This window comes from Limanda limanda, chromosome 21 (assembly GCF_963576545.1).
Source record: "Limanda limanda chromosome 21, fLimLim1.1, whole genome shotgun sequence".
In the NCBI taxonomy this organism is placed as follows: domain Eukaryota; kingdom Metazoa; phylum Chordata; class Actinopteri; order Pleuronectiformes; family Pleuronectidae; genus Limanda; species Limanda limanda.
Genome location: NC_083656.1, coordinates 10,524,543 through 10,596,222, shown reverse-complemented (window position 1 = coordinate 10,596,222; position 71,680 = coordinate 10,524,543). Strand labels below are relative to the sequence as shown.

At 42.8% G+C, this 71,680-nt stretch overlaps 3 protein-coding genes across 3 annotated transcripts in view; 2 read left to right on the top strand and 1 right to left on the bottom strand.

The window, feature by feature from the left end:
* The window catches only part of usp54b (ubiquitin specific peptidase 54b), a 38,028-nt gene extending 15,396 nt beyond the window's left edge, over positions 1-22,632 (top strand). The window contains exons 4-20 of the mRNA XM_061095425.1: positions 1,264-1,377; positions 1,538-1,620; positions 1,855-1,857; positions 3,517-3,622; positions 7,058-7,204; positions 8,927-9,076; positions 9,374-9,566; positions 9,792-9,988; positions 10,348-10,565; positions 10,949-11,331; positions 11,549-11,712; positions 11,795-11,972; positions 15,405-15,552; positions 17,542-18,380; positions 18,716-18,843; positions 18,938-19,069; positions 22,546-22,632. Of these exons, the coding sequence (XP_060951408.1) occupies positions 1,264-1,377; positions 1,538-1,620; positions 1,855-1,857; positions 3,517-3,622; positions 7,058-7,204; positions 8,927-9,076; positions 9,374-9,566; positions 9,792-9,988; positions 10,348-10,565; positions 10,949-11,331; positions 11,549-11,712; positions 11,795-11,972; positions 15,405-15,552; positions 17,542-18,380; positions 18,716-18,843; positions 18,938-19,069; positions 22,546-22,632 (3,270 nt within the window). The remainder of the gene's footprint in view (positions 1-1,263; positions 1,378-1,537; positions 1,621-1,854; positions 1,858-3,516; positions 3,623-7,057; positions 7,205-8,926; positions 9,077-9,373; positions 9,567-9,791; positions 9,989-10,347; positions 10,566-10,948; positions 11,332-11,548; positions 11,713-11,794; positions 11,973-15,404; positions 15,553-17,541; positions 18,381-18,715; positions 18,844-18,937; positions 19,070-22,545) is intronic.
* Positions 22,633-39,230: 16,598 nt separating this feature from the next.
* Positions 39,231-41,881, bottom strand: LOC133028231 (GTPase IMAP family member 8-like). The gene is made up of 5 exons (XM_061095424.1): positions 41,857-41,881; positions 41,083-41,766; positions 39,951-40,685; positions 39,527-39,745; positions 39,231-39,436 (listed from the first exon to the last, which is right to left on the bottom strand). The coding sequence occupies exons 1-5, from the start codon at positions 41,879-41,881 to the stop codon at positions 39,231-39,233; spliced, it is 1,869 nt and encodes a 622-aa protein (XP_060951407.1).
* A 6,858-nt stretch (positions 41,882-48,739) lies between these two features.
* On the top strand, positions 48,740-71,080 carry LOC133027895 (melanopsin-A-like). The gene is made up of 11 exons (XM_061095044.1): positions 48,740-48,862; positions 55,312-55,448; positions 55,572-55,705; positions 61,230-61,433; positions 63,209-63,380; positions 63,794-63,955; positions 64,725-64,832; positions 65,038-65,206; positions 65,398-65,586; positions 69,249-69,320; positions 70,880-71,080. Exons 1-11 carry the CDS (start codon positions 48,740-48,742, stop codon positions 71,078-71,080), a joined length of 1,671 nt encoding a protein of 556 aa, XP_060951027.1.
* The last annotated feature ends 600 nt before the right edge of the window (positions 71,081-71,680 follow it).

Genomic DNA, 71,680 nt, shown 5'->3' with positions numbered 1-71,680 from the left:
TCAACATAGACTGTAAAAAAAAATGGACGTGGACTCTGAGTGTGGATAGTGAAGCCAATGCAGAAGTTCCTGACACCTGGATTATCTCAATTGACCAGCAGGGGGGCGAATCCATTGGTTGCAAAAAGAAGCCAGTTACTATTGAAGTCAATGAGAAAATGACTTGAATTTCACATGAGTTCTTTATTTCAATCGTTAGTTTCAGGTTTTTGATACAGAATTTTGTAAATGTCTAAATGATGGTCCCATTTAGAGTCAAATTGACGATAAAGCACCATATGCATTGGGGCATGGATACCATGTGATTGACAGCCAGTACCAATGGGTGCAGGTTGCAGGTGTAGGTGAGCATGCTATGTTGTTAAGCTCTCAGTCAGACTTCAAATATGGCTACGTCTAGTTTCAATAAAACAAGATGGCCCTGGATAAAATTCCAAACTCGAGGTTTCAAAACGTCAGTTCCCAAACCGATGGGAGACGTCACAGTGGGTTGCCACATCATTCTCCAACATGAATCACTTCCATTCACTCCAGCTTCCTTCCACGGTACAAAGGCAGATTAGGTTAAATGGAGACTCTAAAATTGCCCGTTGCCACATGAATGGTTGTTCGTCTCGGTGTGCTGGCTCTGTGATAGGCTGGCTGCCTGTCTGGGGTGAGCCCCACCTCTCGCCCGATGTCAGACGAGATTGGCTTCAGCCCCACATGTGACCCGCAAAGGATGAGTGGTATAGCTAATGAATGATTGAATGAATGAATGAACGAATGATTAAATGAATGAGTGAATTGAAGATGAAAATAAAGGAGATAAAATGTCATTAGTCACAGATTCTACTCTTGAAATCTCTCTATGCTTTCTTGTGTTCCTTCCTCAAAGCGCTTCCTGTTGCTTTCTCTCTCTTTCAGTCTCTTCCTCTGCCTCTTTCTTGCCTTCTGCCTTACAGACCTCCACATTGTGTGTGTGTGTGTGTGTTCGCTGCGTGTCTTTTATGTGTGTACCTGAGAGCTGCTGTCTGATCGATTGGTAGTAAATGTGTTCAGTCAGGGAATCCGTCGGCCTCTTATGAAATATAGATGCTGCTCCCACGGTCAGATTAACAAGAGCACCAACAGAGAGGAACGATCAAACACACACATGGAGCACACAAACGCCCACTGTACATGAGTATACACTATAAACAAACACATATGCCACACAGTCTCAAGCCCACAGTGACGCACATTCAAACAATACCAACACATCGGTGCTCATGTGTTTTTCAGGAGAATCTCCTGATGCGTATCCACTTCCACATCAGCGCGGAGAGTCGAGAGGACATCTGCACGGCCAAACACTGCATACCACACCAGAAGTTTGCCATGACTCTGTTCGAACAGGTAGGAGATGGATCAGTCCCTCTGTCGCCGTGATGATACTAATGCACGCTTCACTGTAAAATGGAACTTTCATCAAAACCCCAAAAAATCTTCCGCTTGAAAAGATTTTTTGAAAACACAATGTCCTGTGATGATTCTGAAGTTGTCTCTGTGTTGGCAGTGTGTGTGTAACAGCTGTGGAGCCACATCAGACCCCCTGCCCTTCATTCAGATGGTTCATTACATCTCCACTACATCCCTCTGGTAAGACCAGACACACACCTACATTCACACACACACTCGCACATTCACAGGCACACACACAATGCAGTAAATCTGGCAGCAAGCTGAGGCTGGGTGGCAGTAAAGGAAGGTACAGCGTGTTCTCTTCTCTCCGGCAGGGATCCCTACTGAACACTGAACTGTGAGCACAATCACACATAGACACATGCGCTTACACACACACACATTATGCACACGCACGTGTATGTTCTAGAGCAGGTGAGCTTTGGCATAATGTCGCTCCCGTGTTCTGGATGTCTGCAGACACACATGCTTGCTAAAACCACACACAGCAGAGGCATGTGCGGATCCTCGGAGCCGTTACATAAAAAAATCGCACATGCACTGAGTCAATGAAATAAGGAACCGGGGAAGTAATCAATCAGCTGTTTGATTCAGTGGACCCAGGGGGGCGACATAAATCTATAAGTGGAACAGAGGGCTGGGAAGACTGAACGGGAGGGAAATAAGAGGATATATCACTCCATCTCCCTTTTGGAAAATGGAACACAGTGGAGGAGGAAATAGAGGGATGAATGGGCAGGGAGGGGGCTAAAGTACAAATAAACACACTGTGTCAAGGTAGTTGTGGGGCACAGCGGTGCCGCCGCTCCATGTTTGTGCCTGTTAGCACTGCCAAGCTATTTTTACCCCTAAGTGGAGCCTGTTGTTTACAGTCGTGATATGCCAAATCTGCTTAAGTCAACATGAGTAAGATAATCAAAGGGCAACAACAAAATACAAAACAAATGCCTGGTTCAAGTTTTTTCATACGGAAGTAAACAGAGGCACAAACATCTTTCTGCTGTGTGTTGTTGCTGCTCCCTTTCTGCTCTCTGAGTCTTTCTTCTGCCCGGGCATCTGAAGATGAGAGGGTGAGGAAATTGGGGAAGAGAGGTCGGTGAAGAGGTTCAGTTAATTTCCCGGCTAATGGAGGAGTAGAGGAGAGGAAAGTAAAAAGGAGAGGGCAAGGAAAGGAAAGGATTGGAAAGGAAGGGAAGGGGAAGGCAAGGAGAGGAGATTAAAAAGGAGAAGGAGAGGGGAGAAAAAGAAAGGAAAGCAAATGTGATGGAAATAAAAAAAAGGAAAGGATGGAGGGATGAGAGCTTTGGATATAAAAAAAATACATTCTAAAAGGAAAACATAACTAGGAAAAACAATGCTGATTCATTGCACACATAATCCCATGCATGGTACCCAACTGCAGACGAGCTCATTCTGTATTCACAGATAATAATAACACACATTTGATTTTGTCCTTCAGAGGACAATCATGCTAAAAAGGGATAAACACAGCTCAGGATCAGAGACTCACTGCTTTAAACTTCGCTGAAGGAGATTGTCTCAAAAACTGTTAAGTTCGAATATGAACTTCTCCTTAACCGTTAACAACAATAATGTTCCTCTACTGTTACTGCTTGTCCTTTGGCCTAACCACTTCAGAGAGGTCAAAGATTATGATCAGAGAGGATTTAGACATTTCTTAGAAGGACTGTAATCTAGATTTGTTCTTACATTTTATTTTGCTGCCTTCATTTTTCTTCATTTCCTTTTCTTAAAAAAAGGAGATGAGCCTGTGGGCCTGGCTCAGAGTCAGCATCAATGTGTGTGTGGATGGCTGCATAAGCAATACTCAGGGCCAGACAGAATTTGCAAGACAATTGTTTTTATTCTTGTCGTATTTCTGGCTGAACATCTGCCGAAGAAATCGTTGAATTCTACTGAGTGTTGTTCATCAGAAGCGTCTAAAGATGGGCTGAGAATCCCCCCTAATTAAATGTTGACTTCTGTTCACTGAAGCTTTTGCATTGTTGTGGGCAGAAATCATTTTAATGTGCGTGTGTGTGTGTGTGTGTGTTTGTGTCTCTAATGCTGCAGTAACCAGGCGGTGAGGATGCTGGAGTGCAGAGAGAAGGCCACACCGGACATGTTTGGAGAACTGCTCCGCAATGCCAGCAACATGGGAGACCTGCGCAATTGCCCTGTGAGAATACACACACACACTCACACACCATACACACACACACACACACACACACACACACACACACACACACACACACACACACAAACACACACACACACACACACACACACACACACACACACACACACATAACCATCGATCATCACACAGCATATGCACACATTTTTCAATTTTCATAGGACATTCAGCAACTTGTTTCCATACATTTTGTACAATCCAAAATGCGTTAGTTATTCTGTTTCCCCCCAATATTAAGATGCAAAAATTATGCTGAAAATCAGATTTTATAAATATTATTTGCAGCATAACCAGTTTGGTAGTTTCATCATGTTCTGTTTGTTTCTACCCTTCTTTTTCCCCGTTACATAATCACCAGCTTATTTGCATTTTCTTTCTATTTTTCCTTTTTTCACTTTCTGTTGCCCGGAAAAAAAAATTCAGAGTTGTCCTCATTGACCTCCCGTGCTGTAAAGCATGCTGATCGTTGTCCCCTTGCAGCAGGAAAACAAAGTGCAAAGGTGTAGAGGACACATTTTTTCCAAACTAAAATACTCCTGTATATCTTTGGATGAAAATTGGTAAAAAGAAGAAAAGTCATGGTAATAGAAAGACAGATGGAAGTGATGGAGAAAGAAACAGAGGGAGCTGTAGGTGGTGGATAGAGGAACATGTGTGAGTGCTTTGTTCAGTAGGTTTTTGTTGTTGTTGTTGTTGTTGTTGCTGCCACATGGGAAAGTGCTGCCGCTGAATAGACCCCTCTCCCCCGGCCCTCTCTGCCAAAGTATCCGCACAAAGACCCTCCTCTGTGGGACCAGTGAGGCAGCTGCCCCTCTCTCCACACAGCAGCAGCAGCACCACAGCAAACACACTAATGAACACCGTTAGTTTATTCACGGTCCAAGCGCTGACATTGTGTCCCAGTCCTGCGGGAGTCACATAACCTGCCTCTGTTTATCTTCCATCACTCGCGGCGCTGATCCTTTGTTATTACCGCCTTGGGCTTTGCTCAGACAAAGTGATGGTATTTGGACGAGAGTGAAGCTGCTGGAAGATACGGGAGGTGCCAGATTGGAGATAGGAGAGAGAGGCAGAGAGGGAATCTGTGAAGTAATGGATGTTTGGGTACTTGAAATATGCTCAGGTAAAAGCGAAAATGAATTTAATAAGTTGAATATATTACATAATGCTACGGTGGATGGAGTTTTCTGGTCTTCTAGCACTTTTAAAGAAGCAATACCAAAATGTACAAGTATATCCAATCTAAATATTTAGGCCATGAAGATTTTTCCAGGCAGCATCTTGCCCCAAGTAATAGGATCCGCGACACAAGAAGGTTTTCAGCCAAAATTGCCTCATTTTCAGCGCTGGCATCACCCAGTGGACAAAGGCATCTGTCCCGGTGTGATTTAACAAGATATCTCAAGACCACCTTTAGGGACTTCCTTCCAATTTGGTACAAACGTTCACCTGGAGTCAAGAATGAACTGCTTAGATTTTGGTGGTCAGAGGTCAAGGGTCAAGGTCACTCTGGCCTCACAAAACATATTGTGTCAGGTGTTTTTTGTGTTCCGATGACGACCGGACAGCCCTGAGTGAGTGTGTTCACGCCTGGCATTAAAATGTCTGCATCCGTGTCGGCATGAGCGAACAAAAGAGACAAGTCAGGAGGGTCTGAATAAATCTCTCGCCGCGGCGCTGTGAAGAAGGATTTAATCAATTTAAGGAAAGAATCGATCATTATGTGGTGATCAATGGTATTGTGGGGATGGTTACAAAAATATGTTCGATTTAATAGTGAAACTGCAGCAGGTCAGAGGATGAGAAATGTATAGAGACTAAATCTGCACTGTTTGTAATAGCAGCAATGTGTACTTGTAGTGTCAAACATATTGGATGATGCTACATTCAAGATGCATTCAACATAAACAAGCCAGTATTGACCCTGATCATTTATTCACTGCTCTGTACAAGTAACTCAAAATTAAGAATTAAGAAAATGTATTTGATTTACTTCATAACCTGGGGCCTGTTCACGAAATCTGAGTCGTGCAAACTGTGAGGCAATGCCCTTCAGCTCATTTCCTCACGGCTGCCAGATAAGATTATCAATAAAACTGCATCTACTTTGGCTTCACTTGAAAATATATCTGAATAATCACTGTTTTTACAGTCAGTCCTGAATGATGCCTCTGCCTCCGCAACAGTGTTTACACCGTCAGATTGCCTTTTTTATTTCCCTTCTGCATGACTCGTGCAGACGCATAAGCGCAAACATTTTCCTAAAGTTGTTACATTTTGCCGTGGAGAATGCCAGTATCATTATTCTGCAAACCTACAGTTTCCTTCGACCAGCAGCACTGTTATGTAACTCGCACTCTCTTGGAAAGGTCTGCATTGCCACAGCAGAAAAAAAAAAGAAGAAATCTTTGCATTTATAACCCAGAGATTAGACCGCACCGATCAATGTTGTATTATAAAGCAGAGTGAATCTGTTTGTAAACTCATCGGATGAATGGTGTTGTCAGCGGCTGTTCTCAGCACTGTGAGACAGCACAGTGAGACAGCACAGTGAGACAGCACAGTGAGACAGCACAGTGAGACAGCACAGTGAGACAGCACAGTGAGACAGCGTGTCCCATCAGTGCGTCCTGAGCGAACAGATAGCCTGTGTCTCGGTGCGTTTGGCTGCCGCTCGCTGGCTCGTGTTCTCGTCCCTTTTCTGAGATCTGAGAAGCAGACCCTGGCAAAATACCTTCCTGCCACGTCTGGTGCCAGCGAGAGGCAGCCCGCCGCCCACAAAGTGTCAGTTCTGTGTATGTGTTTGTGCATATGTGTGTGTTGTTGTGTTGGGTTTGGCAAAGTGTCTGGTTGCCAGGGTGTTCTCAGGCTGTTTCCGAGCCCGCTTCGCCAGCACTGCGTGTATGCTTGTGTGTGTGTGCTTGTGTGTTAACTTTAGTGTGTGTGTGTGTGTGTGTGTGTGTGTGTGTGTGTGTGTGTGTGTGTGTGTGTGTGTGTGTGTGTGTGTGTGTGTGTGTGTGTGTGTGTGTGTGTGTGTGTGTGTGCACCAGCTCTGCGGTGGGTCATGACTCAAAGGAAGGATTCAGAACACACGGTTCTGAACTCAGCAGAAGGCCCAAGGGACAAATACGACTCAGAACAGTGCTTCCTCCTCTGTCGTTCTCTCTTATGCTCCCTCATCTCTCTTCTCCTGCGTTTTATCTCTGCCCGTCATTGTCCCACTGTTCTCTCATCCGTGAACGTACCTTCACACATGTGTGTGTTCATCCCTGACAAATAAAGGGATGGTTTGCGCCACTGTCACACTCTGACTTCCCTAACACAGGATGAATCAACCTGTTTGATCACATGCTCTCCTTTTATACTAAAGCTCATCTGTCTCTCTCTCTCTCTCTCTCCCTCCCTCCATCTCAGAGTAACTGTGGGGAGGTGCTGCGTATCCGTCGGGTGCTGATGAACTCACCGGAGATTGTGTCCATCGGGTTGGTGTGGGACTCAGACCACTCGGACCTGGCGGAGGACGTCATACACAGCCTGGGGACTTGCCTTCGTTTGGGAGATGTAAGGGGATCTCACACACACACACACACACACACACACACACACACACACACACACACACACACACACACACACACACACACACACACACACATTGTACTGACTCATTATCACAGTAGCCAAGCAGGTACAAATACACAAACACAATGTTATGTTATTTAAATCTGTAAGGTTAAAAAAGAGCCATGTTCAAACATACATGCACAGACGAAAGGATGCACTTTATACATTAATACAAATTCAGAATAAGCCATACAGGTGCATGATGTAGCGCACAATAAATTCAACCAATCTTACTTCAACACTCTGAAGAACACCAAATTATAACTCACACGATCGACCTGACTTCCATTACTCTCATATCGTGTCTCCTGCTGCAGCTTTCACACCTCACATGTGCACGTGCACACACACACACACACACACAAACACACACACACACAGTGTCGACCCCCCGATCCTCCGTGTCATGACTGAGTAATATTGATGCATTTTAATGCAACTGTAACATCTCCAGCCGGATTCTGAAGTGATATCTATGAATAATGGATCAGTGAATATGAATATGTGTTGTAGTTAGTCAAGTTCTCTCCTATATCTTCTGTCTTGTGTCTCCGCCTGCCGACGTTTCTCCGATTGTTATCCCGCTGTCGTGAGGGGAAGCTAGTTGTTAGATAAGAATTGGAGGAATGAGAAACTGAATTTTCTGATGCCATTTGGTTTCTTAGATGAGAAAAAGTGAATCCGATAATGATAATGGCTTACCTTTGTATTTCTATCTTTTGTAATGGCTGTGTGACTGTTGGTTGGAGAAAATTAGCAAATTTAAAACGTCAACTTGGGCTTTGGAAATAATGATTATTGTTATTGTTAGCTTTTGATACATGGTGGTCTGATTGTTGTCCACCAGTAGGTTAAGATGATCTTTTGGATACAAAGAGAGATAGATCATACAGGTCATGTTAACGCAGGGGTTCCCAAACATTTGATACCCTGACCCCCAAAATAACGGTGCCAGAAACACCCCAAGGGGTCAGAAACACAATTCATCATAGAGATGAAAATATATGATTTTTTTAATCCTAATTATCACAGTTATAAAGTGTTATCCCATTATTGATAATTAACATTGATGAAGGATAGTTTTAGCTTGATAAAGATGTTTTCCTTTAAGAATCAAATGTACTTTATAGCAGTTGCAAGCAATGGCCAGAGCACCAGCAGCTCTCCTGCTGTCACAGTATCAAAGTAACCGCGGTAACTACGGTAATTCAAGATTAAAGCGGTACAACTAACACGGTTTAATGTCAAACCGGTTTCATCCCTAATTCCGCACCAATATCACAGTGGCAGTTGCATAAAAACGTGCAAAAAGCATCAGCACTGTCTGCAGCAGCTGACCTGAGAGATCAGTGTGAGATGTGTGGATTATTTCTGCATGAGAAGCTGCAGCACATACGCAGCAGTGTTCTGTGTGAGCAGTGCACAGGCAGGGGAAGGTGAAGAGTTTGTGAGAAGGAAGGATGTGAAGGATTACTGCATACAGCATATACACTAGGTGAGCAAAAATGTGCCTGTATCCACATTAACTCCTCTGTCTCCATCTCCTCGCCTACCGCACACCTCTCCCTCTCTTCCCTGCATCTCTCCCTCCCTCCCTCCCTTCCTCCCTGCCGGTCTCCTCCCCCTCCTCTCCTCTCTCTCCTCTCTCTCTCTCTGTAGTTGTTCTACCGTGTGACAGAGGAGAGGGCTCGCCAGGCGGAGCTCTATTTGGTGGGCATGGTGTGCTACTACGGCAAGCACTACTCCACCTTCTTCTTCCAGACCAAGATACGCAAGTGGATGTACTTCGACGACGCCCACGTCAAAGAGGTGAGACACCGTTTGGAGTCTGCATGCTGCAGCATCGGGTGGGGGGTGCACTGTACAGTAGTGTTTCTGCTGCATCCCCAGCTGGGCCGGGAGAGCAGGGACAACTGGAACTATGCTGCGTGTTAGTCTGAGTGCTGCACGGTCCGTTCTGTGTTCAAGGTTTAATCTCCATCACTGTTTAAATCGTTGTGCAGGTTTCAGAGCTAAATCTGTTGTGTTACTATATTTGAGCATGTTCCATAAAGCTGCAAAGCGTGTGTGTCTATGTGAGTGTGTGTTCCCCTCCTGCACCTCCAGATTGGCCCGAAGTGGAAGGACGTGGTGTCTCGCTGTATCAAAGGCCACTATCAGCCCCTGCTGCTGCTCTACGCTGACCCCCGTGGGACGCCGGTGATACTGCAGGAGAGCCCCAACCCCTGTAGCAGCTCCAACCCGCAGCTGGAGCTCCAGCACTGCAGCAGCAAGGCTGGTTACGACAGCGAAGACTCCGGTACAGTAAAGATCCCACACTCTGCCACAGATCAGATCAGATTTACTTTGTGTGTATCATCCAGGGGCCATGCAAGGTTACGGCTTTAGAGCTCCGACCTTCAGCCCTATAATCCAGCCTGGGTGCCTCTGCCTCTATACGCTGCAAAGTGTGTACTTAAATAAACATACTGAGATGCGGGATTAACTAAAAGGTCATCTGTCTTTTTCTCTTGTTCTCTCTTAGGTCGGGAGCCGTCCATATCCAGCGACACTCGCACTGACTCCTCGACGGAGAGCTCCAGTCACCGCGCCTCCCGCAGCCGGCCTCTCCACCAGTCGACGGGCAGCCACCTCTCCAGTGAATCCCAGACCACAGTGGTCTGTAATTACGACATTGGCACACCACCACCACACAGTGCTGACGCCAGAGGTAATGCTGATGTCCAGAAGCAAAGTTATCTAGACTCACAAAGTGCAGCAAATCAACCACACTTCTAAAGCTCCAACACAACTGCAAATACACAAGTTACCACAGTGTTTCCAGAGTCAGGGACAGTGCAGAGCTGCAGTATTTGTTGTAGGAACAACTAAGAGCAAACAAAGGTCAGTTTTAGAATTTCAGTGGAAACGATGCGTTTTTGTCCCCGTGCCTCATCACTGCAGACTCGTTTACGCACCTCGTTAGTGGCTATTCTCATATTAACTTGGACTGCTGCCTACATAATTATTCCCTGTGGGATGAATAAGAATGTTATTGGATTTACTTTTTTTCTCCTCCTCCTCTTCTCCCATGTTTAGAGTCAGCGGTGGAGGGTCCTCCCTGCCCTCCCTCTCCTCCCCTGCCGGAGTACAAGGAGACGGCTGTCTTCCTCCTCTCCTCCCGCCGGCCCCTGACCTCCTCCTCCTCCTCCTCTCGGCCCCTGTCCTCCTCCTCCTCGTCAGGAGTAGGGGGCTGTGAGAGTGGGGCAGGTGGCCCCCACTGGGAGGATGAAAGCACCAGCAGTGAGAGCAAGTCCAGGTACTACAGCACTAATACATTGCCTTCAAACATCCTGCCTTTCAATTCAAACCATGTAAACATGCACATTATTAGATTAATATATTGATGCACCATCACTGTTAATCCCCCAAAGGGTCACAAGGTTAAAAAGAGTGAACTATTCTGTGAATCTGTGACAGAGTGATCAAGTTATTTTGCAGGTGTATGTGTTATTAGTTTTTTCAGTATCTTAGGAGTGATTCTACTTTATTTTAACATGATTTTACATAGAGATATATTTTCATCCTTTAAAGTCGTTTTTAAAGTAATGTAACTCTTATTTTAATGGCATGTGACAGTATTCTTACCTCTCCTGAAATCATGTAACATCCTGTGTAACATCTTCGTCCCTTGCTCTCTAGTTCTTCTGGAGGCCGCTACAGGCCGACCTGGAGGCCCAGGAGAGAGGCCCTGAACATCGACAGCATCTTCACCCGCCAGCGAGGCTCCTCCCTGGGCTACAACACGCTGCCTGGTCCCTCTCTCCCTCCAGAGCCCCACGACTCCCTCCCTTTGGCGGGACCCGCTCCACCCACACAGCCAGGGCTGCAAGACGTAGAAGGGAGGGACATCAGGGAGTTGGAGGTGGGGTTTGGGCTGGTCGGGCAGCCCAGGTCTCTGGGCGGCGGGCGGACCATGGGTCCCCCTGCTCCTCCACCTCTGAGAGGGGTGGAGCACCAGCCGCGTCTGATCCAGAGGATGGAGAGTGGCTACGAGAGCAGCGAGAGGAACAGCAGCAGTCCAGACAGGTATGAAAGGAACAAATAACGATTTCTGTCTCTACTTTTGTCCGTGTCGTTTATCATCTTTCCCTCTCTTGGTTTCTTTGTCACACTCGTTTTTCCGTTCAATTTCACTCTATCAGCATCAGATACAAGCGTGACACTAACACAAATGGTCCAACAAGAGTGGGATAGAACAACAAATCAATACAATGAACACATTGGTCTGTCTTCTCAACCTTTTTGTCTCTTTCTCTCTGTGTGTGTATCCTTTTCTTTCTTTCCACAGGGAGGTGGGGCAACAGAAACGAGCGCTAATGTCAGGACCTTCATGGCGTTCGGTGCCCAAGTCAAAGAGCAGCGGTGCCATCCTGCAGGAGCTGCCCTCGCCCAGCTGGGGTAGGGTCACCAGCACAGGTATGTATCTGTGCATCTATGTAATTTGCATTTAATTTCCTTCTATATTTTTCAGCTCCTGTACTATAGGTCTGCTTTTTGTGTTCCGGCTCAGGGCGCAGCGAGCTGGACGAGCTGCAGGAGGAGGTGGCGAGAAGAGCCCGCCAGCAGGAGCAGCAGAAGAGGAGGGAGGCCGAGCGGGAGGCCGCCATGGGATTCAACCCCAAACCCAGCAAATTCATGGACCTGGACCAGCTCCAACACCAGGGTACGGATGAAAGAAGGATGAGAAGAGAAACAGAGGGTAGGAGCGGGTGGTGGAGGAGAAGGAAGAAGTTCATGAAAGTGTAGATGTTTTGGGAGGAGGAAGAGTCGTAGAGTTGGTTCACAAAAAATATGAAAAACATATTTTCTCATCGCCTGTGAACTGCTAGCGGCAGTTTATAGGAACCGTTTCTTTCATCGAGCTCCAAACGTCACTATCTGCACAGCTGGATACTTACAAGTGAGAAGCGAGAGCATATGTTTCCTTTTGTAAATTTGTGTGAACTGGAGGAATGTCAACAACATACCTGCATTTAAAGCTGCATAAGGCGACATCGTAAAAAAAAAGATTAAATCGCTGCTGACTTGTCAATTTGTCAAAAGTGTTTCTCTGTTAAGATCTCGCCTGGTGCAACTTTAAGGTCACGTTATCACCTGTTGTGTTGTTTAGCGGTGACAGTGACTTGTGTGTCTGTGTCTCTGTCTGACCTCCTCTTTGTCCTTTCTCCCATCTGTTTATCTGTCTCTCCATCTGTCTCCCTCCATCTGTATTGTTTTAATAGTTCAGCGTGTGCTACTTAAACTTAAGCTGTGAATATTGGGTTTCTGTGTGTGTCATCGACGAGCGTTTTATGTCAGAATAAGTTTGTGTGCTGCGTGTGTGTGTGTGTGTGTGTGTGTGTGTGTGTGTGTGTGTGTGTGTGTGTGTGTGTGTGTGTGTGTGTGTGTGTGTGTGTGTCTGAAAGTCTCATCTGAGTTCAAAGTTATGAGCTCTGATGTCCAGGCAACACTCTGGGAAGTTAACAATTTAATTCACTCAAAGATTGTGTGTGTGTGTGTACTCTTGTGTGCCTTGTTCTCCATCCACAGTATGTTTGTTTTAGAATGGTTTATTCATTTTCATTTATATAAATCGCCATGTTCGTTGTGTGTGTGTGTGTGTGTGTGTGTGTGTGTGTGTGTGTGTGTGTGTGTTAGGCAGATGTGGTTTTTCATAGCTACAGATGTGCAACTGCTTTCTTAGACAACCTAGAGCACTCTGCCAATTTCACACGTTAAAGTCAATTAACTAGTCAAAGTTTTGTTAATTTCTCCAAAAATATTTCTGAGAGAGGGAGAGAGAGAGACATGGAGAGTGAGAGGGAGAGAGAGAGGATATAGAGAGTGTATAGTGGGTCTTTGAAAAAAACTTCTCCCACTTTAAAACTGTGCAAAGCTTTCCACTTAAATGCTGCAACATTTTTGGATCCTTGTGCAGCTTGAGAATTAGAAGACTCAAAACTACACATTTCAGATATAACCTTTGTGTCAGGTGATCCGTGCGCACACACTTTAAAAGCACACACACACGTGAGACCTCTTTCTCTCCATAGAGACTCTGACATTGACACTGAGCTTGAAAGACAGTGTGTTCCCAATATGTTTGCCCATATTGTGTGTGTGTGTGTATGTGTGTATTTTCATCCATTGGCCCTAAAATGTTGTGCGTGTCTCTATAGTTGTTTGTGCGTGTGTGTGAGAGTGAGAGTGAGAGAGAGAGAGAGAGAGAGAGAGAGAGAGAGAGAGAGAGAGAGAGAGGGAAAAAGAGAGAGAGAGAGAGAGCCATGTATGAATTGCAGGTGTGCAGGTTTTCCCCTCCAGCTCAGCACTAACTAAATCTCTATCAGGGATTATTAGGCTGTGTCCTGTCTGTCCTACTGTGTGTGCCTCAGTGTTTTCAGCCTCATGTACCTGACACACACATGGACACACACACACACACACACACACACACACACACACATCCATGCGAGGACGCTCACAACCTTGATGAAGTGAAAGGACACCTCGCGAACGAGCAGATGGCATCACTATCGGCACAATTACATAACCGAACTTGGGTTTCCACGACCGTATCAATGGTTTCAGGCGGACTCCAGACAATCTGCCTCGGTGTGTTAGAGGTCGTTACAGCTAACAACAACAGAGCAGCCGTCAGCCCAACGTTATTCTGGCTCTCGCAATCAAAAGTATGCAAAAATCCAGCCAAGGCGGGTGACAGCTGCTCTGTTGTTGTCCTTTTCTCCATCTTTTTTAACAGCAAACTAACTCCATCCAGGGTGCGTTCACAAGGCTACGCACTAAAGAGAGCTTCCTCCGAAAACCAACCTTTTGATCTCTCCCTTCTTCTTCCCCCCAGTCTGGTGTCTGTAGCTCGATGAACGTAGCCTCAACTTTGCTCCTCACTTTTCTAATGTTGACTCTAATGTCGCAAATTTACATGTTGATGCATTAACACAAGAGTTGTGAAGTGGGAAGTGATGCAACTACAGGATAGAGTTTAACACACTGCGACAGAACTGACTAACTAATATCTTTGAGGCTTTATATAGAAATGTGAAGTTAGCTCTATATACAGAGATGGACGACATGACTGCTCCCTTCAAGTGATGCCAAAGCGCCTTGATCACCACCTGGTGGCTGGCTGCAGTATAGGTCATAAATCTTGCCTCCTCCATATTAGCGGATGGGACATGGATCAAACTTAAACGTCAACGTACATGTTAAATAGATTTTTCTCAAAGATGGCTACTGTTGTTTTAGGTCGGTCTTCGTTTCATTTTAATTAGATATTTGTTTTTAATTGGATAAAATGGGTTGACAGCTAAGACTGACCCACATTAATCGATGGGACCTAGCAACCGCGGCTCAACTCCCAAATCGCTAACGCAGACTCTGAGTCAGTTTGACGTCATTGGAGCATGAAGGCAGTGTTAGTAATCAGGATATTTTGGCTTTGTTTCTTCATATAGTGGCAGGAAGTGGAGACGGGACATGTATGGTTTTGCTAACATAACACAAATCATCTTATCAAACAAATACAGGCCTCAGTGAGGATAGCTAAATTTGATTTCTTATGAGGTCAGCCACTATTTTGTAAGAGAATAAATGTGCAATGTCTTCTTTCGAGTTATGTTCTTCCCAATCATTACGGCAATAAATCAAAAAACAATCTAAACGTGAAGGGAATTTAAGTGTAAATTTTAGCCGTAGCTCACTGTTAGCCGCGCTCACAGTTGATTTGTAAACGTATCCAACATTTTTATGAACGATTGAATCCAAACTATTCCTCTAACTGTCGTACGGTTTTGATGAAAGAGGACTCTTGTAAAAACAAATCCTCCCACTTCTCAACTCTGTACCTGTATAAAAACACATGTTAACTTACAGTAGAGGAGCGTAATGCATGCCGGCCCACTCATAACCACTCCTTCTGCTCTGCTTCTCTTTTCTCTGTCACCTGTTTACATCTTCTTTTTCTCTCATCCCTTGTTCCATTCTCCTTTCTTTTCTCTCTCTCTCTCTCTCTCTCTCTCTCTCTCTGCGCACCCTGTCGATGTGTATCTCTGTCTTTTCTCCTTTCTTTTTTCTCCCACTCTGTTGTTAACATCTTCAGCTGTGCTCAGACCCCTGCATGAGGCTAACGCTCATAGCGGATTGGCTGTAGCTGCGTGCATGAGGAGCACTGGGGGCCCAATCAAACGCAGGCAGGAACAGGAAATGGAACTGGAGGCAGGAAGGGCCCGTCCACAGGGGCCTCACAGGTACCACCACTGTCCCCCACCTTATGTGTCTGCAACGGGCCTGTGTTTGACCTCCGACCCCCTCCCTCAGTTAGTGTGTGTCCTGAAACCGACCTCAGGACCCCGTGCGTGTGTGTCCTCCGGGTGTTGGCCGTCTGAAAATACACCTCAACACCCTCATGTGTGTGCCTTAAGTTCTGGCTGCCCAAAAATCCCAGAAACCCCCTTTTTGTTTGTCACCCCAAGCACTACACTCTCACATCCTGCTGTATGTCTGTATGTGTGTGTGTGTTTGTGTGTGTGTGTTCTTAAGCTCGCACACTTATACTATACTATACGCAGAAACGTCTTACCCTCCTGTGTTTGTGTGTTTGTTGCAGTGCCACCGCGGAGAATAAGAGAGTGGCTGTGTTGCTCTCTGCTTTTTTCGTGCTTCACTGCTTCCCAGTCATTGTTGTCGTGCCGCTCTCTGTAGTTGTGTTGGCCGCCGAGGCTTCCCTCTGCACGTTGTGTGCTGCTGATCTATCCGTCCGTGCACCGTGATGCTGCCGTCCGTCACTGTGCTTTTTGCTGCTGTGTTTGTGTGTCACAGAGTGTTGTGTATTATGTGTGAGTTAAAGGGAAAGTGCAAGGGATTTAATGTACAGGAAGGGACAAGTTCATTTTATATTTGAAAAGAGTGACATTTCAAGTTAATGAGAGTTAATTGAACACATCATTTTAGATTAAATAATGTTGATAACCAGATAAAACCTTGTTGTTCAATATTGCAGGCATTAATGTCTACTTGGGCATTAGGGGATGGACTTTGACATTTTGTTTTACTATTTCCTGGTATTTGGAACTGTTGTTGTGTAGTCTAGTCCTCTGGCTTTGAGGTTTTTAGCTGCAAACTCTAAATAAAGATGTCCCTGCGCATCTCAGTTAATCCCATATGTGCATTAAAGTTGGTCTTGTAATCTTAAAATCTAATCTAAAACATATTCTCCTGTTAGAAGTTGTATGGGTGCTGCACTTGGAGCCAGCAGATGATCTAGAGATTAGATTGGAAGTTCTGACAACTGAGTGTTGATTAGTAAAGACTCAGTTTCCAAACAGTTTCAACTGAAGGCAAATTTGTTAAAAGATTAATAAACTTCAAATCCAAACTGCGAACATCAGGACTGAAAGGGAAGGAAGAGGAGGTAGAGCTCAGAGTCTCTTTTATTACCTTCCTCCTCTCCTCTATTGATCAACACAAGCCTCTGATTTATGGCTCGCTGCTGCAAAGCCTGCTGGGTAATTACTAAGGCTGAAAAGAGACGGGAGAGTTAATGTGGGGGATGGGGGCCGGCTCGCACGTATAGACACACACAGGTCTGCGCGCACTCCCATCAAAACAGACACACACAAATTTACAGACTTGCTTGTACCGACACGCACACACAATAGTTTACCACAAACTGATTGACTCCACAGAGAGGATCCGCTAATGTTCAACATAGATCATTCCCTCCACATATCAATGTATGTAAATCAATAAAGCAATATCGTGGCCCCCGGTGAGGCTGACTGACTTTGTGGTGTCGGAGCCACATTTATTTTCCGTGTTGATGTACTGCACCAGTGCTCCGTGCAGCAGAGGGCAGATTGCTGTTTTTGAAAAAATCTGATTACGGTGGGATCTTCTGTCATTTGAGCCGGATGTGTTCAGATCAGGAAGTTAAGCTTGTGGCTGATTCATAACCAGCATGGCTGTGAGATTTCCCACGCACAGAGCGATGCATGCACAGGGCTGCATCATTGTGCGTTTGTGGCTGTTTGTGTTGCGTGTAAGTGAATGCGTGCGTGTGTGTGTGTGTGTGTTTCTGCTTGTTTATGCTGGTATGCTGGTGACCTTCCCTCGATGCAGTAACTCACCTGACGTCAGAGCAGTGTCTGTTTTTTATTTATTTTTCCTTCTTCTTTATTTCCGTGCCACCGGCTGACTGACACCCCCCCCCCCCCCCCCCTGTCCTCTGTGCTCTCCAGTGAACAGCCTGGCCCGGTCCAAGTACTGCTGACGCCCAATCAGGAGGAGGAAGAGGACCCGGCAGTGCCCAACCAGGATGCTGCTCCGGGCCCGGACCCGCCCCCTCCACCCTATCGGCTACCTGCTCCCCCCCGACCCCCGTTCACCCTCAACATCGCTCACCCTTGCGCCCCTTCCGGCCGAGGGGGGGGGGAGGAGGAGGAGGAGGGCGGCGGATGCGTGGGCAGGAGAAGGGAGGCAGAGGAGGGTGGGATGGAGGGCACAGGGGTGAGGCTGTGTGAGCTGCTGCAGGCAGGGGGGGTGAGCGTCAGACCTCTGGGGAAGCACCTCGCCATCTCTCTGCCCTCGCTCCCTCTGCGTCTCTGGGATACACACGCCACACACACCGCACACTCCACACACCTTGAACCCACACACACCCCCCCTACCCCTCTGCCCTGCACTCCTCCCCCGTCCTCCCCTCTGGAAGCCTCTGGGCAGAGGAGAGCTCCCGCGCCGCTGTGGCAGCCCCCCCGGCCCCAGTCCCCCACTGTGGCCTCTCAGCACTGGCTGAGGCACGGAGCCGCCTCCGACTGCGGCACGCGCCATTGGTCCTCCTGGAGCTTGGACCGCCCCGACGCCGTGGTAACGCCATACAGCACGCCCCCCGACTGCTGCGTTCCATTCAGGCCACAGGCGTCCAGCCAGAACTGCAGCTACAGTTGCCAGTCCTCTCCAGGGCACTACAGCTCCCAGCATGCTCCGGGGCAACACGGTGACCCGCGCTGTGACCACGAAGAGGCTGAGCTGTCTGAGCTCGACTCCCTTTACCAAGCCAGTCTGCAGGCCGGAAAGACAGGTACACACACACACACACACACACACACACACACACACACACAACACCATTAGAACTGTATAAAATCCTGGGATAAATTACATTAACATCTTTACCAGACACAGAGAATTTTTAATTTGCTTAATGGTACAACGATAGAATTCATTTATTCAATAAGTGTGATATGTGAGGGGCTGAAACTTAAAATTTATATTGAATATATAAATCATCCTCTCAAATTGGCTGCGACAAGATGTTTTATCTCTTAAGCTACTAAATGGTAACTTTAAGAACACTGGGAATAAAAGGAAAAGTTTTCAATAAGCCACATTCAAACAGCACATGTCATTTCTCAGGCTGCAGCCCATCAGAGAGGCTCATATCCAGGGTGGGAGGACAGGCTCGCTCTAAGACCCCCAACGCAGACATGGAGAGGAGTGTGTACGGGGCAGACTGCACCAGCACCCCCACCTACCTCAACAAGGTAAAACACCTTGTTGCCTCACATGTTCACCTACCATCATTTGGATCGGTTTTCAAACGTCTGTCAGACATATTGCTTTTTTCTCCTCCCGCAGCCGATGATGTTGCGGGATCTGCATTTAGGGGCGGAGCCTGATGATGGGGAAAATCTGAGGCAAATGGGACGCAGCCTGAGCGGCACTCTAGTGACCTCTCGCCGCAGCCGCCTGACTGCAACCCGCAGCTTTGTGAGTGTCATCTCCTCTGCTCTGCCGCCTCCCTATGGCAGCACTGTTGAACTACATCTGCCTGATAACACCCTCGCTGCACTTTACACATTGCTCTCCCCAGTGCTCTTGTTCCCACGCTGTTTGTCCTGTTTCTTCCTGTTGTCCTGCTTTTTCGATTTCCAATCTGTCCTCTTGCTCTTTGCGTCTCCTCTGTCTTTTTCCTCTTTCTCTCTCGAAGGTGAAGCAGAGTGATGTCAGTGCCTCTCCTTGCTTACTTCCTCTCTTCTGAGTCCCTGTTGCTATTTCACCACTGTCATCTCCTCCATCATCACCAACACCTTCTCATGACCACCTCCCTCCACTGCTTTACAGGTAAACACCGCGCTAAGCTCATGTGACGATATACTTCACACACTACAGTCATCTGCTAGAGTCTGGAGAAACTTTCTGTGGTTGAGATACTTTGTGTCCCAGATGGGTTTGTTCCAATCGGGTCAGAATAGCTAACTAAAAGTTTCTGGTGAGCATTTTATTTTCTGGCGTATCAGCCTCATCTGGCTCCAAAGTAGGCTAAGCCCCTATTTGCACATAGCAGGCGTGCACTAATTTGTAAAATCTGTCCACATTTTCATCCCTGTGCAAATCTGTCAAGTGTCAAATGTTTTTTTTGATTTCCAGAGGTAATCATTTTTACCCAACAGCAGGTATGCCACAGTTGACATAGAAAACATATTCAGATAAGGAAATCTTTCATTCTTTTTTTGGGAATTTAGGGTCATTTTAACCATAGCAACCAACAGAATCCAAGCAAGTGCACTTGAATTCACACGGAGGATTTGTGTCCATATGACAGAGAAACTGTCGAACTGCCTGTTTTGTCGGTTTCTTTTAACGTCTCTCTTTTGTTAACCTTAAAAGGTAAAAAATAGTCTGACAGGCGGAGGTGTCAGCTCAGGTTTTTTACACCTCTTCACTTCCAGAATGCACAAATCACACCTCGCTGTGTCAACCAAGGCTAATGTGCATCGATCTGAAGCGACTCTACAAGATGTTGTTACACGTGTTATGTGCCAGTCTTGTCTTTAGCAGAGATTCACTGTTGAATACATACTGAGCCACTGCTTCTCCCCTTTAAAAACAACAGAAAATCACTGAACATGACAGCTCTCTTTAGCTTCAGGATACACTGAAAATATATCTAACTGACACTCACTGTGCTTGGGAGCTACGCCTTCATTTTAAAAAAGAAAATTACATTGGTGGGGCTAAGTGCCTGAGATGTTGGCACATCAGAGTTAATATGATATAATATTTGTTTGGTACAATGCAAAGAGAATTGCTGCAACTTCCAATTTTGAATGCCCATCTTTAGAATAAACAAATTAGAAAACAATTTTATTACCAGACACTGACCCTTTAAAGGAGACATATTACAAATTTAGGAAATAATAATTTAATTTGAGTTATTACTTGACAGTAATATAAACACATGCACGGTTTATTTGTTCATAGCCCTAATGTTTAGAAAACACATAACTTTCCATTCATTTCCTCATACTGTCCGTTACTGCAGCTCCTCTTTTCAGCCTCTGTCTGAAACTCCTGGTTTTAGCTCCTGTCTCTTTAAGGCCCCCCCAGGGTTTCCCCCAGAAAACTTGCTAAGCCTGGTGGTAGGGCTGCTAGAAGACACCCGCGGGGGGGGGGGGGGGGTGTTGAGTTGGATTTTGAGCTGGACACCATTGTTTCTTATACTCTAAACATGTTGCACTTTGTTTAATATGCACACCTAACTTTTTTATTTTGAAAAGGGGTTAAATAGATACTTTGATATCTTTTTGAGTTGCACTGCTGACTTAACTTATAAGCCCTCTTTTTTATTTATTTTTATCACGTTGGAGTTGCTAGTTTAAACCTACAGTTTTTCACTTTAATATTTGAGCCTTTGTTTACATTTTGTTTTGTGCTGCATTAACATAGCAGTCAGGCCTCTTATTTCAGAAACAATGAACCGTAACAGTTTGGTTACCAATAAAAGGTAAGCCTACTACTTCTTTGCTTTCAGCCAGCTACTAAAACAGACAAGCAACAAAATAACAAACAAACAAAATACACAGGCAAGTGTCGGCCTACTTTGAAATAAATTAAACACAGAACTTTGTAGGGCTATTTGAGTCCTCCTTATATTTGTGGAAAATGTATGAAATAAGAAGTACCCTATTTTTAAATAAATAAAACCAAATAGCTGCAGCCTAATCGTGTAACTAGGTTTATGTTTATGTTTGGTTTTGACTTATGTTCAGTAAAACACTGTGTTGAAGGAGCGTTCTGATGTCTGACGGTCAGTGAAGGTGACGTATGTTCAGTAAAACACTGTGTTGAAGGAGCGTTCTGATGTCCGAGGGTCAGTGAATGGGTCTGGGTGGGACATGTGACTGTTTGGACCAATAGGATGGTTGCTTGGGGATCGGGGCCACAGATATGAACACTAGATATCTCGGCCGCGTTGCCGGCCAACGGAGATGAACGTCACCACATGGTGGCCATCTTGTTGCGGGAGGCTCTGTCACCCATAACATTGTGTTGGTAGTGGTAAATAACCATAACTTGCTCAATTTTCAACCGATTTTGAAACGGTCTGGTTTGTTATAAACGTCAGAGATGTAGATATGACACTGTGTACTTATGAATAATTATGTTATTTTCTAAAAAAAAATAATAATTTATGCAGTGTCATAACTACATCTCTGACGTTTATAACAAACCAGACCGTTTCAAAATCGGTTGAAAATTGAGCAAGTTATGGTTATTTACCACTACCAACACAATGTTATGGGTGAGAGAGCCTCCCGCAACAAGATGGCCGCCATGTGGCGACGTCCGGCTCCGTCGAGCGAGATATCTAGTCTTTATATATATCTATGATCGGGGCCATGTCTGTGATCGGGGCTCAATGAGGAAGTGAAGTGTTGTTGATGTGCGCGAGTGACGGATTTTTTTTTTTTTTTTAAATAAAAAAAACAATCGACGCTTAGCCTGGCGGGGGGGGGGGAAGCCTGGCGGCCCGCCAGGCCTATACAGCACTGGGGGAAACCCTGCCCCCCTCCTGATAAAGCCCAGTCTACTCTGATTGGACAGCTAACCCACTCTGTTACAATTGGTCAGTGCATGTTGGAAATGTCAGCCTCCTTTACCTGCCGTTGTTATAATATAAACATCACATACAAAACAAAATCCCATTAATTAGGTTGAATCTTTTTTTTTTTTTAAATAAACAACTTTAAACCTAAATTTGTGGTTATCTGAAGCAAATCAACAGTTTACTGCAACACAGGTCTCGGTAAATTAAATCAGTATTCGGAGTCCAATTCAGATCCATTTGTTTTTTCATATGCAGTTGTTCAACCTTTCAATTAAATTGCTGAATATTTATCGTGTGCCCTCTTGTTGATCTGACCTTTCCTTCATTCTCTCCTCTCCTCTGCCGTCTCGTCCAGGAGCTGTCGAGCAATGCAGGGAGTTTCTGGCTGTGTCTGACGGGGGTCAAGCTGTCGTCTGACCAGAGTCCGGCTCTGCTTCACTAACGTCTCGCCGTGTCCACTTCCACACGGGGGGGGGGGAGGAGGGTGGCAGCTTCGAGTCACGGACCTGGCTCGGGAGGATCGACCTCAGCTGCGATCCCGTCCTTTCCCCCTTCTCCCTCTAACGACATGCACACGCAGACACATGCACGCACACATGCACATCTGCACTGACGTACAGCCTCCCTCAGCGCCTGCAGCACCCTGCTTAGCCCCCTTCTCCCTCCCTCCCTCCCTCCCTCCCCTACTTTGACCTACTATTCTGTCTATGCAGTCACTCTGACCCCAACTACAACCTCAAGCTTCCCCCTTTCTTCCCGGGACTGTTCTTTCTCGTCTCCCCCTGGGTTTTTCCGAGGGATCCCATGTTCAGTCAACCTGCTGAGCATCGCCGCTTTAAGTAGCCTTGTCAGTTTGCTGTCGGCTGGGCACCGGCTGAGTCTGACCAGGACCTGAGCTCTCAGCGGAGTTTCCCTCCATCCACACAGGAGCCCTCAGCTCAGGGGGAGGCTCTTACCAAGTAGCCACGCCTCTTCCTCTTTCTTCACGGGCATTTCTTGTTGGACGCACACGTAGCCGAACTGGGTCTGTTTCAAATGGACAGCCATATTTTCTCTCTCTTTTTGTTTTTAGGGTTTGTCTTTTTCTTCCTGTGTGCCCGCACAGTAAACCCGCCCGAGACCGAACTCTCTAATAACTAAAAGTCATGTACAGAAAAACTCATGTATGAAACCTGTATGTTAATTAATAAGACCTTATGGAATGTTGATAATGATAATTAACGAATATTGATAAACTTAAAGTGGTACTTCCTCATGTCTGCATTTCAAATACGAGTGGAGTGCACTTCACAAGTGTCTAGCTGGAGTTTCCGCCCGCCCCTTAAACCTCTCGCCGATCTTAATGACAGCTCTCCCGTTTCTACCGGGAGATTAAACGAGAAAAGCGCTTCCTTTTTCTCTCTGCTTCTTTCCTCTACGCCTTTCCTCTCTCGCACTCTTTTATTCTTCGCGCGCTTTCTTCCTTCCAAAACAGGAAACGGTAGCACCAGAAATAGGCCAGCAGGGGAGGAAAGTCGAGAAGGAGCGAGAGGATGTAGGTTAGGGAACCCTTCCTCTTCAGCTTTATCGATGAAAAGAGTAGACTACTCAAGTGCGCTTTGTGAGATGATGACTTGGCAGAAGAAGTGCACTTTGCGAGGGCTGTTTGAGTGAGAACGATTGATGTGGTTTGTTTTACTTAAAGGCCTCAGGTGACCTCCAGTGGCACTTACGAATTCACACTTTATTATTTCTCTCACCCACTGAAAACACTGAAAGTTTTTTGAGATCTCAGAAAAAAAGCTCATCCTCAAAAAATATCTTCAGCCTGAGACAGTGACATGTCGAATACGAATATACTTTATATGATATGTATGTATTAGAGGTATATTTTCAGCCAGTGAGCTATCTTCTTTAGAGATGTCAACCATTCCTCAGTTGTATGAACACTTATTATACAGTAATGAACAGGTATGATATCATTCACTCCCCCCTTTACTAAGTAGCATTCTGACATGTGTAGATTTATTATTATGCTTTATTCTATTAAATATCATGTGAAATAACAAAGTCCTTATTCAAGAACTAGCCAATGTGAAGTTCTTCAAGAATTTACTGATGTTGATTGATCGTTGTAACTAAACCAAAGGTTGGCACTTAACTCAGAGAGCGTATTTAACATCAGTTTTTCATTTCCCTTTCTGATTATGTCGATGTTTTTTTGTTTGTTTTTTTGGGGGGAGGGGTTCTGAATGTGGGAGAATGTAGCCAATTGTAGCGCATGAGTCCGCTATGCAAATCAACCTTCCCTCACAATCCTGTATCAGAGACAGGAGGCAGACACACCCACCCCACCCACGGGGGGCGCTCTCACGGACTCTGGTAGAGGCCTGGAGAGGAGGAGGACGAGAATCTTCATGTTCAATGCTGCTGGTGAACTTTGTTGTTCTGCATCTACGTTTCATCCAATGGAATGCAAAAAGAGAGCAACGAGCGTGGCAGGAGCGCCGTACGGAGCACGAGAGCGAATGAATGTAAACCAAAGGATGAAAGTGTGTTTTGTTTGCGAATGACATGATGGTCGGAGACAGAGAAGGGTGGAGAGTAACCGCTGATGATGGTTTCTTGTTTGTGGGTGTGTGTAGACTATGTGTGTCAGTTCTGGGGTGTTGTTGCTCGGGGAAAGAGGGAACCTGTATTTTTGCAATAAAGTTATTACCAATGCACTCCCACAGGGGGCGTAACCACCGTAACATGTCCTGTGTCATCATTCACTTGTGGGAAGATCAGGAGAAGAGAAGCATGTGGTGTTTGTCGATAAAACAATATCAATAATAGTATATAGAATATGCATTTTGCGGTGTGAGGCAGTATAACACATAATTGTTCTACCTCAGTTTTGTATCATGTTTTGCTGTTCGGAAAGAAGCGTTTAAAACCAAAACCTGCAGGAGCAAAAAATATCAGCCTTTAAACTTGAAAGAAATAACTTTTATCAATATCAACCAGCCAGGAATCATTATTAACTGGCTGTTCCTTTTTTGTCTTGAAACAACAGCAAAACTAAATCCATTCAGAGTTTCTCATATATTCACTCATGATGAAAAAATATGATTATTCTGTTACTTCTAATTGTCTGCTAATATGTTGATAGCTTTCCTGATGTGATGCGTTGATCAATTCAACATATCAAAACGAAATACTTTGAATTAGAATAGCTCATGTTTGTAAGTCCTGAAGTGGTGAGACAATAAACTATAGAAATTCTAGGATTTAAGATTTAAAATGATTTGACTCGACATTCTTGGATTTAGATTTTTTAATTAAATTAACGAGAGAAGAATGGTGTGATTGATAATCCTTAACAGTGTAATCCCTGCAGCATACATGCCATAATATGATAAGTAATGTGATATTATCACATTTACACATATCTCGTAAAAGAAAATTAGATTTTTCATTTGGTTCTAGGGCATAATAATAGTATAATTGAAGTTGATTGTTAATATGTTGTTGTCTATACTCATCCTGCTCCTAACTCCTGTCACACCAGGCTGTAGTGTGTCCCTCTGCCACTAGATGTGAGCAGTGATGCGCCTGATAGTCACAGGACGCATTCATTCACTCCCACTCATTCACAAAAACACTGACCTTTTATGTTTGTGTGTTAAACACACATACACACAAAAACACTTGCTATCTTTTTGCCACAACCCAGACAGACTTTGTCAAAAGTGACAATTAAAAGTTTGACAAAGTTGTCGGAAATCTAAGAAAAGAAACAAAGGAACCTCTGCAGAGCCGAGCAGCGAAAAGCTGGTGAAAAACTGCAAAAGTGGAAAAGTTTGCTGATGTTGGGTAATGGCTTGTTAAAATACAAGTTTATCATCTGTATCATAATACAACTTTATCAGTTGGACAGATTTTCAAAAACTGCAACTGGTTCCAACAGAGAGCTGCAGATGACCTGGAAACTGAAAATGATGATAACAGCGTGGAGGGATTAAAAATGCCAAGCGTGCAGTGTAGGCAGTTGATGGACATGGGGACATGAGAAGAGGTTTTTCATGTGTGTCCAAAGAGACGTTGAGTGAAGGTGATGCTACATCAGCATCCCTAATTAGAGACAGGATAGTGATAATTCCTCAGAGAACAAGGCGCTGCTAAGAGCAGACGTCTCTCTTGACAACGCCGTCTCCTTCTGTCACCTCAGCACAACTGAAACAAATCCATGATCAAGGAAAACGCAAACAGACACACAGGAGCAAACATGTGACTGTAGGAAAACACAAAGCCCAAGGACAAATATAATGTTTTAAAAGCAACAAAAAACATGAACTGAGGCTCTGTCTAACAAAGCAGCACCAAACTTTGCTAGCTTCACACTGACTGAATTTTAACCCACCTTTTAGATGGAATGGAAAATAGCACTCTGGTTATTTTATTCTTTTGCATGCCCAAAACCCACCCAAGATTAAATTAGAGACTATTACCTCTTTACCTGAAAACACATTTTTCCGCGGGTTAATCTACATTCAAGAGAATACATTCTAACCCGTGGAAAAAAGGCGGTCTTTGCTAGTTGCAAAATTAAATCAGTTTCGATTTAATTGCCGAAAAATACCATACTTCTATCTTTACTTTATATAGTCAGTAAACATTTTCGTATAGAGTGGTCTCAATCACTACTTAGAATTACATTTACATCCTAAATCATGATGCCATTAGCAGTAAAATAGTGTGCATTGTGATTGACAGTTAGTACAGTCCAATGCATGTAGGTCACAGGTGTAGAGTGTGGAGTGCCCTCGAGCTGTCTATCAGGCTCCACCCGCTGCTCCTCCATATATGGGCACTTCTGGTTCCAAGCAACGGAGATGTCGCTGAACAAAATTCCAGAATAGAAGCTTCAAAACAACAATTTACTAAGCAATGGGTGAAGTCACGCTGGGTTGCCATGTGGTTTGAGATATTTCAACAGACACAGACATTTTCCCGCTGCAAGTGTGACAACAAAACAGACAGAAAATGTCAGAAGTCGGAAAAGAATTAACTTCAGATATGACATGTTTCCGTGGGTAAATGTCACATCATTTAGCCTGCTGAGTTTAAAAGTCACAGTCTTTACACTTCAGCCTTTGACGAACAAGAATCAGAGGGATGACTTTGGCCTCTTGTTTTTCCTTCATATAAAATGTTGTTATTGGGCATTTACTGAAATAACTGTCTCAAAAAATATTTGACAAGCCTGAACTTTATTTCACTTGGACCTTTAGCGTAGGTGTAATTGGCAGTAAGTTTCAGCGTGTAACAGACATTTAATTCAATAGAAGCGACAAAGGACAGCAGAAGCAAAGTTAAAATCGATGAAGCCCACAGCAGAAAAATACTGTCAACGCTATTAAAGAGATGTTTGTCATTATTTGGAATGAGCACAAACAGCGAAACAGAGTCTTCTGGACTCCTAGAGTTACAAAGCAGAGATATCGAGTTGTGAGCCGTTTCTCTTCAAAGAGGACAGAGTCAATGTACCACAACAAATAAGACAGGAAGTGCCTGATTGCTTTCGTCAGTCACTACGGGCCTAAAAAATGTAGAGTAAAACTGTCGCTTTCGGTTAATGTTCCAAAGAAAGAGGAGAAATAGTGAGCGGATCTTTTACAGATCGTCATAATTCTGGATAATTAGAGGGGACATTTTTAAGCTGGGTGCAATGATCATAATATTGAAATATTATCAAATTAATTCATTTTTTTATTGCATTTTCCAATCCATGACGATACACTAGTGCGAAATGCAAATGTTGCTCAGGAAAATGTTACCCGTCTTCTTGTGTCACTTGTTCTGATATACAAGCACCAGGCAACACCTTCTCCTTTAAACGCAGCTAAATTGTGTGTCTATTGCTATTAGTGTGTCGATGACTGTTTTTATGTTTTACCTTCAATGTTTTCCCCATCCCTCATTGGAATATTCAAAAAAATCAATGACATAGTAAGCATTCCAATAAACTATATATACCAACCAAGCAGCTTTATCTCTAACTATACTCGTCCTTATCTTCCTCTTCACTTCCCTCCTCTTCTCCCCTCTGGTGTTGGTGGTGCAGGTCGTGTCTGACACCCGGGGTGCCTGTCACGGCTCACGATGGAGGCACACGTGCAGAGGCCTCACGTGCGGCGCCATGGCAGACAGGCGCTCATGCTCCCTACAGGAGAGTCATCCTGGGCTAAAAATAGTGCACCGGCGGAGGAGGGAGAGCAGAGAAGTCTGTAACGGAGAGGAATAGAAACATGGGGGTTATTTTTACCCCCATGAATTCCCATTGCTGCATCCCAAGCAGGCAAGACTTCGTCCCCTTTTTTATTTATTATTCTATTTTGGTCTTGAAACGTGCCCTCCCCGCACTTCACAACTCTTTATTCAGTTATTCCAGCAAAGTTAGAACTCAGGGTTGGAAGGTGAATCTGTGGCGTGCAGCGCTCCTCGCCAAGACGTCCGCACATCACTGTTCCCCAGACACGTTCTGGAGGAGTTCAACTCTCATGCGCAAATCGATACACTTAACCTGGAAACATGCAGAGCTGGTGCCCTGTGAATGACTGTTGGCAGGGAAGCAAAAAATGTGCCTACTTCATGTACATCCCAGACACACTGCACTTCCTGTTACCATAGCAACTCACCCATCAGTCTATTGCACGTGCAGAGTTGGGCATTCAGTCTCACGCTTTCATTCATCTATTCATTAATAACTTCATTCATTCAGCTCCCACACCGTATACTTTATTTTTCATTGTGTTTTGCGAAGGCGTTGCATTCACTGACGCCACGCGAACGGAGAAACGAAAACAAGTGTGAAAAGTAGTTCCTGTAGAATATCCCAGCTCTGTGACACAGTGTAAGAGGGGTGTCAACAAATTCAGAGTGTCCCCCAATGCAGCATTTATAAGTAGTATATCAAATATATGATATCCTACATTATAATTGATGTTATACTGCAGTTCTAACTTATTTTTTCAGTGCGATTGTCACATTCGTGAGTTTGACAATGACCAACCCATGGCCAATGAATACCACTGTAATAAGGTTGTAATTTTAATGTAGTATTATTACAGGATTCACAGGAGGTAACATCAACATGATGGCAGGCGTTGTTACTGCTGTATTAAACCTGTTTAACTGTATTTTATTACACTGAGGAGTTTGAGTTTTCTGCTCATTACGTCCACTGATACAAATAAGGTGAATAATAATAAATGAAATACCACTCAGCTGCAGCACAAATTATAAAACTATCTTAAAGGGGACTCAACAGCTCACTGAGACAGTTTAATCAACAACTATAACCTTCACGAAGGATGGGTTTGATGCAGGACTGCTGTATTAGCCTGCATTAGTTGGAGCTAGGCGTACCTAATAAACTGGCCACAAAGTGTGTGCGCTGTGTATTTCAGTGCTGCAGCTCTCATCCTATGAAGAGAGAAAATGACTTGTTCAGCAGACTTCCCAGACTGACTGAAAACTGTTTTATCAGACTTTCAGCAAAAGATGATTTTACCTGAAGCCTTATTGCAATAATTTAACAATGATTGTTAATAAAGATTTGAAAAAATATATAAAATATATCCAACGAAAAATTCAAAACAGAACGAAAAAAATGTACACATTAAATAATGAATGTCACTTCAAAGGTCATAATGTCACAAATAAATGTTTGATGTAAGGGAGATATCAAAGATATCAAAGCATGTTTGTGACATCATCGAAGGCACTAAAGTCATTACTCCAGGCGGTTTAGTTAACCGTTCGCTGCCGCATCAAATCGTCAAACCCTTGACTTTTTTCAGAGACTTTTTTCAGTCAGTGACGCTTTGCTCTTTCAACCCTCAACTACCCTTTTGGTAAGTTGATTGTTTAATTTCCATCTGACACTTTCATTAGTTGTAAGTTCATATATTTTTCACTTAGTATGTAGTGTCTGCTCATTTTTTAATACAAGTAATATGAGTGGTAATAGAAGAAAGCAGTATTTATAGGTCTGTCATTTCTCTTGAATTCAAGTAGTAGTTTCGGTATTTTTGGTGGATTTTAGGTCAAATTGACAGATGACTCGATGAGCTTGAAAATGTCCATAGACATTTCTACTAGGTGATTAGGAACTGGCTGTCAGGCTATGGGAGACGTGGTTTTGCGTCTAAATGTGGTCTTTTCTACTCTCCTGTCAGGCGTGGGAAGGATGACATGTGAATTTGGCCTCGGACAATGGATCTCCTCCCCAACGACATCTTACAAGGTGCAGAGGTACCTGGGGAGTGGCACCTGTGGCTACGTTTCTGAATGTAAGAAGGGGACCACCAACGAAACGATTGCTCTGAAAATCTCCAGAAGCAAGAAGCAAATTCGGGCAGCGAAGATCGAGGTACAGTACAACTTCTGTTCATCCATGTTTGACTTGTGTAACAACTCAACAGCACATTTCAATCGCATGAAACCTCTGACATCTACGGACTCATTCAGGAGGTCTACCTGCGAAAACTTAAAGAGCTCAACGCAGACCAGTTCAACATCGTGAGGTGGATCGGGTCCTTCACCTACGAGGGACGTTACTGTCTCGAATTCGAGAAGCTGGATGTTGAGCTCTTTGAATTCATCACGATGGGCCCGACCCAATCTCTGAATCTGAAGCAGATCCGCCCAATTCTGCAGCAGGTTTGTGATCTTTTCTCTTTTTTGTTTTTTCGCTGCCATCAACGGTTTCGTTTTGTCATTACGACATGAACTTTGCAGTAGAGTTGAATTAACTTGTTTTTCATGATTTCAGCTTGCCACAGCCTTGGACTTTCTCAAGAGCAAAGGCATCACTCACGGAGATTTAAAGCCACAAAATATCCTGATGGTGGATCAGCTCTTTGAGCCACTGAGGGTGAAGATCATCGACTTTGGTTTAGCGCTGAGCAATCCAGCAGAATCTGTTGGTACTACCATCCAGTCCCTATCGTACAGGTAAGCAACCGACAACACATCTGTATATCTCTGACAGCTGTTGTCTGCTGTATTAAATCAAACAAGCCCTGTACACTGGCAGGTCAGGTGTTTACTGGTTTACGTCTCAGAAACTGACAGTGAAATGTTGCTAGCAATGAGGAGTTTGGTTTTTAGTTTGTATTTATAACCTGAGTAATATGTTTGAGACTCTCGTCTTCTTCTTAGATCTCCTGAGGTCTTGCTGGGAGCTCCATTCAACGAGGCTGTAGATGTGTGGTCTCTTGGCTGCATTGCTGCAGAAATGTTTCAGGGCAGACCACTGTTCCCCTCCCGGGACAAGTACGAACTGGTCAGTACATGTTTTCTACTTAAAACACAACAAACATGTCAATTTCTGTCCTGATGTTTTTGTATTATTCAATCCACATCTGGACAGAACAGTGACAGATATTCAAGTACAAGGTCACGTATTTTACGTCTAGTATTTTATCAAGATCTTTCAATGTGACAAACAATGACTCTCTTTTCCATATAGAGACAATTCTTCCATATGTTTGGGTAACATATTCACAGATATTGCCTGATGACCAATGACCGCTTTGCCAACTTGGAGGTAACAGGTTCTTACCTTGTGTTCTGCTCAAAGATCCAAAAGATTTTGCACACGATCGGAGAGCCTAACCAAGAGTTACTGTCGGCTGGAAAGTTCACGAACATCTTTTTCTGGCCCTCAATTTGGATGGGAGCCAAACTTTGGACTTTTATAGTAAGAATTTATTATCTGGCCATAACTCACCTGTGTTATCATAGTATGTTAACTTGGGCGATATATCGTCTATACTTCAAGTTTAAAGCTGTATAAATATTTGTGTCTTTACTTTAACCTGTCTTTCTTTCATTTCAGCCAACGCATAAGCAGCGGATAACTCATCAACCCTCCACGGGGATGAGCCGCCTGGAGGAGCTGATAACGGTACCACATATCTTTTGAGTCTTTCAAGATTTGCTCTTAAAATTCTAACATCAGGACAAGTTCAGATTTTCTTACTGATCTTGTCCAAGATGTCTGATGGAACCTCGGGGAAAGGTGACGATGCTGGTGAGTGTGACCTGGCCAACTTCCTCAGCCTGTTGACACAGATGCTCAAGGTGGATCCCTCTGAGAGAATCACCCCCCGAGGAATCCTTGAGCATCCATTCATCACAATGAGCCACCTTCAGGGCACGTTCAACAACAGATACTAGTAAGCTTGTGCTTAGATGCTCTGTGTTCTTCTGTTCTTACAGAATGATGCAATATGAGATATTTGTAGATGAAGTTGTTAGGCTGAGCAGCTGGTTGGTTTTCCAGTGTGAAGTTCAGCATGGACATGATGGACATTTGCCAGGATCAGAGCTCCTCCAGTGGGGAAGATGCAGCAAAGACCACCTTCCAAACATCCCTAAATGAGGGGACCTCAACCGGGGTTATCAACCCAGACAAGAAGGACGGCCCTGCTGGTGTGAGTGCCGAGGAGCTATCTCCCTCACACGGCTCCACCACCAGCAAGGAAAAGAAAAGGAAAGGGGACGAGTGTGGCAACAGGTTGGTGTTTAAAATTTCTCCCTGCATTGGTTATTTGATATTGTAGAAGAATAGTTCAACATTCATTTTTTGCTGAGAGTTGAAAGAGAAGTGAGTAACGAGCAGCAGCCAAGTGCATTTTTCAAAATGTCAAATCACTGCTTTAAGATCCATGAGATTTCAAAAAATTTTCTCTGATCGACATCACAGCCCAGATGAGCCGACACCAAAGAGAAGACTGTCCCGGAGGAAGATGACGACTCCTCAATACAGAAGACCATATTGACTTGTAAATGAAAAAATAAATAGTGTTTTATAAAAGAATGTTTTTGTCATGGCTCATTTTAGGACCTGCTGTCAAATCAAGAGTTAATATATGAAATGTGGAAGTCAGTAAAGTCAGTGGTGTAGTCCCTAAGTAACAACTGGAGCCGCAGCGCTGAGGTCCTGTGGACACAGGAGCCCGACCAATCAGGAGTCAGTCTACCTGGTCCTAATGAGGCAACACATCATTTCTGAGGTCATGGTTATGATGGGTTGGTGTAAGATGTGAGGTATGGTTAAGGTTAAGGTAAGGCATGAGTTGGTCATTGGTTTTGCTGCCCACAATAAATGGTAAGTCGTAATAAGGATTCCTGCGCAGAACTGTGTATGTTTGTGTGTGTGTGTTTGTGTGTGTGTGTGTGTGTGTGTGTGTGTGTGTGTGTGTGTGTGTGTGTGTGTGTGCATGATGGAAGAATCCCACTCTTCTATTGAGGGCCCCCAGTTGGACATTAACCTTTAATCCGTCACAGTAATGCTTGTTGGCAAGGTCCTTCAATTTCCACAACCATAATAGATCATTCTTTTCGCCTATCTGTGTATCTCTGACTTTTTTCTTCCACTTTATTTCCCACTCACCTTTCTTGTTCCATCCTGTCCAGCTCTCATATCTGCTCCCCCGTCGTCATCCGCCTGCATCCTGGCTTTCTATCGCCATCGATATTAATTGAAAACACTGCGTGTCAGAGGTGACAGTATTGATTGTGCGGCTATTAATCAATATTTCACCTTTGCATGCTTATTGCTTTATTCCAGAAATCCCTCTCCACATTTATTCCTCACTTGTTTGTGCGACCCAGGTTTGCCTCTTAAATCATTCTTTCTCTCATTCCCTCAGACTCTTCCTATTTGTCTCCATCTCTCTCTCCGTTCACGCTCCCCTACAATCATCCTCCCTGTCTCTTTCCTGCACCGTCTCATATCTCCCGGCTTCATCCCTCCAGACCTGGTGGCTTAACCGTTCCCTGTCCCCCATGTGTAGTCGCTCCATCCTGAGGACACATTATTAATAATAAACAAGAAACAATCGATTGAAATGTTAGGGGGGGGCGCACAAGACTGACTTGCTAATGTGAAGTATGTATTCCTACCTGTACAGTAAATTACAGCAGACGCATTCTCCCCACCCCCCCTATTCAAGGCCAGAGTTCATTTAGTTGAACTTTGACCTTCAGGCAGCCTGGTCGGCATCCTGCTGTGATCCGAGGGAGGAATTTGCTGCTTCTCAGAGAAAATCAGAGGGGGACGTTTTTGCTTCTCAATGGATGTATTTTGACACTCCACACAAAAACCCCCACTACTTACTACATTTACAATGAATGCTAATGGTGCTCAATGCAAATCGTGTCCAAAAGAGTCATTCAAAATGATGCTGCATTCTGCTTAGTGCTCTTGAAAAACGATGTCTCTTTATTTAGCGGCTGACACTCTTTCACACCTCATAACTTGGTTTGCGTTTCCTATTCCTCGAGAGAGATCTATCTCTCCTCCTTAGTGCTATCAGTCATCACTGCTGACCAGTTGAATCGTCCTCATCCCTATCCCCTGTGGCACAGACATAACGTGGATGAGCAGCAGAACGCCATCCAGATTGAGTGTGTGTGTGTGTCTGGGTGTGTTTGGAATTTTTTCTTAAAAGCTTAAACGGCATCTGTTTACATTAGAAAATCAGTGTAGCATCCTGTGATCCAGATTGTGAAGGAACAGCATAAAAACTAGGAGAGCTGGGAGTTTCATTTTATTCATCCAAAGTATTAAACTTTAAGATAGGTAACAAAACCAAACAAATGTGATAGAACAAATATAACTAAACAGAAATTTACATGCTTACTAATCATCTGACTGATATAGTCTATACCGGTCAGTCCATAGATTATTGCAGGGGAGAAAAGACAATCCTCGGCTGAGTGTGTAGTCTTGACTTCAAGGGTCAGTTGGGAGCAGGAGGATTTAGCACGGCCTCTTTTTCTGGAATAGATCCCCTTGACATGTTGTCATTATATTCAGTAATATCAGTGCTGCTTTCACTCTTGTCCCACATTTAAAATCTGCTGTCCTCCCTCCCACACAGCCCTTACCCCATACCCTTTCCAAAACCTGATTAATTTCTGTTACTCTCTCTCTCTCTCATTCAGTCCGTCTCACCTAATCTCCTCTTTTTATAAGCGCACACATGCAGGGAAATAGTCCCAAATTGCAGTTTGTCAGTTTTGACATGTCCTTGTTCATTTCAGCTGCAGAAAATCGCTCCCCTCTCTGTGCTGTTTTAATCTGCTGGATGCCATTTTAATCTAATCTGTTTGCCTTTTATGTGAAGAGTGCACAGGGCAGGCAGATGTTTTTTTTTTTTCATGGTGACTGCATCAAATGAACACTCACCAGCCGTCATGTTGTTATTAAGTGGTGTCTGCCGTTTCATTCACTGCCGTCAGTACCTCGAACCACTTGCTTGGCATCTCCTAGAAAGACATGAGGATGAAGACGGCCGTGCAGTCTCTCTTCGCCTGTATCGAAAAGTACTTGACACGTAGGTCATCACCTCCTGTATCAGCATTGCAATCTTCACTCAATATTCTACTAAATCTTTCCTGCACACTGCACGTTCTTTAAACCTTAAACTTCCTACAGATATATTCCGTGCTCTGCCCATTCTGACACGTTGAATCAGGTTTCCCCCTCCAGAGCACAAATTCAAAGGGTTACATCTCTCCCCTTGAATCCATGTTTCTCATGGTGCAAATAAATAGTTTATATTTTTTGCTGAGTAAATATAGATTTGTCCATTTGAACAGCTGCGTAATGTTTTTTTCCCCAACTGTTAATCGTGCAAACCTACTCCAGTGGAGTCCCAAAGCAGAAACACAAAGCAAAAATGATCATTATAGATCCCCTTTAATTTGGGGTATTTGGGTTTAAATAGTAAATCTGACTTGCCCTGACCTGGGCCTCACATGTTTTGGTTTACGACCAGGAGAATGAGATGGGCGGACTCACCACTGAGAGGAAACACTGTGATCTGACCTGTTGTCATCTGACTGAACAGAAAAAAGAGGCCTTTCTTCTTTGTCTTTGCCTCCTTCCTGTGTATCGTGTACAAACCTTCCAGCTCCGTCCTGCAGGGAAGTGAAAACTTTAAGTAAACGTTAGAGAGGGAAATTGTTGACAATTATGTTTGTGGGATGTTGCAACAGGAATTTGGTTGTTGTATTGATGGAAACAGGTTATACTGAAAAAACCTCAGGGAGTCTTTCTTGTGCCTTCATTGTTATATCAGTTAGTGAATGGGTGTTTGCTGTTTAACTATATACTAATAATAAAAATCCTCTTCATATAGATGTCTCTTTTTAAAATAGTCTATAAATGCCTGCAGCAGATTGAGAATGAATAACCTTCTTTGAGGTTGTGTTTAGATACTCAAGGCACTTAAGGTCAGGAAACGTTCATGGACTGGTTTCAACAGTCAGCAGTGACCTGAGGCATGACCCAGAATCCATCCATCCGTTATCTATACTGTTCTCCTTTAAGGGTCAAATTCTAGTCAGGTGCCAGCGTATTGCAGGGCCAACATAAATTATTGTCAGAGATGAACTCCGGGATTTGTCTGGACAACTGGGTCAGGACTTTCCTTCCTTTTTGCATATGAGAAATGCAGCAGGAGATTCTTCCAAATCTTAACATATTCTTGTATTCTTGTTTTTTCCCCAGTTTTGCATCTGGAAGAAATGTCATTGACACACACACAATCTCTTACTGGGAATTCTCTGGATATTGTCCTGCTGTTGCCTCACATGGCCTTACTCGGACATTCAGAGTTCATTGAGTTTTTACTTGGATGCTGGCAGGAAAAACTCATAAGAGAGTCAGGAGCAATTGATTTCGGGCATTTGCCTTCTCAAATATGAGGCTGGAGTATCGGAGATTATCTGTGGTTCGTTGCACGTCTGTGTGCAACGACACTCACTATGAATAATTTAGAGTCTCTGATTAACCTAACCCAATCTGCATGTGTTTGGACTGTAGGAGGAGGCGGGAGAAAATGTAAGAGTTTGATTTGGCCTCAAAATTAGAAAAATCCACTGCAATAATATTCTTTTAACTATTTTGCAGTGTAAACATGCCAGAGGAGACTTAGTAGCAGTACTGCAAACCTCTTCTTTCTTCCTGTCTCTTTAAAAACATACCTGTTAATTTTTAAAAGTGTGTAGGAGACAGATGTTTAAGGACACAATTGTACTGTATATACAAGTAAGGGTATAAACATAAACCATAGTCAGTGGTGTTAAACTGATGCCACTGTCTTATCTGACACTACATCACTACTTACAAGTGTTTGCATATTCATGTCATTGTCCTGGTCTCTGTGAATACATAGAAGTGGAGGGTTTAGTTCAGGATTAACGTTCATTCTGATAAAACAGATCCTCTCGCCTCTCCGCTGGTAATCCACATTCCCCTTAATCCCTTCTGCTGGGCCTGCCGATGCGTTCAGGGACCTCAGGAGGATTCAAGTCCACATTTCCAGATCTTCATCACTGTGCTTCTGATGGTCCTCTCCACATTTCTGACATCTGCTGTCGACTGGGACGTTTATAACCTTTCGGTGCTACTTTTACATTAATGGTTTTAATACACCACACTTTGAGGTGAATAAAACATTATCACCATCATGTAGAATAGTTCAGTAAACTGTTTTAAGTAGTTAGGGATTGAATGGACATCTTTATAGTGCAAACCTGAGGACATATTAATAATATATGCATTCAGTTCAAATAAGTCATATAAAGCCTGGAGTTATGAAAGACCTGTTAACTGTAATATGAGTAGTTACACTAGTGCACACCAAACACAGTTTACTGGGCTGCGTGTTCCAGTATTGGTTGGGTGCATGCTCAACTGTCACAAGGTTAGTCCTGGGTAAATAAATAATAATAATAAAAAATAAACTAATGGGAAACACAGCAGAGTTTGTATAAACCAAAGCAGTCAGATGTAGAATGTAGGTCTACCACACAGCTGAACTGTAGCTTCCAGTTTAAGTGAGAAAATGGGAAACATGGCACCAGAAAATTGGATTCAGCTTTATTCGTCATATCACAGCATTTCCACATTGGACTTCAACATCCGGCTATACTGTTTGTGCGTTAGGTTTTATATGGATTTGGAAAAAGTAGCTTAATTTCAGTAAAGACAATAATGCAGTGCACACACACACACATGCATTGTGACAAAAAGACAATCAATTTGCAGGAAATATGGAAACAAAATCCCCTTCTGTTACTGTGCTGAATGTCCAGAAAAGTGTCATCAAGATGAAAGATGAAAACATCAAGATGTCACAGTGAAGTTGGCCTTTGACTTTTTGTATATAAAATGTCACCCTCATTAAATCTGACATTTGTCTGAAATTAATTAACATATTAATTATTGCCTTACGATGAAATACTCGTGTTTATGACAGAGTAGCCTTGAGCTTTGACCAAAGTATCTTGATCGCTCTCTGGCTGCAGGATGATAATGGTAATAGTAAAATCTTTATTCACAAATATCTTCACAAAACAATTAAAGTAAATTAAAAATATTTATATTTAAATTTAACAAATGAAACCGGGAATATGATGATGTAAATATGTTTTAAGCTTTAAACCTCACCCCCTCCATGTGACCCCCTCCATGTGAACCCCTCCATATGCGAATTTCCACCAAACCCCAAAAATTACATTATACCTGGATTTATTTAATTTTATTACCCCCAAAGATGGTTTCATTTCATTTCATGTAGTTCAGACTGGTGTGTGGGTTGTGTCTCCACTCTGTTGCCAAATTACATCACTTGTTCAAAATGGCAGCTCCTATATAAAGTTTATATACAGGAATGTATCGTCTATGTAAATATAAAAATAAATGTATTATAAATCACACAATCCCTCTTCTGTCACTAAATCATTCTGATAAAAAGTAAATCTTGACACTTCCATTTGCGATGTAATATAAAATGTAGGTATATTATAACATTTATGTATTATAAAACATAATAAAAATATAGTTATATGATCTACTACATTGCAATACTATTGAAACACATTTATAAATCAATATATTTTATGCTGGTCAGGTAACAACATTCTATGCCACTTGTATTATCCAGTGGTGTGACCACAGTAACCTTGAGTGTGGGCTGATATCATGTAATTTCATTGATACTTTTTAGATGATTTCTTCTTCCTCGTTGACATCCCTTCAGTTTGTTTCTTAGGCTGAAGAACAAACCTCTTTTTCCCACGTTTATTCTCTTTCTCTGTCTCACGCCCTGATGTTGTATGGTGGATTTTCAGCCATGACAGCACTTTATCTCTGGATTCCCGCAACTCATCAATACCTGGTTCATCGCCTCTCTTGTCTACAGCAGGAAATAAAATGTTAATGTCGTACAAAATGGATCAAGACGGAACACAAATGTGCCCTTGGGTAGGTTTTTTTATTCATTCACCTGCACAGAGCTCGTGGTGAAGCTCCATCGAAGCCTCCTGTCTGCTCCACTCTCTCTCCAGCAATCCCGTCATGTTCTTCAGAGAGCCTGCACATGTATCATCTTCACTTTCAACTTCTAGACCAGCGCCGGATTTTACTGACTGGTCATCTTCATGTTGGTGCCCTGTCGCTCCATTGTCTCGCGCTGGATCCTCAGACATCTGCGTGTCTTTTTCAACTGGTTAGAAAAATGCAACAGTCTGGTTAAGGGATAGAAATCATTTAAGGTTCTGTCGGAATATGCTGAATACCATTATTGTTTGATGCAGTTACTCCCGGGTAAAGGGCTGCATAGAAAATTTACATTTCAAAGTTGAATTGAAAAAGTTAACCATTATATCTAATTTAATTTGGATAGCAAATAATGTTCTGTTAATGCTTACAGGTTAGTGGTATATCCATGCTTTCGTATTCCCAGTTCTTGCGATTCCACGCGATGTTGAGATGCTCTCGGATCTCTTTGGCTGTGTTCTCATCATTTTTCTTACTAAATCTATCGCCTCCGTCTCTCTCAGCTTGTGGATCATCATGTGTCTCACTCAGGTAGAAAGTGCTGTTTCCCGCCACCATCTCCTCCATCCTCTTCAGCAGCTCTGTAACCTGATCATCGGCTCTGCTCCTGTTGTCCAGCACGTGATACCTGTTTCCACATTTCTCAATGAGCCAGCGGAGCGGCTTTCCTTCACTTTCAATGTGCTGCTCGATTGTTTTCTTCCCCTGAACGTCCCCGAAAGTAAACAGCACGATTACGTGTCTCCACACTCTGTGTCCGAGCAGCCTCATGTTCTCCTCGGTGACCTGTCTTTGTTCCTCGGTGAACGACGTGTCGAGTGGCACCGCCAGCAAAATGACATTCGGTGCAGGCGAGCACAGCGACACGGCGCTTAAGATCTCAGACTTCATGTCAGCGGGGTTGAATATAGCCCGGAAGAACTTCCACCATCCAGGAGTGTCCACGATGATGACCTCTCTTCCAGCCACCTCGCCAATTTGCTTTGAGACTCTCATGGTCCGGTCACCAGACTGAAACACTTGAGCTCCCAGAATCCTGTTCCCAGTGGCACTCTTCCCGGAAAACACCCAGCCGACCATCAGTATCCTCAGGTTGGGCTTTGGGTCTGTGTGAGAAGACAACTATTAGAAATAGGGTTAGGGTTAGGCTTACCTCTGCCAAGGAGACCATTGGACTGTTGGATCTTGGTGGAAGAATGCGCTCTGCTAAGGGCCAATCTTGTTTTGTTCTATTTTTAGACTGACAATGTGTTTGAAAGACTTGGTTTATCTTGGTGCATATTTACAATAAACAGTTTGTGTAATCATTCACAGATTTTTCAACAGGTTTGCCGACCTGATGGTTTGTTAACGTGTAAGGTCATCTGCCTGTAAAGGGTTGTTGCCATTACAAAGCTGCTACAATGTTATTATTAACAAGAGAGACTGTGACCAAAACTAGTGAAACAAGAAGCATGGATTTTATCTTACAACCTTTATTAAAGCAAAACAAATCAAACTGACCTAACAGGAGACTTCTGAGTGTTTGCCTGCGTTGTTGTGACTGCTGACACAACTTCTCTGCTCTCTTGTGCACCTTTTTCCTGCGCTCCTTCACACTTTTCACCAGCGTGCTCTTAACTTCGTAATGGTTTCCTGCCACCACGGCGTCAATCCTCTCAAACAGCTCTTTGACCTTCACGCTGTTGTCTGCGCCTTCGTCGCAAAGAACATGGTATCTGTTACCACAGGTCTCCAGGAGCGACTTCAGCGGCGCCCCTTCCTCTCTGATGTAATCCTCAATGTTGTTATGGCCTAGTTCGCCTCTGTGGGTGAACACCACCAAAGTGTGATCCCACACCTTCTCCCCGAAAAAATGCTCCAAGTGCTCCTTGGTTGCCCTCTTGTGTACCCTTCTGAATGGCTGCTCGGTGTTAATCACCAGGATAAATCCATGCAGGTCAGGTGGACAGAGGGTGACGCTGAGAATCGCCTCCGTCTGGACAAGTTCTGGAGTATCACAGAGTTTATATCCTCGCAGCCACCCGGGGGCATTTACCAGTGTCACGCTTCTCCCGCATACCTCTCCCGCTCGCCTCTCAGCATCACATGTCGCATCCGCTGCGTCAAACGCACTTGTTCCCAGGATGATGTTCCCAACGAGATATTTGTGGGAGCTTTTTGATCCCAAAATAATGACGTTCAGCTCTGACACAACAACAGGGAGACAGGAATGGTGTCAAAGACGGAAGTGTGATAAATGATCTTGCATTCATTGACTTTTTTTCTTTGACTCACCTTTGGCTGGTGTAATTTTCTCCATGTTTTCTGAAGAAGGTAATTAATAGGCCTACGGAGGGGTTTGATTTCCTTTGTGCGAGTCGAGCAGGGACTGCACCTCACACTGTTTCCCTTCAGCGGTTGAAAGCAAAAGCATTTCGATGCAGAAGATATCAAATGACACTGTAAACCGCGCCCTGTTTATCAGAATCAGAATCAGAATTCTTTTATTTGCCAGGTATGTTTGCACATACAGGAAATTGCCTTGGTGTCATTGGTGCACTACTTTTGTACATAAAACAACAATATAAAAAACAACAATATATAAGAAATAGAATAAAATAAAATAAAATAAAATAAAGTATATACATATATACAGTAACAGAGTAACAGAGTTATGGGCACGTGCTGTGCGAAGGTGCAGAGATTGGTGATAGTGCCAGTAGTATATAAGTTATAAATTATGTGCAAGGGGGGGGCTGGTGGGGTAGAGTCAGTGTGATGCAGAGTCAGTGTGGTGCAGGGGGCTTGTTTGTGAGCCCCACTGCCACGGGGAAAAAACTGTTCAGATGGCGAGAGGTTTTATTTATTTTCACCTGTGAGCTCCTTCCTTCCTCCTTCTTGTTGTTAGAATGAGTGACAGCAGTTTTGTGGCATGTAGTAGGTTCAGATTATGTAAATCATATTTATACATAATTATATAATTGTTTTCATAAAATCTACTACTGGTATAAATTATTTTTCATTATTTGATTGTGTTTGGGTTTCATTGTCAAACTGCTGCATATTGTGTTGCAACGACGGCCATGAATAACACATATTTCCATGTGAGGTTGAAATCGAGAGGTCCTGTGCATGTGTGTAGGAGATGAGATAATCATTTGAATGTCAGCTGCTGTTTTCCAGAAGCTCCGACATTAGCGCTTGTGTGTTGTTGAACTGGTTGGTTCTGGTGCCATTCCAGGTTCCAAAGCAGCTTTTGAGTGTCAGGCTCTATCTGCTCCTCCTGCCAAGTCGCTTGCATAATCAAATTAATAGCAACACACACCCACACACACAAAAAAACACACACCAACAACTGCAGTTTGATTTCACCATTAACACTCTGATGTTTTGCTTTGATCAACAGTATGTGAGCAGAAGGAGATCTGCTTTCAATGGACGTTACATCTAATACCAGTGTGCCAGTGCAGACAGGGGGCATATACAGTAGATCCTTCCAACATGACCAGGAGGCCTTCTAATACCATTCCATCTGTCCTAAGAATTATTCACGTTAATCCAGCATCGTGGAGTCAAACAACGCCTTGTGGTATTAGAAATCTAATCCTCCTCAATGATGGTTGGAATCGAGCCGTCACAAATGGGAATACAGCACTTTACGTGTAATCAGATGGCTGTTGTCATCACTTCACCTCTCAGAAGGAAAGGTGATATTTAAAAAAGTAACATATCTCATTTAACTGAGGGCCTCCATGATGTATATTTATTACACACACACACACAAACAAGTGTACGTTGGGATGACTTTGCAAATTTGGACCTGCTGGACTGGTTTCTGCCTCGAAACATTCTTGGTTCTATCTTGCAGCCTGTTGCTGCTGCACATACTTACTCAACAACTCACAAATCAGTCTGGAGATTTACAATTCATAGGAAAGTTTCTATTACTTTAGTATAAACTTGTTTACTTTAGTGCATCAAATGAGTAATTAAAGACCCGACTCATCAGAAATGTACTTGACATACACTGTACATCAACGTAATAAGAAATGCATACCTAAAATGAAAGAAACCGTGTTTAAGAAATATTTATTTGAAATGTTCTTTAACGTTTTGGTTTGGACCATGTCTCACACTTAAATATGGAGGATGGGGGATTTATTACCTTTACTGCAACCAGCCTCCAGGTGGCGATCAGTACACTTTGGCCTCACTTTTTGGCAGCTGTCATTTTGTCTCTACAGGGCTTTAATGTTGTGAAATGTTGCACAGCTTTTTAAGCCCTTTTTTTACAGTGTATACACCATTAATAAATGTTTGTACACTGCTTATTGATGCCAAATGGGGGGACAGGGAAAGATTAAAAAATATTTTAAATATGCTTTTACTCTATTTGAATATTTATTATTGAATCAACCTGAGGGGCAGAAAATACATCTGTATTCAACCACTAGGGTCTCATCCTGGTGTGACTCAATTTAATTTTAATTAACTTTTTATCTATTTGCTCCAAGTTAATAAATGTGGAAATTTCAGTTCTTTATGTCGTCTTTTGTCTTTGTCTGACAGCTGTGTGTCACTGTTGAGATATGCAAATGAGAGTGTGTTGCTTTTTTTTTGCCTTAATTTTCAGGAAAGAGTATCTCACCATCAGAAAAGGTTAATGAACAAGCGGAGCATTCAGTGCCGAATATATACAACAAAGTGTAGGTCACCCGATGGTATTACAAGACGCCTAATGAGTCCCTGACATCTTGATAGGCGTTTTGTTGACTTGTAAAGAAGAGACTTCCACAGCTGAGAACAAATTGCGTTTGGCTGCTCAAAACTAACAAGAAAAAAACTCCTATGGGAATTTCCTTTGTACGTCCTGAAGCCTTACAGGGGAAGTTCCTATTGTTTTCACTTTGTTCGACTACTGTGGAAACTTTCTGCACGCTGATGTTTGTGTGCCTTGGCATTCACATCATCCCTCATCTTGAAGTTGTTTTCCAGGACTACAGGTGAAGCAGAGACGCTGGGAAGTGTCTCCACCTGCATGACTGTCTAAATGAATGTGTCTTCAAACCTGTAACTGCAGATGTTATCATCCGCAGACGCCTTTCTGGATTTACCACATATTTTTGCCATGATATGTACAGTCAGTATATGTCAATCACAGCTTGACTCAGCACTTTTTTTATAGCATCCAATAACTTAATATTAGAAACATAAACACTTGAACATAGATCAGTGTGGCTGTCTCAAATTACAGGAAACAACTTTTGAAAAACTGTTTCGTGTACTTTTGATGTAGTCCATGTTCCCTCCTCTTTGTACACAAATAGAAGCATTAATTCACATGCTGACTATGGTTAAAATGGTAAACCTTATACCTTCTAAGCATGAGCATTTCAGTATAATCATTGTAACATTATATTAGCATGCTTATATGGCCATACACGTTTGTTTCTTGGTAAAGAAAAACATCTGAAACCAATTGAGTTACATTTTCTTTCACTTGTTTGATATACCTCGCTCCCTCCAGCCTTTCAGCCTGGTTGCCGTGTCTTATTCCATTATTTGCGGTGACTTGTGACCTAACTGACCCCACATGTGTTTTCTGGGACATCTGTGACACTATCATAGTCCGGCCTGACCTCATGTCCCGAACCCAGACGGATTTTCAAAATGTCAGTTACTTCTCCTGTCTGAAAACAATAACCTCAGCCGTTCACTTGTGTTGGCATATGTCTTTTTCTCAATAAAAAAAGATTAAGACATCTCGAAACTGTCCCCAAGCAGTTGTCCTATTCACAGAAAAAGAGCATTCTGTCCTCTTCATCGGAAAACGTTGCTCAAGGGATCATTTCAAGGAGAACGGCTTGTTGTTATTTCTTGGAAAAAGAAGCAATAAACATATATTGCTCATGAATGAATTGCCTGTATGTCCCATTGGATGCAGACACTGAGAGAGCTAGCATTACAGCAAGAATTAAACAATACATACTTTGGCCTCTTCAGTTAGTATGTTAGTTAAAATATTTATACTGCCTGTTTATGTACAATTCACTGTGTTACAAGATTCCTTCCCTGAATGTTGCTTAATTGACGGATTTGGCTGTGTAGGTAGGCACGTTGTTTATTGACGTGTGCAACAAACAAACATGTCTGCATAATCTGGACAAATTGGCTCACCTAGCCTGAAATTGGGTCATTTGAGGCTAATGATCGCAACTCTCAACTCTGAGCTGCAGCGCAGATGCTGTCAGACCCTGGGATGAAGAATAAACTTGTTTAATCTGAACAGGAATCAGTAAGATGGAGGGAGGAGGTTTGAACGGGATCGTTCAACACAGACTCGTATTGTTTTGGCCTTTCTAGTAGTTATGCTGTTTTGTATAATGCTGCTGTTGTGTAAGTCCAGACCCAGATTCTGATCCTCTTAATATTACCCAGAATTCCCCATCATGGGACTAGGTATTTGGTGGGTCTTGTAGCTGCCAGACGGCCGTGTTGGCTTGCAAGTGTGCACACACACACACACACACACACACACACACACACACACAAACACCGTGTAAACTTAAAAACTAAATACACCACATCCCTGCAGGAAGGATGTGTTTGTTTGTTGGAGTGTTCACTGAAAAGGGAAGAGGATGGAAGTTAAACGTTTAAACATGTTGCAACCTTAAACTCAGAAAAGTGTGTGTGTCTGTGTGTGTGTGCGTGCATGCATGCGTTTGTTTGTGTGTGCGCATGCTCATTTTCGTTATCTCTTTAGGACATTTTCCAACAGAAACATTGGCCTTTCCCATGACCAATCACATCCTTTCTCCAGGACAAAAACACCAAATTCCCACCAGGAATTTCCTCATATCATGACTTGGAATTCCACAAGTGGTTAAACCTGGTTGGGTTTAAGGCGCTTATGCTGCAGTGTGTAGCATTAAAGAGCATTAGGACCATATTATTGTTGAAAACTGAGGACTATAGAATAGGTATACTGTTATATAAACAGTAGAATGGGGCCATGAGTTGGTTTGCATTGGTGTGAAAAAATAAAGCAGAAGTCTCGAGTAAAGAGAAAGAAAGAAGATGTTATAAACGAGAGAGGCATCATAAGACCTTGCACCAAACATAATGGAAGAAGGTCAGGCTTAAATTCTTCAGCATCCCTCTTCTTCTTCTGTTGTTGACAGTCGGTCATTATTCCTGATCCATCAGCCTTTCACGCCATTCTGTCTGTCCTTGGAGACGAACGCTCTTGGGTAAATGCCATCTTGGATCAGTGGAGATTAAAGGCCCGTTTTATTGTTCACCAAGGAGCAGTTAGCATCACATATACACATGTTCCTGGGATGGCTCCTGGTACTCTCCCTCTCCCTCTGTAGAACTCAGCTACCTCAGTTTACCCTCTCTAGAAATAATGAGATGGAGAAAGAAGTTATGCACAGACGAGATCTCCTTTGATCGGTGTTGTCTGAGTCTCTGTCGCACTGTAATAAATTAAACCTTACTTTGATTGAAAGAAGAGAAACATTTAAATTTTTTATAGATGCTATAAAAAAAAATCTGTTTCTGTTTCTATCCGTCTATCCTTCAGTAAGATTACTCAAAACCTACCGAATTGATTTCTATTAAATTTTGTGGAGGGGTGGGGCCCAACTCAATGAAAAAGACATTTGGAGTGGATCCAGATAAACAGGCTGCTCCAGGATTTTCTTTTTTCACTCTCTTTAAACTGGCGAGAAAGGACATTAGTTTTTGCAGAGGTGAACTCCCTGAGCATCCTTCTATCTGCAGCAGACAGCTGTTTTCAGTGAAAAATCTATACCTGCCCACCAGCAAGATACTTTACTTAAGAGAGAGTTAGACATCATACAAAAAGGTGAAAGAAGTGGGTGTAAGCTGCACTTACATTAATCTGGTGCACACAAACTAGTAGAGCACAAGTGGAGCACATACCTCTCCCAAGGCCGAATCATCCCTGATGAAACAATTCAAAATCACTAGATCCAGATTTGGATCTGCACCAAATTTCACACATTCATAAATATCAGTTTGCTCCAAAATCTGACAGAGAATTCTGTTAAAGATGCACAATCTTCTCCAATTATCCTGAAATGAACCCAAAATATCCAGTATATGAAAGCGATCATTTTTTTTGCATCAAATAACTAACCAAAAATATAATTTGAACACAAGTGTGATAAGAGCGTCCTAAAATGACATGAACCTTCTTTTAGAAGCCCATGTTCCGTCTGCTAACTTGGACAATAACAAAGTTACCATCACCCACAGTTACCATGGACATGACTATGAGAAGACGACTGGTTGAAAAACGCCAGAACTTCCCTTCCAGTCTTCCTGTTTCTATTAATACCTCCCTCCATTCTTTTGTCTATATTCTTACCTCCCCCCCATCCCCCTGCAGGATTCAAAAACTGCATACACACACACTCGCACTGCAAAACCCCCCAAAATAAAAACATTTTAATCCTTAGATTATCTATCCATTCCTCCCGTCTTTCTTGAGTTCAGAGCCGAATATTCTACTGGGACCTCGACCCACTCAAATCCGAAGCTTCTCTATTAACTGATCAAACACTGCAAATACAGAGGAAGTGGAAACTGAAAATGGGGTTTTCCGCTAATTCCAAAAAGACAAAAAAGGGAGAATGGGTAATACTTTGTCTTGTGGGTTCACGGATGATAGAGGGAACATTACCCATAGGTGAACCCGTTTTTTGATGACCCTTCTTTGCTATGCAGACTTATTTATGTTTGACTGTCTGCAGAGGAGACAACTTTAGGAAGGGAACCTAGAAGAAGTCATGCAAAATTGGCACTGATATGGGCAAAAGCACTGCTCCATTGGTTTCCTCAAAGAAAAATTGGTCTTTTTTATTCATGCATTTCAGAAAGAGAGACCTACTGACACACTCAGAGGCTTCCCCAGAGCAGGGATTGGACGAGACTGGAGAGAGAGAGAAAGAGAGAAAGCCCTTCCTTCCCTTCCATCCATAGCAGCTATTCCACCAGTTGATCCCTTACAGAGTGGGGGTGTGAGCGCAGGGAGGCGGTAGCAGCTGGCCACTTGGACTCCTCCACCACCTCACACCGACTCAACACCTCTCACGTCCACCTCTCAAGCACCGGACCCCCTTTTATCAGCAACCACCGTGGACTGGTGATGGATTCTAGGCTGCTGATTGGACCGGGGATGCCCACACCGGACCCGACCACCCGGGCACCCTGGAACATCAGCTCCATCAGTCCGCAGCGGCTCGTGGAGCTGTCACCGGTCACCACAACTGTGAGTATATTGATCTAGCTCTTCCTCCTCTTCTTTTGCATTGTTGATGTTGTTTGGTTTATGGTGGTGGCTGGGAGGAATGCCCCTTACCGGAGCGTGTCTGTGCGCCGCAGCGATGCGTAAACGCGGGAGGACTCGATCCAGAGGTGCCAACTCGCCACATCTGGCAGAAAAAGAAGAATGAACTATGGCACTTTGCTTATTTTTTTCATACCCTCGCCACATCGTTTAATAAAACCTGAAAATTTCAGTACGAGAGAGGTGTGAGGATATGTTAACTCCATGAATGAATGAGTCACAGCAGCTCCGTTCATTCAGCACCGAGTCGATCCTCTGGTGTTTCCTCAGCGCGTATTCATGGAGACATGCTCCTAAAACACAGATGTTTAGGGTGATGATGTGCAACTGTGTTAGGCATGTATTTTCGTCGCAGTTTTGCTCATAATTATTTTATTTAATACACGTTGTTTAATCTCCTGTTAGTCTTCCTGTAACAATTCAGACGACCTTCGAGTGTTGCACCCAATGGCGTTGATTCCAATGTTATCCCACTTTCTGGCTCCTGGAAAGTCTAAGACGTGTGTTCACCTGCAAAATGTTTTCATGACCAAGGGTAATGGATGAATCAGACTTCATCTCTCTGAGAGAGGGATTAGATTACGCACAGCCTCCAGGGAAATTCTTTTGTACAGATGTGTGGCGATGTATCCACCTCTGCACTGCCAGTAAAAGAAAAAGTGAAACAGGCTGCTTTAACTTCGCCCCCAGGAGTCCAGGGAGACACAGTGTGCATGCTACGAGAGAGTAACAGCAGTTTTAAAGGCACACTGAGAAACACATGGGTTAACCACCAAATGGCAAATGTAGTTCAACAAGTGTGGATGGTTGAGTTTGGATGCTGACTTTGAAGTGCACTCCTCCAGGCTTCAGTCTCTCAAGCTTTTGTGGTCTAGACCTTATGGTGGGAGTGCAGGGAAAGCTGATACTGAAGTGGTCCCCAAGGGCAGCTTCTGCTGAGACAGATGGGATCTTCTTGCAGAATGAGCCTGGTTTTCCTTCCAAACTTTCCAGGTTTTCTGTGTTTCATGATCTCATCTACAATCCTGGCTAAATTATAAAAAATGTGGGTCCAATTTATGAATCTATTAGTGTAGTTGTGTACGTGTGAACACACATCTGTGCAGGGGAGCATCTGTGGAATACAAATCATGTTTCTGTGATTGCTCGTGTAATTTTGTGTATTTAAGGACATGGCAATAAGTAATACAATGCAAGTGTGTGTGTGTGTGTGTGTGTGTGTGTGTGTGTGTGTGTGTGTGTGTGTGTGTGGCCCTGTTCTTGACTGCTCAGCAGGTGATTAGAGTGTGTTAGCGGATAAAGAAATGAGTTGGCTCCTGAAATCGCAGATAGTCTTTTGCTTGCCAGCTCAGACTGTTAACTACTTGCTCGTGTGGCAGACTCAGCGTGAGGATGTTCAGTTCAGTTGTGCCTCATGGTATCGGTTTACTGTAGCAGCAACTTACCACAGAGGTTTTGAGTAACTCCTGTGGCAGGTGTTTAACTCTCTGTTTGGGACACATTTTGTCACCATAGGATCAGGTCGAAATAGACTTTAGAGGTGGAGGATGTGTCTTTTCTTCCTTTTCTCCTTCCCACCTTTATCTTTACCATTTATTCTTTGAGGGTTGTGGAGGAGCTTTAGCTGATCCCAGCTGACTTTGGGGCAACAGGCCCACGATCCACAAATGAAGACAACATTTACTGCGTACAAACTTTGCCATCTTGCACATTTAGATCAAAAATAAGCTATAAATCACGATGTTTCACCATGTTTTTATAGCATCAAATAACTTTTCAAAAAACAAACTTATTGGTCCATGATGCATCTGCTAACATGGAGGAGACAGGGTTTATGACCTATATTGCTCCCGGCCACCAGGTGGCAATCGAGATGGTTTTGGGAGCAGGCATGTCGTCCGTCTTTATGTTGGTGACTCTTGAGTGAAAACCACAAGAGAACTCATCGGTCTGAAGGCGGCTGCTTGTGATCACATCCCAGGATGCTCCAGTTGACATTAGCATTCTGTAACAGAACCTGATAAATGTTAAGTCAATTAAGTCCTAAAACAGTACAACAGCACTTAGTAACAAAACAAGGTATTAATTGTGCAAGCCATAAAACAAAGAAAAGTTTTTTTTTTTTAAAACAATTGTCCTTTTCCATTTTTCCACCCAATAATTTTCGTAATATCCCAGTTGTTAACTGGAATCTAACCCGATACCGACCCTGTTTAAATGAATGGCCCATCACATTGTGGATACTGTGGGGCTGGGCAATATGGCTGAATAATATAATAATATTCTTTATTCAAAATAACATTGAGTGATAATAATTATATTTGGTACAATAAATGTTAAAGCCACTGTTATGTATTACAATTGACATAACTCTTAATTAGTAATAAAAAGTAAATCCAGTTTTTGTTATTAGGCTTGAAATTATGAATTGTAACTCATTTACCAACTGTAATTGACAACATCATTTAAATAAACAATAAGTCATTATCACTATACAATTATGAGAGGGTTCAACTAAGACAATTTATTTTAAGTCAGGGATCATACATAATGCAATTCATATTTCATGACTGTATTAAAGGGCAAAGAGCCATGAAATGAGACATATAGAACAGAAACACCTTTGTCCGAGGTGTCTGGTCAAACTGCCTGTGTGGTTGCTAGACATTCGTGGACACCTGCGAACCTGCCGGCTAGAATAGATGTCCTGGTACTGAAATACCATCTCCAGCCCTTTACTGCAACTGCTCAGTCACTGAGTCGCAATGAGTCTCATGAAGCAACACGATATTTGAGTGGCTACTGATTCAGATAACAGACCTGTTTATAATAAAAATACACTTCTTTACTGTAAATAAACCATTGCACTGATATGTAATGATGCTGTCACCACATGTACTTTCCAAGGCTGTTGCAGACTCGTGTAATATGTTGCCTATAAACAAAGGCTCTTTCAACTAGAATGGCACTCAGTGGAGCACGTACCTCCGCCGAGGCCCAACTTTGTCCCAGTCCCCTTAAATTCAATCAAGCTGCACATTTATATCAATTCTCAAATTTTGTCTGATTTTTTTCATTGAAATCCATGAATTACTCACAGGAAAATTGATGTAAATGACTGCAATGCTTTACATTCCACTGCACTACACATTGAGGAGACTTCCACGTTGCTCACAGTGTCTTTCCTTCCACCTTGCCGTGGGATCGCCAGTAATCTGTCCCAGGGCTGCTCAAGCCGGGAGACAGACGAGATGAGAGGAAGGAGGAGGAGGGAAAGAAGTCATCGAGAGATTTAAAGAACAGACGTGAAGGAGGGAATAAACAGGGATCAGGGTTGAGTTATTGTGAGACAGAGATCCAGCAGGGAGAGAAAAGAGAAATGAATCAAAGGAGCGAGGAAGACCCTGAGTTTGATCAACCACCATCGCCGATGACAGCGTCCGACTGGTCCTATACGTGTGTTTACATTCCACACAACATTCCCCTCTTTCAGCAAAACATCCCCATGACCTTTTCACTCATTTGCTTACATAACTGCTCCATCACTTCTCATTGTACTATTGAAATAACCTCCTTTCACCGACAGGAGTTTGTGACTCGGCGGGAATAAAGTAGGACTGCTGCGACAGATGTCAGACATGTACACAGGGAAAAGCAGATGCAGAGAGACACACTTTGGATGTGAACAGCAGGATTAATGAAAGGAAATGTGTGTGTCATCTAGTTGAGCACTGGGACGGCGGCCAAGGAAGATTGAGCATGCGAGCATTGAGCTTGTTTGGTGGACATTGTGAGGACCAGGGTTGAGTTTTAAATCTTTGGAGGACGTTGTGGGGAGTGAGGATTTGTTTGTTGGTCCTTTCAGACACATATTTAAAGGGCTGAGTGAGGATTAAGGCTTAGATATAAGGTTAAGGGTTAGGGTCAGGTTTGGCATTGAGTAATGCGTTAGGGTAAGAGGCTGGGGGATGCAGTCTGTCAACGGGAGTCCTCTGAAAGGCAGAAGTATAAGAGATGTGTGTGGGTGTATTATGGTGCGAAACACAATAAGAGACAAAAGGAAAGATTGAATGCAGAGGAGTGTGCCAGGATTTCTGAAAGGAATCCTCCGGAGTCGTGCTGAGATGCAGCAGCTTCTCAGAAACACAATGCTGGTGTTAAGTGAACATGTTTTCCTTGACACAAAAATTATTTTCCTATCGATTCAGAAGAACTAACCTTGTCTTATTTTGGATGTATGACTCTTTTATAGTTTTTAGGGAACGTGTCCTTAAAGCCACACCATTACATTTTCGGGAAACAAGGCTAAAATGCACACTCATATCAACACACTGTGTATCCTCGATGGATTTAAAAACATATAAACACATAACATATGAAGACTATTCCCATTTAAAACCTGCATTGTTGATATCCATACGAGGTTACCTCCCTTTAAGTCTTTTCTCCACCTCCTTCGTTAGCCCACTGCTCAATATGAGTAGTGACACCTGGATGCTCACACTGGAGCTTATGATAAACTCTGGCAGAGACAGAGAGGGAAGTGCTAGGTGCATGATGGGAGGCCCCCCAGCTGTCTTGGCCTATACGCCCTGAACTCAAACTGCGAACTGGTTCCATTGGTGAGGACCCTGATAGCTCAAGGCTCTATCTTTTATTCTACTGTGAGGCTGTTCTCAGACATACACAGAAGATGTAATTCCTGCAGCAGAATTTATATGTCATGTCCAGCCTCCTGCATGCTATCTCCAGACGACACCCACGGCTTGAATGTGCTGGAAATGTTCCTGTTGTGAAAGACAAAGGCCAGAGAAAGTCTGAACCAATTTGTCCTGACATTTTCTGATGCCCCTGTCTGAAAACAGCTAGAATCCATAAGTGACCCTTCACTTTGGGGGCAAATTGATCTATTAGGATAATTAAGAAGAGGTCTTTAGGATGTACTTGCTCGGTGTGAGGACTTAGCTTATTCATAATTTAGCAATTTCCCATTGACATTTTGTCAACTCTCTGTGAGTGAAGAATATAAATCAATCTTCAACCTCTTCTTCATGGTGTAGCTCTCATTTGACTGCTTTATTAAAAAAGACTTTTCAAGACCTTGTCAGTGACAGATAATGTGAGGCAGTGAGAGCTGTATCAGGGACCTTGTAGAAGTTCTTTGTTTGCCGACAGAGGTCAATAGATGTAGATCTCTTGATAACCTTCAACAAAAGAAAGGGACGGGAGCATAAAGCATGAATACAGTGTTTATCTTCTTTCAGCTCTTTAAATAGGATGGGGTTAGGGTTAGGTTAATGAGTACTGATGTATAAGCCACTGGAAGTCACCTATAATCTTCAAATTCAAACTTCAAATCAAATATTGTCTTCCTGATTGTTCTACTGAAAATCAGTAGATCATCGGATTATTACGTAAACATTGTGTATTAATGGTGTAAAAAGATTATTCAGGGTGGCCTCCAGAAGAAGTGGATTTTCACTCATTCCAAGGCTTAATCTAATACTTGCCGTCAGTACTTGTACTTACTTACAATAGGTACAACCTTTAGATTTACACACACTATGTAATATACACATCATGCATCAGTTCACTGTGGCTTTGTCTGTCATCTGTAGCCCTGTAATGGTATAAAACATGAAGGGTGAATTATAAAATTCATTTGAAAATATATTCTTTCCTTTCCATGCTGCTTCACCCAGAGTTAAATTCTAATGTGATTTTGGGAATTTAAAAGGATGCTGGAACAGCAACTATTATATTACAATGCTTAGGATAATGTGCCCATAATGAAATGTAAAACAAGAAAAGGAAGTATTGAAAAGATGATATTGTGAAATAGCAAATCCAAAGTAAAATGTTCATGTGAAATTTAAAATTCTGAAATTGGAGAATAGAAAAGCTTAAATATAAATACGAAACTACGAACGTGTAATTAAAAAGGAAAATTAAATAATAGATTGTTTGATGGTTTTTTTGAAGAGGAAAAGTATTATTAAGATATCAATTGTATGTCTTTTTACATTTTCCGCCCACTCATTAACCTTTGGCCTTTAACACTAGGTATTCATCATTTTAATTTATACATTTCATATGTAAATGAGGTGTTGCGGCTTTGTTCATTATTTCTACATCCAGTTCCCTTTCTCCCTTTATGATTTAAATTGAATTTAACTATCTATTGATTATCATGAATACCAAAAGAGTCATCATTTATTTGCCACTTTATTTTCAGCCGAACCATAACCAATGACTTTTCCAATATCATTTAGGTTCCAAGTGATCAAATAACGGATCTGTGGTATAAACTGTTATCAATTCCTGACTTTCCTTACTTCATGATTAATTGATCTTTGTTTTACTTTTGCTAGGGCTCCATAGTTCCAAGCCACGTGTTTCCGACAGTCGACGTCCCAAACCATGCTCACTACACCATTGGTGTTGTCATCATGGCTGTGGGCATCACAGGCATGCTGGGAAACTTCCTGGTCATATATGCTTTCTGCAGGTAACTGTGGTTTTTAGGGTTTAGTATCCTTCAGGAGACTTTTTCTAAAGGTAATGATAATGAACAATAATGACACTATTTCACCCGCTGTGTGTGTGTTTGTGTGTGTGCGTGCATGTGCAGGAGCCGGAACTTGCGGACGCCTTCCAACATCTTTATCATTAACCTGGCAGTCACAGACTTCCTCATGTGTTTCACCCAGACGCCCGTCTTCTTCCTCACCAGCATGCACAGGCGATGGATCTTTGGGAAGAAAGGTAACACTTGCCCGACTGTGACATTTACGCTTCATTAGATACATTTTAAACTTGTGTTTTAGGAGCAAATGCTGCACATCTAATCTAATGCACCATACTCAAGAGAGAGTCATGACAGTTCATACAATCATGTGTGCCTCCACGCACAGATGTCATTAACATTTATTTCACGCGCACTGAGACCTGAATAACTGCCCTTCCCTTTTGAGTGTGACCTACAGTTCAATTAAGTTGCGCACACACACACACACACACAAACACACACACACACACACACACACACACACACACACACACAAGCACGCACACACACACACACACACACACACACAGAATTGAGGACCGGCCAAAATGTCCTCACTTTCCCCAAAAGTCCTTGTTAAACTTTTGGATTCCTTTCTTCTTCTTTTTTGAAAGAGAGAGAGAGAGATGTACATTATAAAAGAGGTCAAAGATACATGAGATAAATCGCAATCAAATCACAAGGCAAGGTTTTTAATGCACCGATAGAAAACTTGAATTACACCAGGTGAACAAAAACACATTTCATCCCAGGACTTCATGAAGGAACCTTTTCATGCCTGATATTGTTAACATGTACCTACGATCTCGACCTGACCACGAGGCATTGAACTTGCCTGTCACTAAAACAAAACGCCCCAGGGCTTCACATTGTTGTTCTTCATCTCCAGGGAACATCTGCTGTTCCAATCTGGACATGATTAGTTTCAGTAACTTTAAAAAGCGGCTGCCAAACACACACACACACACACACACACAGCCACTCAGGACGACACACACAAAGTCATTGTGGTGAATATTTAATTGCCTGAGTGGTGTTTGTTTGAGTTTATTCACACAGGCGACACATTTAGAATGTTGTGGACTTACCACTGCGGCTCCATGATGTGTGACAGGTCGATGGTAATCATACACTCAGGGGCCCGAGGGACAATGGCACGTAATGTGAAGAGAGAATGTAACGGCCCCCCGCTTCTCCATACAAACTTCTGAGTCTCTTGAACTGATGTTACACGGCTCTTTATTTTTGTATCTGGTCTGCCGTAGTAGCACCGTAAAACTGTAATGACAGTTACAAGTTACAAAGATTTTAATCATTAAAACCAAACACAAACGTTAAAATACAATGAACAAACAAATCGCCACGTGAGACACATCTGACTCTTTAACGTGACAGCGACTCCCTTCCGCACTACCCGCAGCAAAGTGAATGGAACCAGCTTCCTTACCTCGTTCCGCTTGGCGAGGGGTGTTAAGCTAAAGTTGTTTCGATGGTTCTTTCGGCCGAGAAATGCCGCAAAGCTGGCGTCCGGTTTGGTTTCCTATCTGTGCCGGGCTGACGGCAGGTATTTTATTGCACTGGGGCGGAAACGAGGGATCAGGTGTGTCGAATAAAACCGTCCGCTCCTTTGCTGCAGGTAACTATGCGAGGGAGTCGCTACGTGTAAAAGACAACGAAAATAACCAAAACCGTAGTTGAACATAAGAACAATAACCCTAAAATAAAGAATAAAACAGTCTGCATAAACTGGCCGGTTTTGCTGACAGCTAAACTCCCACCAAATCCTGATATAAACATTTTAACCGACTGTGCTATACAGGATTTCTAGAGCATTTAATGGCCCTTTTAGTTCAAATATCTTGGAGTGTTATGTCCTTTTAACTACTCCTTATGCAGGCAAGTGGGATGCCTACGACCACAGGTATTACATGCATGTCGCCCTCTACAGTCTTTATTGATGTGTCCCTTCCTTAGGCAACCAAAACAGAGGCGGTTTTCATGGATGAATGCCTTTTTGTCTTCCAAAGATTTCGCAGCGAAAGAAGGGCACCTGACGATGCCATGCGTTTCATCTTTGCAGAGCACACATGGGGGTCTTCCCCTATAATTGGCCGTTTCAGGTGCATCTCGGGTGGCGTACTTTAATTGGGCAGTTGCATTGAGGGATCTGGCTTTCTTCTCGACTGTGGGATTAAAGTTCATCCAATGTGGGGAGGTGATAGGGTTGCAAGATATCCGGGCCTCTTTGTTCAGGAACGCTGTGAAACTTTTGAAATCGGGGTAATCCCCCGATTTATACAGGTTATCGTCGACGATTCGGCCCCACTTTCGTACAATCCAGTCAGGTAGTTTTTGAAGTAGCTTGTGGTTTTCTTCGCAATCATTCAAGATGGTCAAACCTCTAACATGTGGGATTGCCTCTGCGCAGCCTTGGAGAAAGTCTGTAAAATCTCTCAGTGCTAAAGGATCAGTCGCACTGATTTTGGGCCATCTGGCGAGCTTTTCTCTGAAGGCCTTTTGAACGAGGAATGGGTTTCCGTATCTTTCATGTAGGACTTTCCAGGCGCCTGTATATGCGTCCTCAGAGTTCCTATAGAAGAACCCTTCCACCGCTCTGCGGGCTTCTCCGACAAGGTAGATCTTTAGATAACACATCTTCTCGCTTGGTGAGAGAGGTTTCTGATCGATAAGGGTTGTAAAAGACATCTTCCAATCAGTGAATTTCAAAGGATCGCCATTAAACGTTTCTGGCTCAGGTACAGGCAAGCGATTTATGCTTAGTGCGCTTGTTATTGCTTGGGCCAGAGAGACGGTATCTTCAGATGTTGTTGCTCGCAAAGGTGCTAGTCGAGGTTGAGATGGTGACCCATTTGAATTTAGCCGAGCTTCATATCTGGTCTCCTGTTGAGCAGCGACTGATTCATGGTTCATGCCATCTTGGCGGACATCTTTAAAACTGTTATAAGCTCTTACTCTAGCAGCTGCTACCTGGACTTCCTTCTCTGCTTTAAGCTGCTGCAGGTTCCTTCTTTCCTCTTCTAGCTTTGATTGTCTCTCTGTCCTTTTCCGCTCCAATTCAGTCAACATGGCCGCCTCTTCAAGTTTCCATTCATCTTCCAGTATTCTGAGCTTGGATTCCTGAGATAGAATGTCTTTTGTTGCCTTTACCTCCGCTTGCTTGGCTGCGAGTTCTGCTTCTGCATCTTGTCGTTTGCTAGAGCTTGTGGAAATTGCATTTGATTGGTCTGAGTTCCGTGATGTTTCTGAAAATGCGGTTTCAGTATTTGTAAGTCCAAATATGGAGCCATGCTCTTCCTTACTCAGCACTATTCTCACTCTCTCCTTCTCGACTCGTTCATTATAGTTGCCATCGATGATGTCTCTGCGTTTACTCACAAGAGCAAGAATTTCTTCAGTAAGAGCAGAGCAGGTGTCCATTTTACCAACGATATCTGGAGTGGTGGTTTGGCTGCATACAAGGGCCTCATAATGATGACTCACCATATCATGGTTTGTGCTAATTTTTCGTTGGATTTTATCGAGGTCATCTGGAGAGCAGTAGTTTTTCAATTCAGTCCGAACTTCTCTTGCTGACAATTTCCAGGACTCATAGGCCTTATAAAAAGTATTTTCATGCAGCTCTCGGATGTTCTCAGGAATTATTCTTTGCCACGAGCCTGGTCTGTCTTGATGCATGGGAACTGATTTACTTGTTGCTGCTGCTTCGAGTGACATTTTATTTTACTTGCGTTGCTAATTTGACTAAATCTTTAGGTGTAATATGCAGTATGCCTGAATAGAAACATTACAAGTGGTCGCTCTAATTTAGTCACTGCTGTTTCTTTAACCAGACATTTACACTACAATTGAATAATATATTCAGTAATAGTTTCAGTACGAAACAGATGCAACATAAATATTATAAGCAAAGAAAAGGGTTTGGTTGCGTACAAACAAAATTTAAGTCAGATCATTTAAACAGTGTTTACGCTCCTCAAACAAACAATAAATAATGTTGCAACATGACACATATTTACCATTGGTTGTTATAATCATCATCATTATTATTTCGTGATCAGTTTTGACACAGCAGGAAAGTCCACAACATTTTTGTATTACATGTGAAAAGCTTCATTCAACTTCCATATACATGTCTCTAGAGCGTCTATAGTGCGTGCACTTTGATGCGTTATCCGGTCTTGTCTGACGGTCGATGTGTCAGTTTTGTGTCTTCGGGTGACGACACGGGTCAGGAAGACAGTGTAGCTCCGAGTTTTACTGTAACGGCCCCCCCGCTTCTCCATACAAACTTCTGAGTCTCTTGAACTGATGTTACACGGCTCTTTATTTTTGTATCTGGTCTGCCGTAGTAGCACCGTAAAACTGTAATGACAGTTACAAGTTACAAAGATTTTAATCATTAAAACCAAACACGAACGTTAAAATACAATGAACAAACAAATCGCCACGTGAGACACATCTGACTCTTTAACGTGACAGCGACTCCCTTCCGCACTACCCGCAGCAAAGTGAATGGAACCAGCTTCCTTACCTCGTTCCGCTTGGCGAGGGGTGTTAAGCTAAAGTTGTTTCGATGGTTCTTTCGGTCCGAGAAATGCCGCAAAGCTGGCGTCCGGTTTGGTTTCCTATCTGTGCCGGGCTGACGGCAGGTATTTTATTGCACTGGGGCGGAAACGAGGGATCAGGTGTGTCGAATAAAACCGTCCGCTCCTTTGCTGCAGGTAACTATGCGAGGGAGTCGCTACGTGTAAAAGACAACGAAAATAACCAAAACCGTAGTTGAACATAAGAACAATAACCCTAAAATAAAGAATAAAACAGTCTGCATAAACTGGCCGGTTTTGCTGACAGTTACAGAGAATGTTTGCATTTAGACAGTGTGTCTGTGTCTGATTTTTTCCTACATTATGGATACATTTAGCATAATAATAGACTCTATCAAGAACATCACTCTACATTATGGGACGAAAAGAGACATGTTAGAAGTCAATTCACCATCTGAATCAAAACCTTGCCCAGCACATAATTGCGTCATTACTATATGTTCAACATGCATTAAATATGTATTAAACACTGCAGGCTGTTTGTGGATTCCACATTTTTCCCATTCTACCTCCTGTTAACGCACATATTGTTTTGCTCTCTACCATCCATCAATCTATTACTTTTTCCCTATATTTCACTTGAAGCAGCATCTCATATACCCCTTGGTCTCCTTTCCCTCATTAATACATAATTTCCATTCCATTCCCTCCTATTAATTATTCCCCCTTTTATATTCCCTCTGTCTTTCTCCCTTTTAGCGAAACTCTCCTATTTATTGCCCCCCCCCCCCCCTACATGTTCATGGTGCCATTTTTCTTTCCCTTTTTCCTTACCTACTCCCTTTTTCTTTTTCAATTCAAATGGGCTTTGATAGTAAGTCACTCTGCGCCAAAGCCAAGAATACAATCAAGCCTGATCTGTTTTCAATCATAGAAATGCAACTCTGAGATGACAGTAATTATAGTGCTAGTGTGTTAGCATCCAAATACAGGTGATGGCAAGAGAAGCCACAAGTGAAAAAATCAACCCGTTGACGACATTAGATGAAAACGAAGGAATCATTAAGTGTCAACAGGTGTAACCTATAATCAGATAATCTGTGTTGCATTGGCTTCCATTTCATACCACACTGCTTCTTCCTTCCTCCTTCTACAGGTTGTGAGTTGTATGCCTTTTGCGGAGCGCTGTTTGGTATCTGCAGTATGATGACACTGATGGTGATTGCGCTGGACCGGTATGTGGTGATCACCAGGCCTCTGGCATCTCTCGGGGTGATGTCTCGCAGGAAAGCCCTTAGCATCTTGGCTGTTGCCTGGGTCTACTCCATGGGCTGGAGCCTCCCCCCCTTCTTTGGCTGGAGTGAGTACAATTACATTCTGACACCTGGAAACCGAGTCTTTGATTAGTGTGAAGCCTCTGGGGGATTTCATTTGTTCATTTCTGTCATACTTCTCTCACTGTTTTTTTTGTGTGTCACCCTCTCAACTTCCTGCTTAAAGGTGTGCTACCATCAATGTCACTTTACCCTTTCTCAACGTGCCAAATACATTTAATTTATAATCAGCTAACAGAACTCCGATCACATCATGCTTACATGTAGCTGACATTATAGCAGCCTTGCATCATTTGAAGAGGTTAATGAGTCTAACTCTCACACAAGCTTTCAGGTTTCCCATGTAGTGTGTGATCCCAAATGGGAATTACCTGATTGGTTGAAAATCAGTAACTGGAACTCCTCATTGTCAAAGACTCAACCTCTTGTTTGGACAGGACTTGAATTATGGAGGGACCAATGAGTTCAGCAAAACACTGTCAGTATTTGAAACTAGGGAGAAAATTCCCACGCATACGAAAGTGTCAACTGAGAGTTCATCACTGAATGGCAGCTTGTAGAAAGAGAATAGTAAATGGGCCAAGTGCAGAGCCCTGGGCCACTCCAAATGCAATTCGGAATCAAATCAATTTAAATCCGACCCCAAGATGCCAAACTCACTGTCCATAAAAAGCCACAATTAATTACAAATAAATATAAATATTTATGAGTGTATTCATTGCATATGTTTTGTACGTTTCAAAATGTGTGGATTACTATGATTTCCTTGTGAACATTGTTCATCCATTGTGAAGAGTATGTGTCTGTATTTTATTCAAATAATATAATAACTGTATGCTATTATATCATATAAATATAGTAATCTTAAGTTTTCAGTTTGTCCATAATCACAAGTTTAGAAGGAACACATTGAATAGTGTATTCAATCAGAAACTACTTCCACCCTGCATCTGCTCTGCTTGAGTGGCTGTTTTCCACTAGCAATTCCCGCGGGTTCAGGGCTGCTACCTCCACAACAACTTAACACAAACATGCAATAAAAGTGACTTATGGCTTCCTTCCGTGTCTGGAAAAGGGAGAAATAACAGTGTTGTTGTTAGGTGTTTTTTTTTCAAACCCTGCTGCTATTTGAAATTTCAAAAATCATTATGTTTGTTGGGTATGGCTAGTTGTCTTCTATAATGTTAAAGTGGAGACAGTGTGTTGTTTTGTGTTTTCGTATGTGTGAGATGGTGGACGCGCTCCAATAAAGAAAAGACATGTAGTGTGCATACCAAACACTATGAGGGATAATATTTCCAGAGCAGAAACATCAGAGAGAGCTCCAGCCACTTCCTCAGATGGATTTTGCACTTTGGCACTTAGGTCCCATTTATTAAAGCCCAAGCTTGACTGCTGGTATTACGTATTCTAGAATAGAACATAAATTTGCATAGCATCCTTTTTAGTCAAGCAAGCATCTGTAGGCACTTTAGGGACTTCAAAGTAGCTCTACTGAGACTATAAACTTCAAAATGAGTCTTCCAAGTTATTTACACAGGATTATGTGTGGGATTACTTTCTTCAAGCTTAACATTTGCACTGTCGATGCAGTACAATGTGCAATTCAGCTCTGTCAGGTCATTCTAAGGGGACTCTTCTATTGGAGGACAGCTGATAAGACAGATGGGTCCATATTAGAAATGAAAACATTTCAATGTCAGATGGTGATAAACAGGACATAGTAAAATAATGAAACAGACATAGAAATTAAGAATTCTCAAACTTCACAGCGTACTTAAGTACTCTTGTTCTTTCACAGGTGCCTATGTCCCGGAGGGTATGATGACGTCCTGCTCCTGGGACTACATGACGTTCACCCCTTCGGTCCGCTCCTACACGATGCTGCTCTTCACCTTCGTCTTCTTCATCCCTCTCTCCATCATCATCTTCTGCTACTTCTGCATCTTCAGGGCCATCCGAGAAACAACACGGTCAGTACCTGAACACACACCCGCTGCTTATGTAAGCTCATGCTCCTATACGACTTATGTGTTGAGCCTTGAAATACTCACACTCCCACATGCCGTGATGGAGACATAGGTGAGGGAGACATTGGTGTGTGTGAGTGGATACTGGTGTCTTGTTGATTAATGACGTGTCTGGCCTTTTGTATCGATTTCAACGGATGTCTCTTTCCACCTGAACACGAATACTGCCTGGTGAGGTGATGCTGGCAGTGTGCACTAGGGGATGATAACATTGTATGTAATATTAAATCAAAGAACTCAATTTATAAAATGAATAGTACATAGTAATTGATAGTAAAATACTTTTTAGGGAAAATATGTCAATGGCAAAATTCCTTTAAAATTACAATTCATATTGTCATGTCTGTGTTTAATAGAGCGATAGAAAAGATCAACGGTGTGGGAAACAGAGACTCAGCGAAGAGGCTCCACAAGATGAAGACTGAATGGAAGATGGCGAAGATTGCGCTCATCGTCATCCTGCTGTTTGTCATCTCCTGGGCCCCTTACTCCTGTGTGGCCCTCACTGCATTTGCTGGGTAGGTGTGTATGTGTGTGTGTTCTTAATTTTATTATGAAGTAGTGCTGACACTGAAGGGTTATAAGCTGCAGGAAGGAACGACCTGTGATTCCTCACCTCCAGAAAAGGATCAGCTCCCAGTGATAGACCGATCCACCCTAAGTCTCTGAAGGTGCTGCAGCTTATAACCCTCAACCAGGCAATGCTCAATTCTGTCTGTGCAAGCCAGTGGCTTATGTGCAATCCATTTCAGTGTATGTATTCTCACACCGTATATAGTAGTTTTTATTCTGTTTGTTTTTTTATATGTTTTTACATTACCTTACATTTGTCTGTATTGCATGTTTACTTTATCTATTCACCAATGTCTATTTTGACTTAATGACTGTCTTTTGGAAGCAGAGTTTTGAAGTCAGGACATCATTTGTAAACCAGTGAAAAGTCATTTTTAATTGATAGGATCGTTGGCACATTTTAAACAGTTTTATCAAGTGTCTTCACACCCACACATTTTATTGAGTGTCTGACATTTTACACATTTTAAAAGTCTTCATTTTCAAATTACTCTGTTCCTGTTTGTACTGATGTTATGGGATTTTTAGAGAAAAACACAAATGCAATGTTGAATGTGTGCATGACTGTCCATTCCACTCCTTCTCTGGTAATCTCGCACAAGGAACGACACTCACCCCTGCCCTTGTCACATGAATATGTTTCATTTCCTCCTCTAATTTTTCTTCCTCTCATCAACCTCTATCCCTGCTCTGCTCCCCCTCTCTCTCTCTCAGGTACGCTGACATGTTGACTCCCTACATGAACTCTGTTCCTGCTGTGATCGCCAAAGCATCTGCAATCCACAACCCCATTATATACGCTATTACACATCCAAAATACAGGTAGGACACTCACACGAGTTTCATTTCACTTGTGGATCTTGTGGACAGTTTGCATCTGTGCTTACAGAATTGAATTACTCTTTTTTGGATTATACTTAAAGTCGAAATTTGGCTTATTTAGCTCAACACCACGCTCCACTATCGTCTAATTGATGTGATCATCTGTGTGAATTCTTCCCCCACTCTCGGCCTCTCCCACTGCCAGGTCAGCTCTCGGCAGGTACATCCCCTACCTGGGGGCGTTGCTATGCATTACTGGCAGGGACCGTCTAAGCAGCAGCTTCCAGTCCACCCGCCGCTCAACCCTGACCAGCCAATCAGAGAGCAAAGCTCCCAGCAAGGCCCACCACTCCTACCAGTCGGAGAGCGAATCAGTGAGTGTTCCTCATATCTAATATGGTATGTGTCTGTCTTACACTTCCCATTACAAATGATTTGAAATCCAAGTTGCTGATTTCAGTGTGTTTGTGTGTGTGTGTGTGTGTGTGTGTGTGTGTGTGTGTGTGTGTGTGTGTGTGTGTGTGTGTGTTTGTGTGATTCCTTTCCTCTGTGTGTGATGTCTCAGGCCCGTTTCTCAGACACGGAGGACGACTGCTCCTCTCGGACGACGGTCACTCGTCAGTTGCCCGCTGATGTCAAACAGGTGCGCCATGCAAGCCAGAGGTTAAAGAGAGGTTGCAGCCCAGGAGAGTTCGAGAGAACGGCCGCCCTCAACCCCACCGACCCAGCCATATGTCACCTCTCACAGATCACTGTGAGTAAAGATTCCTGGCTTATGCAAACATTTGCATTTAAATCTTTGATATAGACTTGTATTAAACTGAAGCTTTGTCAGAAAGTCATACATTTCTAACCTAAACTTGGAGGCGGTGGACTAGTGGCAGAAACTTGGACTATGGTCAGAAAAGGTCTCTGGTTCGTCTCTGGTTCGACTCCACGGAGAAACAACAAAAAGACGAACCTGGATTGATCTGTCCAAAAATCCAAGAGGATTCTCCCTACCCTGTCTAGTGCCCCTGAGCAAGGCACCTTACTCCCCTAACATCTGCTCCCCGGGCGCCGTACATGGCTGCCCACTGCTCTGTGTGTCCTGCACCAGATGGGTTAAAAGCAGAGGTTAAATGTCCCCTTGCGTGAGTGTGCCTGTGCATGTCTGTGCATGTGTGTGGGATAATAAAATGAATCTTAAAAAAAATAATTAATCTTAAATGCTCTCTGTGTTGTCATATGAGAATTAGGGCTCAGTGTAAATTTTCTCACCATAGTTTTCCTATGTTTTTGATGGGGGGTTCTGCTTCTGTTTTGTCATTACGTCAAGGCCAATCTAAATTCCCCCTCTTGACCACGAGTGAGGTCATGTTGTTTTGGTGTCTTGTTAAAGCCAATAAACGTCCTCTTTATATTCGGTTTCTCATAGCGAGTAACTATGTGAGGTCACGTCGATTGGAGCGGTCGTAGAATCCAGCTTCCTTAAGGCTATTAAAAGGTAACTTCAGCGAGTAATCTATTTAGATCACACTGCCGAGATCCCCTGTAAGAAATCACTGATTGCACAAAGTTGTTGACTTTGCAATTCCTGTACTTTTGTATTGCTTGCCGTGTTTCCTCTAGAGTCATGACACTCTGAACTGCACATCGTGTTTTGTATCAATCTTTTAGATGGAGTATAACAGAAAAAAGTTCTAGCAAGGATCCAGAAGGTCCAGTCAAGCATTAGTTTGACATAATTTGCTATAAACAATATTTTCAGCCAACAAGCATTTCCATTTATCTTATTGCTTTAACTTATGGTCGCCAGAATTTTTAGGTGAACACAAAATAATATAATATTCTGCTGTCATTAAATTAATCCATCATAACACGCCAATGACACTGGCTTGGATTTATTTAAGTGTATTAACTTCTCCAATGTATGTTTTTGATTCTACAAATAAGCACTGATAGCATGTAATGTTTATATCCCGTCCTACAATTATGCCCTTTAATGGAACATTCTGTCCTTTCCAACCGGAATTTTTAAGACATTTTTTGTTACCAATCATCAACGAGATGTAGGGACGTGCCATGAAATCAGTTGTAAAAGTTGAACTCTCCACGGTTTGACTTAAATATTATGAATCACTTATTTGGAAGTGAAGGTGAAGGTGAACACTCAGTCGGCCCCTTTCTCTCCTCTGCGCAGCCTGCGTACATGAAGTGGATGTGAATGTTGCATCCCCACATTGTTTAATTTTCAGTGGGATAAGAATGAATGTGAGGGACTCTGACTCATCAATTTGCGATATTGCAGAATATACGATTATGTCATCTCTGTGTGTACATCTTTCTTGAACTTCCTTAATGTAATTTTCACTCTTGATGAATTCACCAGCCTTATGAGTCCCATGTGGTTCCTCTTACAAGGTGTAGCCATATAATTACATTTTACACATCAACTATTCAGTAGCCGGAAACTTCGAGCCATTGCACGTATCTGCTGCCGGTACAGCACAGTCCCTTAATGGCTTTGAGGACAGTGATGCATGTGTATGTCTATGGACAGAAGCAAGTGGAGAGGAGTGTAGGAAGCTACGTGTGTCAAACATCTATGAAGGAACTGGTCTGGAACACCACCAGAGTGTGGATACAAACCCAGAGAGGGGCCAGGTTTGGATAAACGTATTTAAATTATATTCGGGTTTGGATCAGTCGAGTTGGCTTAACATGTCGGTAGTCAGGGAAAGAAAGGAATAACCATCAGTGAACAGAAATTAAATACAGCTTACATTAAGTCATCGGGTCATGTTCGGGTTTGGGTTGGGCCTATTTAGATTCTCTTCTGGCTTGACCATGTTTGGACAGAGAAATGCATCCCGAGCTGCACTCAAGACACCACCTATGGTTCCATCTTCAGATTCATTTACACCTCGACATGAGGAGCTGGTCCCCCTGTTCACGGTTGTTGAAGCCTTACAGCATTGTTTGATATTCCTTTTCAAGCAAGAGCCATTCATAACTCAAAGTCTTAGTTATGCTCTCTCCCTCATAGCAACTTCGATTGGCTGCTTTTTCTGCACTTTAGGCAGCTTTTTAGCTTTATTACCGGTATGCAATAAACCCTAGGATTGGTGGGTCTTAGCCATTTTGGAGAAATGGGACAGCTGAGTCTTAAATGCAGCCTCTGAAGGATGCAAGCCCAGAGTCTTTTCCTTGGTGTGTTCCAGGCAAATCAAATGACCCCAAATGTTTGACTTGAATGATCACCTTTGTCTTCACTGCCAAATCAGCGGTTTGATATAATAAATTATAGTCTTGTTAAAACAGTGACTGATAAACAGGGAAAGGAAGGGCTGCAGGCTACACCATGTGAGGATTCTTGAAACGTCAACTACAATGTTCAACTTGGTTTGTGTGGACGACGATTCCTATAAAAAGCATCACGATGTTAAACCAATGGAAAGTCAGAGGTCGCCCTATTTGGAGCATTTCCGTCTCTGTAATCATCTTATTTTACGTTCCACATGTTCCACATGTAGGCACATATGCAAACACACACATACAAGCGCATTGCCACGCAGGTCAGGTTCATTGAGGACTCCATTACTGAGGGTCCAAAAACTAATCCAGTAATCTGCGAGTTTCGGGCTTAATCCACAGATTGCATGGAATGAACCAACGTTCAATGTGCTGCACTTGTTGGCAGACGAAGACGGCAGATTCTCTAGAAGTCTCTGACCTCCATCTGCTTCCATCTCTTTACAGAGCAGAGGATATATTTATAATACACTGCAATCACAGTTTACCTCCTTGTATTCATGCAAACAATGTCACTTTGATCCAGAAATTATACAAAATATACTTTCACTTGTAAGTATTTCTCACTATGATTAGTTTACCTTTTACTTCACTATAAAGTTCCTGTCCATTTGGTATTAATTTCGACTGATTTTCAGATTTGTCTTTGTGACAGAAATTATATTTTACTTTTCAGCTGAAGCTCATTTTTGAACCTCTATGTTACGTCTGAGGGATGAGAGGATCAATTCCACACTCAGGGGCATTTCTGGGACCAAACAGTTTTCAGGTGGGGCCAGTGCCCCCCCATGCCCTGCCTCTGGATCCGGCCCTGTCATTCACTATTTCCTCTGTTTATGCTAGATGAAGCTATTAGTGTCGGCTTCTTCCTTGTGTTTACCAGATAGACCTAAGAGCAATATTGATCTCCTCATGTGACTCTCAACAAACCAACTGTCTTCCGAAACGAAGGAAAAACAACATGACATGCTTTTCAAGAGAAATATTCCTTTGTCCATAATCACATCCCAATTTGAATCACTCCTTACTTAGTAAGCGTGTGACCTAAAGCCCAGAATACAACAAAACATCTTTTGAGAACGACCAACACTAAATTACTGTGTTTATGTGCATACTGTTCAGACTCTGACAGAGCCTGAGGACATCTCCATGTCGGACATCAGTCTGCAGCCAACCAGTCATCTGCATGCTACTGTAAGAGTTCTCCAACGTCTGCCTCCTGCTCTGTGCAGTAGATGTAGAATTTTTGTGAATCAAGGAAATTGACAAATCCCATGAAAAAATCAAAGTAACAGCAAATATTCACTACTAACAAAAGTATTACCCTTAAAAATATCAGATTTATTTTATAAATCTATGCTGTGAAGAAAAATTATTGTATATAATATAATATAATACGTGTGTATTTAAATAGGATAATTTGATATGTGACTCATTATTATAACTTACAAAGGATCTCATTATCTTAAAGATCTCACTCTATGTAATAACTTTAAATTAAATTCTTTTTCAGTTTTTAAAGTACGTGTGAAGTACTTTGAAATGGTTGGCATGTCTCTTCAGTACTTTACATTTTCCAGTGTTCATTCAGGTTGATCGAATCAACAGTGTTTTTCATCCTGTCCTGATTTATTCTTGTGCTGCTGCTCTGACATCAATATTAATCAAACCAGAAAATCTAAAGCTTAGCAGCTTCGACATCCTCCGCTCTTACTTTCACATCCAATCCTGCTTTTGCGACCATGTGATTGTGATAGCTCCTCTGGAATAATCCAACATCAATACAATAGTGTGGAGGGATCGACACGACAACTTCTTCATGACAAAAGCCCCAAGTACTGACAGTTTTAGAGAAAAGGAAATTGGTCTAATTACCAAGTTCAAATAAGCCTGCAGTAAAAGAAAGTCTTACTTTCTCAACAAATTAGTCAATTTCATGTTTTTTTTTTTCTCTTCTCTACATGGTCCGTTTTAATGTGTGTGCATATAATAAAGACATCAAGGATATTAGGTTTTATAACTTGAGGCTTTTTATATAGGTCCTTATATCATTATTATTTCTTTTTTTATTTATTCCTGTGATTACGGAGTGTGGCAGGCTGACTGTTTCCACCTCTGCACAGTCATTATGCTAAGATGAGGTAATCAGCAGCTAACTGTGCCTTCATGGACACATATGAGGGCGGTATTGATTCTTTCATGAGGCTCTCGGCAAGAATACACAATACAGCCCATTATCATAAAGAAAGGCTCAAAACTAAAAAAATAAGAGGATGATAAGAAAAAATACCCCTGCCAAGGCCCAACAGTCATGCTGCAAGATCCATCAAATATTCTCTGGAAAATCAATTATGTCAAGAAATGTGCACAAACTTGCAGTGTTAGAGAAAGTGATTCCTGAATCCCAATCGCTTTACAAAAAGAATGATCCTATAAACGATAATATTAGCCCCTTGAGTGCGGAGCTTATCATCCTGAGGATGGAGGTGGAGGTGGATGAGCTGAGTAATAGAGTCTCACTCCATCAAGAGAACTGTGGAAAGGTTATTCATCAATCCAACCAGTCAATGCCTTTGATCGGCTGCATCTGTTTCACGTCTTGCGCTGCACTGATCCGACTCACTGCAAAACTTGATAAAACATCATTCTCTCCCTCAACCTCCTCACGTCGAACCTCTAACCATCCACTCCTGTGTCGAGTCTCAGTAACAGTACCTGACAACCGCTCTCTCCCTCTCCCTTTCCCTTAACAGCTGGATAACGTGATGGCGGCGACGGGGACAAGGAATGCCTGTAAAACAACATCATCGGTCATCGTCACCTCTATATCCAGCCCGTCTATACTGAACAGTCCCCCGGGTTTTCATGGCAACTACAAACTGAACAAAACGTACAGCCCGGCCGTCAATGAGCCTCTTGACGTAGCCCGGCTGGAGACGACAGTGTTGCAATGAACAGTTGGACAAATTTTCAATGGGACTGTGTAATTGAATGTGTGTGTGTGGGAGTGTTTGTGAAACAGTATTTTCCCATCATGGGACTTTTTCTGCTGTTTTTGCTAGTTATGGCATAAAACCAGAGCATGTTCTCTTTGATTATTTTTGCAGAGTGTGCGCGAATGCCCTGTAAATGTAAATATGTGGGTCCGTCTTTGCATAGAGTTATGTGTTTTGTTTTTTTCCACATATTATGATGGTTGAAGGTGGTTTATTTCTGAGCTGGAGGCAACAAGTTAGCCTCAATGAACACTATGGGAAAGTTTCATCTCTAGGGATGGGTTTTATTTAGATTTTTCTTTTTATGGATGAGTTGAAGAAACCAAATTATATGTATTCATTAAGGACAAGACACTGTCCAACATTTTCTCTTGAAAGTAAAATATAAGTCTTCGTTATCTTCCCATAGATTAACAGAATGTTTTTTGAGGACAACTGGACACATCAGAAATTCTGAAACCATTTTTACCCACCGCTTTTGAGCCATTTTAAAACATTATATTTTAATATGCAACTAACAATGCAGACCGATACTTTTCTTTAAGGAACTGAATATTT

What these genes read in the sequence shown, in the direction of transcription:
- LOC133027895 (XM_061095044.1), top strand. Translation starts at nt 48,740, where the DNA reads ATGGATTCTAGGCTGCTGATTGGACCGGGGATGCCCACACCGGACCCG. An exon ending in GTCACCTCTCACAGATCACT is followed by an intron (nt 65,587 to 69,248) that starts GTGAGTAAAGAT and finishes CATACTGTTCAG; the next exon opens with ACTCTGACAGAGCCTGAGGA. An exon ending in CCAGTCATCTGCATGCTACT is followed by an intron (nt 69,321 to 70,879) that starts GTAAGAGTTCTC and finishes TTCCCTTAACAG; the next exon opens with CTGGATAACGTGATGGCGGC.
- LOC133028231 (XM_061095424.1), bottom strand. Translation starts at nt 41,881, where the DNA reads ATGGAGAAAATTACACCAGCCAAAG. An exon ending in GAAAATTACACCAGCCAAAG is followed by an intron (nt 41,767 to 41,856) that starts GTGAGTCAAAGA and finishes TTGTTGTGTCAG; the next exon opens with AGCTGAACGTCATTATTTTG. An exon ending in CATGGATATACCACTAACCT is followed by an intron (nt 39,746 to 39,950) that starts GTAAGCATTAAC and finishes TTTTCTAACCAG; the next exon opens with TTGAAAAAGACACGCAGATG.